Consider the following 71,858-nt stretch of genomic DNA (forward strand, 5'->3'; position numbering starts at 1 on the left):
CTGTGAATCTCTCATCCCTGACGTTTACGAAACACAAATACTCATAAACAAGACCTTCCGAATGGATTTTATACGTTAGTAATGGTGCAGGTATGTTGCAAAACGTCGATGATTCACAGCTTCAGCACCCAGGGGATCTGAATGTTTACAACGGATTGAGAGTCTGCACACATGCAAGTCATGACTGAAAGATTAAGATAAATGCGTTCATGATATTTCATGATTGACGGTTATTGTTAATGTAAGCAAAATATCCTATTATCACATAGATACACACAGAAAGTATAGCATTCGTGTACATGTATATGACAGTAAAACACCCTCCGTTTGTGTATCAGGTGGTCATAATTTCATTTTGATATAATACACTGATTGCTCTGTTTTTGCTGTGATACGCTGTCTATCTCTTGTCAAACTAAAACACCGACCGCCCTGATGCTAATAGCATTGTTAGGATAGGGCCGCCATTTTGTGTACAGACACTAAACGAAAACACTTTTCGTATTCCTTGATGACTGACTGATTGACTGAGTTTGGTTTTACGCCGCTTTTAGCAATATTCCAGCAACATTACGGCGTGGGACACCAGGAATGGGCTTCACCCATTGTACCCATGTTGGGATTCGAACACGGGTCTTCGGCGTGACGAGCCAACGCTTTAACCACTAGGCTACCCACCGCCCCTCTAAGACTGACATGGTGTTCGATGTTTCCTCGTCACAGATTGACTACACTCAAGCCGACCTCATCGTGTCCTTCATCTTGCGAGACGTACCCCCTGTTTCCGGTGACGTCACAAGCCATGTCATGGAAGTACCTCTTGCGACTGCTGTTTCGAAACTGACAACCGCCATCAACGCTTTAGCCATTAGGCTACCCCACCGCCCCCATTCATTGATGAACATGTGTGTGACGTTACACATGGCTAGACGAAGACGAGTGTCTGACGGGAAACAACGTTACCTATGTCGCCGACAGCCTTCCCTTTCCCTTTTATTTCACCTGAAGGCTGCTTCTCCTCTGTCTGAATGTAGAGCTGTACGTGCCACCCGTATTTGGCTACCCTCCAAATGACGTGCTTTTCATGCCTGTGACGTTTGACACTTTCATGTCACCATCCGACCATCTCGGACGTGCAACACTTTTCTCATATTGTGTTCGTATTATTTCACATGCAATAAACTGGTTTAGATCGTAAGCGACGTTCCCCGTCTCATCATTAATTGTCCTTGGGACATCTCAAGACCAGAACCCGTGACACCTACAAGCCGTCTGTGACAATGAATGAAAACTGCCGTCGTCTTTTGGTTTCCAACTGCCACACACGCGTCAAAGGTTCTCACTGTTTAACACACTGGCATCATGGCAAATGGTACAAAACAGATGGTTGCTCCCTACGTTAATTAGGTATCGACAGTCACATTCATTCACCGGTCCGTTGTTAGCGTTTCATACAACCCCAGCCAGTGGTTGCACCCGTAGGTAAAGGATAGGGATTAGCTTTGTTCAAGCCGTCGTCGTATGACGCATGGGGTTTAAATCATATGAACTTCGGAATCAGAATAGCGAATAGGGAAGCATGTGAGATTTACTGATAGTAGTTCCATTGGAACCCTTACAAGATATAGAGAGAGGTTAACTTGTGGTTCTAATGTATGTGTTAAAAGGCAGTTTAGTCTCTAAGATGAACTATTTCGGTAACATATATATTAGAACATAACTGCCATTTTTAAACTTTAAACTTTATAAATCTAAACTTGCCAGAGTATTGTACACTTTCTTGGGACACCAAACACTGCACTAAACAGGTGAGGTGAGGTGAGGTGAGGTGAAATTGGGTTTAACGTCGTGCTTGAGAATATTTCGCTCATATGACGACGTGCATGCGTGTGTATGTGTATGTGCGGCTGCTTGCACTAGCCCAGACTTAAGCTGGTTTTATAGTGCTAGCCCACAGAGATACCATGCCGCAGTGAAGCATGAATACCCCACTCAGACACATTATACTGACTCTGAGCCGACCAGTCCTTGTTGTACCCGTTAACGCCGAGCGCCAGGCAGGGACCAACAAGTACCATATTTTAACGTATTTTAGCATGACGCGGCCGGGGATCGAACCCGCGACCTTATGCTCTCCGGGCAGACGCTCTAACCACTACACCACGGAGGCGGTCACTGCACTAAACAGAGCACAATTTAATCTTAATATTAGCCTAACAACTAAATAACTACTTTGCCCAATAATTTAGAAACGTTTTGATGCCTACAAATGTCCCAAAACCTGAACTTGTTTCAATTGTCTGTAGCGAGAAAGATAATAATAAAAAAATGATAATAATTATATGGTTCTGGAAAGGTGGCACAAAAAGGAGACTTGACTGATACCCCAACCTTCCGCGCTGTCACATGTTTGAATACTCAATATAAAATCGTCTCAGGGTGTTTGATAAATCTCGTGTCATCTTACTGCTCTTCTAATGATATATACCCGTGAAGGTCAGGGCGAGAATATTGATCTTCAGTAACCCATGCTTGTTGTAAGAGGCGACTAACGGGATCGGGTGGTCAGGCTCGCTGACTTGGTTGACACATGTCATCGGTTCCCAACTGCGCAGATCGATGCTCATGCTGTTGATCACTGGGTTGTCTGGCCCAGACTCGATTATTTACAGACCGCCGCCACATAGCTGGAATATCGCTGAGTGCGGCGTAAAACTAACCTCACTCACTCACTCTAATGACATAATTTATAGGGAGCAGAAGGCGTCGAGAAAGTGATGTTGGGGGTGTAAGGATCAACGTCTTGTACAAAAAATGATTTTGGAAAAGGTTAAAACCTCTGTCCCTCACGAATAGATTCTGAAATCACTTCGTTGTATTTGACCTCCCTGAGCGACTACTTAATTTACTTGAGTCTTTAATGACTTGCTGGTCGACTCAACTTGAGATGTACTCGCAAGGGCAGGTGTAGACTTCGGAATCTATTTCAATCAGAAGTGGTATATTCCAGGGGGACTCCTTTTGTCTTTTGCTTTTATGTTTGTCTTTCTGCTCAATAAACAGGAGGGTTACCATCCCGGACGTCCTCAGCGCAGATCCCCAACCTCGCTTATTCATGTCCTTGACATGAAAGAAATCGAACTCCTTGCCAAAGGAGATATCAATTTGAATGCCCAGATTCAAGACAAACTTCGGGCCGTGTATAAAACTCGCATAAAGAACTCTGGAGCTCAGAGCTAAATGCTCGTAACAAGGTCAAAGCCACCAAACCTTTTGCTGTGCCAGTCCTTCCTATTTCTTTGGAGTAGTTGGACAAAGCAAGACATCCAGAGTCTTGACCGCCTGATCATGACCAGAAGGATCATGTCTGATAACACAGCCCCCACCCTCGTCCCTGTCTTAATCGTTATATATGCAAATTAATTCGGGAGGTCGGGGTTTGATTAATGTGGAGGCTCTTCATATTAGAATTGTATTGTACACCTTTGCACATATTTATTCATCGGATGATCCCCTGCTTATGCATGTCCACATGCCAATTCCACAGCTATTCAAAGCCTGCCAAGGTTGTTGGACAGAATCTGAAATATGAGATTGAATTTGTTGATGGCGATATACTGCTGGACGGTACAGCGGTGGGAGTAAACCAGGTGAAGTTACTGACCAAGTCTGCTCAGAGTCGGTCATTTGTGGTGAAGCTTTCTGAAAAACCATTGCATCGCGTGTACATGCAGTGTGTGGAACAGAATAGCAATCCCACCGACTCCTTCGCCTGGATAAAGTCGGCTGGTCTTAAATCTGAAACTGAGGGCTTCCTTTCTGCTGCAATTGCCTAGCTAAATATGATTCTTAAAACAAATATTAATATGAAATGTCGACTTTGCAATGAATTTACAGAGACTGTCCAACACCTTGTCAGTGGATGCCCTTCTTTGGCACAAACAGCATATCTTAAACGACATGATGGCATGGCTCGTTGCTTTTAATTCCGTCTTCGCCGTGCCTGTGGCTTTGACTCCGAGGTTCATCCATGGTATGACCCTGAACTTGTCCAGGGCATCATGGAATAGGCTGCATACAAACTGCCGTGGAATAGGCCCATATACAGCCTCAGAAGAATTCCTGCCAACAAACCTGATCTTGTCCTTTTTGATAAAGCAAGTGAATGTATATATATCATTGAATTTTCTGTCCCTTTTGACAGCAATGTGATTGGCAAGATTCAGGAAAAGCATGCTAAGTATGCGGACCTCGCCTTTGAAATGTTTCGCTTGCATCCCAAGTACACTGTCGTCAGACTCTCCATTGTTCTCGGTGCCCTTGGTTTGGTACCTCCTGATCTCATGGTAATGCAGAAGGCCGCAGTGTTGCGGAGCCTTCATATTCTTGGTGGGTTCGACTAGGCAGCGTTTCCTGGGAGAAGTCCCATTCGCCGTCTGGGCTGCGTGTAGAGGGGCAAGGGCCCTGAGCTGATGATGAGCCTTACCAGCCTGACTTTGCCAGGATCACCCGAACCCTCTCTGCTGCATTTTTCATCTTAATCTGTAAAACATAATAATGATACTTCCCGCGAGTTTCGGATCCTGAGAACGTTTTTTGATGCTACTCTCCGTTGATTGGCTGCTTCCTTGGTGGGTGAATCAAGTCATGTGCATAGGTTAAACAATCAAGTCTAACTCAACTCTTAAATCAAATCGTATGTCTCAGTGTTTGAATTTTTAAAATGTTTTTGATGAAACTGTTGTAGATGCCATACAGTTTGAATCTCAACGAACGGAAAATACACAGTCAATCCTTAAATGTAGGAATTGTCGTTGTGTTCACTCCAATTATCCAGATTCTGATTAGTTCACCTTTCACCTGTAATTACATTTATTTCCCAACGAATGTAATTCACTCGTGAAGAGCAGCCTTCTCGTGGTGAGTGCCGAGTAACTCTAAAGACCAGTGTTGACCCGGGTCGAATAGGACCTCAGCACCACAAAACATGTAAAACATGATTGAGTTAAAATATAAAAGTCTCTCACATTGAAGCGCATATAAGAGGAATTTTTATTATGTTGACAAATGACATCGCCAAATGTAAAATAAATGATTATTTATGAATAGATCAACCATTCTATGCTTACACATCATTACACTGACTGGGGTGATGGGTCTACAACAGCTTTTAGAAATATTCCAGCAAATATCACAGGTCGGACATCAGAATGACTACAGCCTGTTTTTATATTGTATTGTCATTTATAGGTAATTTATTTTAGATTGAAATTACTAGTCTTAAATTTAATCCTGTGATAATCTAGTTATTTTACTGTCCTTCGTCGACAGGTGTTTTATAATGTAAGTGTGTTTATTGTTAATTTACAACTTTTTAAGTCACAATATGGCTGAAATATTGCCGATGTGACTATAACTCACTGATTCACATCAGAATGAACCCGGGTCTCCGGCAGAACGAGCCAACGCATAAACCACCTGAACACCCCTAATAACAAGGACATATTCTTCGTTTTAACTGTTCTGTTTTAACGGGTCTGAAATATAGTCTTTGTAATATACTGCATGTTTTATACGGGAGTAACATTTCAATTGTATGTAAATAGTATAATTGAGTTATTCTATGTTAGGTTAATATTCTAGATAGTTGCTAGTTGTCAAGAACACACCCAGTCTTATCCAATGGGTTGACATTATATGTAGAGCCTGTTTCATATGTGTAACATATCAAATGGGTCATGTGGTGTTTACGTTAATAGTTTTCGTTACAAAACAGTCCCTATTATGGTGCGATTTGTTTTAACTTTCTACGCTAGTTTCACACTTCAAATTGTGATATTCTAGTTGTTTTACTGTCCTTCGTCGGCAGGTTTTTTATAATATCTATATATACTGAGTCAAAAAAGAAACTTCACAAAATGTAATTTGAAAAATAATGAATAATTTTTTTCTGATGATACATCTATGTATCCGAAATGGGATCCCTATCTTTCGACTCTAGAAAAACGGTAGCAAAACCCACTCAAACCCATCCATTCGTCGTGCAAATGATGTTAGTGCCAAATCAGGTTTTGCACGTGCAGTCGATCACGTGATCTTCGCATCGAAGTTTTCTTCATATGCACGTGTTTGCATTGGCCTCCAGAATTGAAAAAACACTTTTAAACCACAGTTCTAACGGTACTTGAAATGCCACGATTGTCAAATGTGCAACGTGAACGTGCCGTTGGCATGTTGCAAGCGGGAAAATCAGTTATTGACGTCGCAAGAGCAATGGAATGCAGCCGTCGTACTGTGTATGACTTGCGAGGTCGTCTACAACAAACTGGCACCACTTCTGATCGCCCAAGGTCGGGTCGTCCACGTGTGACGTCACGAGCAGAAGACCGTCAAATAGTCCTACGTCACCTACGTGACAGATTTCTGCCGGCTACACGAACCAGGGCTGAGATGTTTAGAGGTCGACTTTCCTCACAGACCTTTCGAAATCGGTTGCGGGCTGCCAACCTCCATTCTCGACGTCCATATCGTGGGCCAATATTGACGCCGTTTCATCAACGTCAACGTCTGCTGTGGGCCCAACGTCACCTCCGGTGGACCCAGAGAGACTGGAATCGAGTTGTCTTTAGCGATGAATCCAGGTTGACCCTCAGATTCGCGGACAGCAGGCATAGAGTCTGGAGACGACGTCGTGAACGGTATGCCCAATGTTGTGTACAGGAAGTCGACAGATTCGGGGGCGGAAGTTGCATGGTGTGGGGTACTTTCTGTGGGAACAACCGTTCCCGACTTCTGGTCATCCGTGAAAACCTCACAGCTGCTGCTTACCGCGACCAGGTGCTCAATCCTGAACTCATTCCTTTCATGGCGGCTCATGGCCCAGGTCTACAGTTCCAGCATGATAATGCTCGGCCGCATACCGCGATGTTGACACGAAATTTCCTTCAAACGCTGGAATCAACGTCATGGACTGGCCATCGAGGTCCCCTGACCTTAATCCAATTGAGCACGTTTTGGATGCACTTGGGAGAAGGCTTCGTGGTCTTAGGAACCAACCTCAGAATTTGCAGGAACTTGGCGCTGCCTTGCAAGAGCAATGGCGCAGAATCCCCAACCACGTGTTCACAAGCATCAGGCAGTCGATGAGGAGACGGTGTTTGGCATTGGTGAATGCGCGGGGCGGCCATACACGATATTGAACTGAGACATTTCGCATTTTAATTCTTGAGACTTGACATTCTGTATACCCATGTTTTGGAACGGCGGTGTAGCCTAATGGAACTGATTATGGCACTGTCATTGTATCGAGTACATCACACAGATCTCAGCAATGAAATAATACCAATTTAACCATCTTACCATCTCTTGTTCTTTTATAGTGCCCTGAAGAAAGAATGTGAAGTTTCTTTTTTGACTCAGTATATATTCTATTTCCATGTCAAATGTTCTCGTCACGATATGGCTGCAATATTGCCGATGTGACGTTAAATAATAACTCACTCATCCACTCACGTAACCAAACAAGGATACATATACCATACGAATATAATTTTATTGCACAAAACATAATGGGAGTTCTGTGTTATTTACTCTGTCCCTACACTGATTGTGAGCTAATTGTATATTATAAAAGCCAAGAGTCAAACCTGTTCATCGTTCTGAACTGATACTAGTGTGTATTACTGTGATCATGATAACTAGATTACCTGAAGTGTTGATGTTAATTGTATTATTCTTTTAATATGTCTCAGAATGGTTCTGGCAGGTTTGCTGTGGTGCCAGGGGCGAGGTCATTCTGACCGGGTTTGTTGGAACGAGATTGCCTCTTGTAGCTGCGTTACACGGTAAAGTAGTGAGTGAGTGCGGTTTGCCGCCAAGTAGTCTTGTTCAGCTGTATCACGGTGCCCTGTACATAGTGGAATGTGGGCTGTGGTTGATGACACGCAACGAAGGCATTGCCACACAACCAGGGGTTTTACACACAACCAAGGATGGTTTACACAGAACCAGGGGTTTTACACACAACCAAGGAGGTTTAACATACAACCAAGGGTTTTACACACAACGAAGGCATTGACACACAACCAACGGTTTTACACACAACCAAGGCATTGACACACAACCAGGGGTTTTACACACAGCGAAGGCATTGACACACAGCCAGGGGTTTTACATACAACCAAGGAAATGACACACAACCAGGGGTTTTACACACAACCTAGGAAATGACACACAACCAAGGGTTTTACACACAACCAAGGAAATGACACACAACCAGGGGGTTTACACACAACCAAGGAAATGACACACAGCCAGGGGTTTTACACATAGCCAAGGAAATGACACACAGACAGGGGTTTTACACACAGCCAAAGAAATAACACACAACCAGGGTTTTACACACAACCAAGGAAATGACACACAACCAAGGGTTTTACACACAACCGAGGAAATGACACACAACCAGGGGTTTTACACACAGCCAAGGAAATGACACACAACCAGGCTTTTACACACAACCAAGGAAATGACACACAACCAGGGGTTTTGCACACAACCAAGGAAATGACACACAACCAGGGGTTTTGCACACAACCAAGGAAATGACACACAACCAGGGGTTTTGCACACAACCAAGGAAATGACACACAACCAGGGGTTTTGCACACAACCAAGGAAATGACACACAACCAGGGGTTTTACACATATCCAAGGAAATGACACACAACCAAGGAAATGACACACAACCAAGGAAATGACACACAACCAAGGACATTTCTGCTGCGGACAAAACTCTAACCGTAATCGTCATGAGTGTGATATCCGCATTACAAGATACAATGTAGCGGCATATGTTTAAATAAATAAATAAATAAATAAATAAATAAATAAATACATAAATACATAAATAAATAAATAAATAAATAAATAAAAATAAATAAATAAATAAATAAATAAATAAATAAACAAGCAACAAAAGAATCAAACAAAAACACTTACCACATAATTTGTAAGAGACTTGAACTTTATCAACTATGTACAGCAATAATGAAATCAAATTCCTCTCCAGTTCATATAAACCGATAAATACGTATTCCATGTACAAGGAAACGTGGAATTTATTAACTGTGTAGAATAACAATGTAAATTTTAATACAACAGTCCGTATAAAACTATAAATACCTACTCAATTTCAATCATAGTTTAATATCTTCTTTTAATCCGTAGTGACATAACGTAGTATGCGTCATGGAATGCCAAAGATGATAGTCACCTCTGAAGGAAATATATTGAAAATGCAGTCTGTACATGAAGCGTGTTTGTGGAGGAAAATAAACTGGTTGAAGTAGATGATCGATCTAAATTTATGAACCAGTGATCGATTTCAACTACATTTCTAAATAGTGTGCCAATTATATTTCCTGCTGTTCAAACATATTGTGCATATGTATTTATCGTCTCATGCTTGTGGGTCATGCTTCAGTGCCATTTGTTTCGAACGTATGTTTGTTTGGCCCTGTTAGCCTTTCCATGGAAAGGAAAACCTATTAAAACGTACTGACTTTCCGATGTAGTCAACGTCATTCCAAAAATATTGTATCTACAACTGTTTTAGACCCAGACTATTTTAAAGTTTAATTTTGGCTAAGTTTGCGACTATTGCTAGTGTGGTGATCTACCATTAAGATTGAAACAATTTTAGGGATACATGCTAGTTTTAAATTCATATCTGTGATATTCTAATTGTTTTAATAATGAATTATACTTTGTCGAGTGGTTTTATGGTCTTTATTCTTCACTTTATGTACTATGAATGTATAGCTTTATGTACTATGAATGTATAATTTTATGTACTATGAATGTATAGCTTTATGTACTATGAATGTATAGCTTTATGTACTATGAATGTATAACTTTATGTACAATGAATGTATAACTTTATGTACTATGAATGTATAATTTTATGTACAATGAATGTATAGCTTTATGTACTATGAATGTATAGCTTTATGTACTATGAATGTATAACTTTATGTACAATGAATGTATAGCTTTATGTACAATGAATGTATAGCTTTATGTACAATGAATGTATAGCTTTATGTACTATGAATGTATAACTTTATGTACTATGAATGTATAGCTTTATGTACAATGAATGTATAACTTTATGTACTATGAATGTATAATTTTATGTACTATGAATGTATAGCTTTATGTACTATGAATGTATAGCTTTATGTACAATGAATGTATAGCTTTATGTACTATGAATGTATAATTTTATGTACTATGAATGTATAGCTTTATGTACTATGAATGTATAACTTTATGTACAATGAATGTATAACTTTATGTACAATGAATGTATAACTTTATGTACTATGAATGTATAGCTTTATGTACAATGAATGTATAGCTTTATGTACTATGAATGTATAATTTTATGTACTATGAATGTATAGCTTTATGTACTATGAATGTATAACTTTATGTACAATGAATGTATAACTTTGTATGTCACAAATCGCTGAAATACTGCTGTTACTAACATTCGTAACAAAATAAATAACTGACGTTTTCCTCCTAGGAGCTGTTGACATCATGACTGTGCTGTTGGAAGTGCATAATGTTTACGTTCATAATGGAATGGTACATAAATAATCAGGGCATAGGAATCGGTGAAAACCATAGCAGCAGGTCGATATCATTTGTACCGTATTTCCTTTTTTAAAAAATCATACACATTTCAATTAGGCTGAAATACCATCGGAACTGATTGAAAGAGAAATATTCATCCGTATTTGAAAACTTGAATGTATGTTTCCATGGCAACATATATGCTACCACCATGCACAAACAATCCCACTACTTCCTCGATACCATTCTGTGACGTCAGAATGTCTTTGACGAACACGCCGGACTGTGAAAGTTGCGTCACAGTCTCCTTGCCGCTGTCGGCGATGAGGATGTCGTTTGACGTCGTAGTCGTCACGCTGGATGAGAGTACCAGCTCTCTGGCTTTAGTTGGAGTGTAGTGGAAGACCCCATCTCCCGCTGCCGACAAACACATGAGAGACTTTGACCCAAGATCTGAGACGAGAATGTTTCCATTGTGTGTTCTACACAAGTAGAACGGAACCTGTATGGACTTCTGCATCGTTGGCAACTTTGTACAGGACATCAGGACGTCCCCGTTCACGTCAAGGACGTCAACGCAAGATAGACTTCGACATCCCACTGCAAAAGTTGATGGAGTTAGAACAGCGATACTCCAGTACTCCTTGCTTGTAGGGATGGTCATCAGTAGTTCCAACTTTGGGTTAGCCTCGACAATGACGATTTGTTTAACCCAAGGAACCGTGGCTGCAATGACGTTGGTCCCAAGCTTTGCCAGTCGTAATGGGAAGTGATTCAACTCCAGATAATCCTTACACGCTTCCTCTTCTTCCTCATAAACAGATTTGATGCTGAAGTTGTTGGCATCCGTGAAGACGAGGATGGTGATGTCGTTTACAGTGAGAACAGCAACGTCGCGGATACTGGGCTCACACACGTCGTCGTCCATTGTAACGTACACGGTGTCGTGAAGCACAGGTGGGAGGGAGAGGTCGACGACGCCGTCATTATCATCCCCGGTGGTCATGTTTTCTGCTGTGTCATCACTTCGTTCCTTTTCGTTTTCGTCATCGTCATCACTTCTGTAATCCCCCGCACTATCATCATCATCCTTCTTTCCTTTGACTTCACACATTCTAACCGAATCATCGTTCACCGAAATGTCTTCACTGGCTTCTTCCAACGTTTCCATGTTTAGCACAAGTCCTATTGGTTCAATCGCCTCATTTCATTTACAGATGTACAGTCAAGCACGGTTTGAGACTTGATGTGTCGAACATACGGTTGTCTCGAAAAAAGCTTCGTCGCTTCGCTTCTTAATCTTTCTATATTTTCGGTTGTGTCGAGCCTAGGATAACTCGAAGTATTTAGGTCGCTTCCGCTTCGACACAAGGTTGTTCCGGTTTGTCTGTACTTTATGATTACGTCTTGGAAGCCAGACTATCATAAACATCCGATGGTTCACTAATGCGGAGTCAGAATTTGGAATGAAGCAGGGTCGACAGACACCGGAATAATGGGTGCACATCCACTATCATCGCGCCACATCTGAAAATACAACACCGAGCTGAGAAATGTCATTGTTGTGATTTATTAACTAATCAGTAAATGTTCAATGCATTTAAACAAAGCAATTTCTATATTTATAAGACATCGCAGCTGAGAGCAGAAGACTTCGTAAGATTTCACCACTAACACACACACACAGGTAACACCAGTTATTAGCAAAAAGCGACACTGCATCTTATCCCACCTGTGCATCCGGTTGACAGACGATTACCTGGACCAACATCAACACAGATCTGATTCAACACATGTGAAAGCTATCGCCATTTTATGCTTAATTATCTTACCGTGAATTCCCCTACACTACAACAGTATGTTTATGGCCATACTGTTATGTACGGTCTGCACGCGAACTCTCTCTCACGCACGCGCGCGTGCGCACACACACACACACACACACTCTCTCTCTCTCTCTCTCTAAATTATTCTCTCAATTAACCGTGTACGGATTCAATGCATATTCAACTTGTTATATTGTTGTAGTATGTAACAATCTTCATATTTTGGGAGTAATGTAAGTTCCCATGGTTCCTAGTATGGTGATCTACCTTCAGTTGTTCGCGATCTATAGCCTGTTTTTATCTTGTATTGTCCCAATAGTTCTATTAGTTTTAAACTTTCCACGCTAGTTTTAATTCTAATTGTGCTATTCTAGTTGTTTTACTGTCCTTCGTCGACAGGTTTTTCTAATATACATATATTCCATTTCAATGTCAAATGTGTTCTCGTCACGATATGGCTGCAATATTGCCGATGTGACGTTAAATAATAACACACTCACTCACTCACTTCATATTTTTGGAGGAAATAAAGATGATCTATCTCGAAGGCGACACCAAATAGGCTCCATGTAGCCGCTGTTTCACTGCAGACCATGACTGTGTCGGTGTGTTTGTGAAACCACCAAGGTACCCATTGAATAACTATTTCACTTTGAGCGACCATTCAACACGGGTGTATACTCCGTGTAGGTGTGTTTTCATTTCAGTACAATGTCATGTGACTAGATACATAGAGTGTTCCTGGTAAATATAATCAGTTTGACATGCAACCAAGCGGCAACAGTCAATAGTCATTCAATGAAACTTTTCTAAACGTCAATGACTGTTTTGAATGACATGTGCATGAAATAGACGACACGGCCTTACAAGCTGAATACAAGCTGCATACATGTTGAGGTACGTGCATTAACAGTGGTAGATCAGCTGGTTGTGGGTTCGAATCCGAATTCCTTGATTATGACGCTGGGTCAGTAGGCACAAGGTCTACATGTGGATAGGTGTATGCATGTCGGTGCAACTCCATACGTTTCTTTTATGATTTATTCTCTATCTTGTGTACTAGTATTTGTTTCATTATGCCTCCGTGGTGTAGTGGTTAGCGTGTCCGCTCGGTTCGATCCCCGACCGCGTCATACCAAAAGACGTTAAAATATGGTACTTGTTGGTCCCTGCCTGGCGCTCGGCATTAATGGGTACAACAAGGACTGGTTGGCTCGGAATCAGTATAATGTGTCTGAGTGGGGTATTCATGCTTCACTGCGGCATGGTATTTCAGTGAGCTAGCACTATAAAACCAGCTTTAGTCTGGGCTAGTATAGGCAGCCACACATACATATGCATGCACGTCGTCGTAGGAGGGAAATATTCTTAAGTGCAACGTTAAACCCCATTTCACCTCACCTCATCCCACCTCATCGCGACGTGTTCGCTTGGTGTGAAAGAAAAGCATGATGTGATACAGATCATAGACCTGTTCCTGTCTAGGGAAGATCAGAAGCCTAGAAAAAGGATCAGGCGAATCTTGGATTTTATTCGACGACCCACGATCACATAATACGGAGAATACATAATACGGAGTTACTACAGGACGGTATGTAGATGCTGTACTCCATTGTGTAACAAGACAATAATGCAGTTTACGATTCCTATGGTAAAACCCACGGCCTGTAAATACTGCGGTCTCATTAACTGCGGTAGAACACAGTTTGTAAATAATGACAGTCTAATATTTCTGTAGTATAACACATGGTCAGTAAATAATGAAGTCTACGATTACTGTGGTATAACATATGGTCAGTAATTAATGAAGTCTACGATTACTGTGGTATAACATATGGTCAGTAAATAATGAAGTCTACTCTTCCTGTGGTATAACACATGGTCAGTAAATAATGAAGTCTACGATTACTGTGTTTTAACATATGGTCAGTAAATAATAAAGTCTACGATTCCTGTGGTATAACATATGGTCAGTAAATAATGAAGTCTACGATTACTGTGGTATAACATATGGTCAGTAAATAATGAAGTCTACGATTACTGTGGTATAACACTTAGTCAGTAAATAATAAAGTCTACGATTCCTGTGGTATAACATATGGTCAGTAAATAATGAAGTCTACGATTACTGTGGTATAACACATGGTCAGTAAATAATGAAGTCTACGATTACTGTGGTATAACACTTAGTCAGTAAATAATAAAGTCTACGATTCCTGTGGTATAACATATGGTCAGTAAATAATGAAGTCTACGATTACTGTGGTATAACATATGGTCAGTAATTAATGAAGTCTACGATTACTGTGGTATAACATATGGTCAGTAAATAATGAAGTCTACTCTTCCTGTGGTATAACATATGGTCACTAAATAATGAAGTCTACGATTGCTGTGGTATAACATATGATCAGTAAATAATGAAGTCTACGATTGCTGTGGTATAACACATGGTCAGTAAAAAATGAAGTCTACGTTTACTGTGGTATAACATATGGTCAGTAACTAATGAAGTCTACGATTACTGTGGTATAACACTTAGTGAGTAAATAATGAAGTCTACGATTGCTGTGGTATAACACATGGTCAGTAAAAAATGAAGTCTACGATTGCTGTGGTATAACACATGGTCAGTAAATAATGAAGTCTACGATTACTGTGGTATAACATATGGTCAGTAAATAATGAAGTCTACGATTGCCGTGGTATAACACTTAGTGAGTAAATAATGAAGTCTACGATTCCTGTGGTATAACACAGTCTGTAAATAACGGGAGTCTACGATTCCTGCTGTATAGCACATGGTCAGTAAATAACGAAGTCTACGATTTCTGTGGCAAAAGACACTGCCAGTAGTTTATGAATTCTGCGATTCCTGAAGCATAACACGCGGTCGGTAGTTTATGAAGTCGACTAATCATAATGAGTTTGTTACCGGGGAACATGAAAAGAATAAATTGTGATCCATTAGTTTCTGTGGTAATCTTCAAAGCAGTTTTGTCGGAAATATGATTAGACAAACAAGAGTTAGTAACTTGTGTTAACAAAAGTTAATACACACATTTTTTCGCACAAAACATGATCCAGAACTGTATAAATATTGTGAATATCTTACCATGTATTTGGGTCGTCATTTTCGTCACGATGTAAAACGTTCTAATGTTGTACAAACCGTCTGCCGTGGTAGGATTTGTCCTTACATTTAGATAGTGAACACTCTCAAAGGGCCAGCTCACCACTATCAACAGACTATTGTCAAGACGCGCGTCTGTTACAGAATGGGTTTCTTAACTGTAAAGGCGGCTGTCGTAGGGACTTACGTTCCAATAGAGTGTCTTAGCAAACACAGACGTTGGTCTTTGTTAGAGGACTGTTCAAGCATGTTAACGCTCTTGGATTCTTCAGAGTAAATGTGGAACACTCTTTTTATTGGCTGTCTGTTAAAGCCACGATAAGCTGGTGTGTATGCATTTAGCTCTGAATAGACCTCGAGCTGTGGATATGTACACCGTTACAGCAGATTGTATAACGTCAAGTTAAAGGTAGCCATCGACCGCTCATTCGAAGCGCTGTTTTATCCTACAGCAAGTTCTTGCGATGTTAGTGTCATTTAAATACTCATTAGTAGTTTTTGCACTATTTGTAATTTTATGGTGACCTTTTGGAAACACGTTACCCAACCTTCGTGTATAGCTTGATTAAATGCACACATTTGTATAATTTAAATGCTAAGCATGTTTCTACTTCAGGGTTTTATATCAAGGGTCTGCATACACCTCCATCATCCGTTGACAGGACCCGTGAAGATCCGGGTTAGAATTTGTATTCAGCAACTCATGCTTGTCGTAAGAGGTGACTAACGAGATCGGGTGGTCTGGTTCGCTGACTTTGTAGACACATGTCATCGTATCCTATTTGCGTAGATTGATGCTCATGATGTTAATCACTGGATTGTCTGGTCCAGACTCGATTATTTACAGACCGCTGCCATATAGCTGGAATATCGCTGAGTGCGGCGTAAAACATCAGTCAATCAGTCGCTTCCATTGGTTATATCAGAAACCTGTGATCAGGCGTCCAATTCCGGTTCTTTCTGGATTTATCTGCCCAAAACTGGTCCTCGTGGGTTTCAACATAGCAGTTAACACCCGAGATCTGTATCTACAATCAAACAAAACCAAAGCATTAGGGACCGCCTCAGTGGTGTAGTGGTTAGAGCGTCCGCACGGAGAGCATAAGGTCGCGGGTTCGATCCCCGTGCGCGTCATACCAAAAGACGTTAAAATATGGTACTTGTTGGTCCCTGCCTGGCGCTCGGCATTAATGGGTACAAACAAGGACTGGTCGGCTCGGAGTCAGTATAATGTGTCTGAGTGGGGTATTCATGCTTCACTGCGGCATGGTATCTCAGTAGGCTAGCACTATAAAACCAGCTTCAGTCTGGGCTAGTACAAGCAGCCGCACGTACTCATACACACGTCGTCATATGAGCGAAATATTCTCAAGCACGACGTTAAACCCAATTTCACCTCACCTCACCTCATCAAAGCATTACGCACTGTTCAGCATTAGGCAAAGGTCATCGAGAGTGTGTATCTGATTACTAGACACACCCTGTGTACGATGGTATACAAGCACAGCCAGATTAAAGCTAGCTATTCTACCATTTCTGTGTGCAGTGACTGCTTGATTGACATGAATTAATAACTGAAAAAAGATAACTCAAAGGAAATTTTAGTAAGATATAAAACTGTTTATTCATGTTAAAAAAATATCTTTAGTATTTACACACAGAACAAAACATTCAAAAAGCATTAAAATATATGCGCACTGTTCTGTTTTGGTAACTGAATTAGATTCCAATGACTATTGTTGCTGTCACTAGGTTTGACATATGGATAACAGACCTCCCAAAGAAGGCAGTAACTGACTATACGAGGTGACGTGAATGGCGTGTAACGTCGCAGTCATGATGTTTACACATATACAGCGACATGCATGCATGTGTATGTTGACTTATAGCAGCTCGGGGTAATGTGGGGTTTTTTTTGCATGACACTGTGACGCCAGTCTAACAACAAGTAATAATAATAATAATAACTTTGGATTTATATAGCGCTAGTATCCAGTGATCACTGCTCAAAAGCGCTTCACATTTATATATATTTTAATAGACCAGGATCAAACTACCGTCAGCTCGTCTTGAAAGACGCTGTAACCACTACACCACGGAAGAGGTGATGTAAAGGTTTTACTCTAGGTTTCTCACTTGTTGACATAAGATTTATATGGAACTACCGAGTAATGTCGGCATTGTACAACACGATCTTTGCATGTAGATCAGCACATGTCGAAAGCATTAAGTATTTGTTCTGCATTTGTTCACTGATATAAAGTTCATAGTGTTTGTCACAAATATTACATTACTGTTTGAAAACTGTTGCTACTTTGACACCTGTGATGGATACATGGAATTACAGGTATGTATACAACAGACTTAGCACACGGCAATATCATTATTACCATGACGAGTGAGTGAGTGAGTTGAGTTTTAAGCCGCCTTCAGCAATATTCCAGCAATATCACGGCGAGGGACACCAGAAATGGGTTTCACCCAGTGTACACTGTAACATTATGGGTTACCGTACCGAAGATGAAGACTATGTACACTCAAAAACTCATGGACAGGGATATAACACACGTCTCTTGTTGATACTTTAGTGTTTGAAAACAGCTGCTTACACCCCACATCCATTTAATGAGTTATAGCTCTTCAGAAACCAACAAATATGATTAATACACAATGACTTTAGAAAGTTGTCAAATTTAGTATATGTATAATATGTAAACATCATGATCTTTGTACTGCAGGATTAGCTTCAAATCACACCATTACATTACATTGCGAAAGTGGCGAAATTGCAACAGTCTTGACAAAAGCTTCAATTTCGTTAGATTGTGTATTGGGTTTTAAGCATCTCAGAAATTTGCATCCGGTACGCACAAATGTATACAATGAAAATATATTGCGTCTTGAGAGGCGCACATTGTACCAAAACCGTGACAAGAAATATATAGTTCCAAAAATTAAAGTGATTTCAAAATTATATATGACTATACTCATTTCTTTCTTGGACGGGGCCGTCATATGTCCCCAAAAGCTACTTGAAAAAAATGATTGTGAGTCCTCTGTACCCTTAGGTTTGTAAAGTCAAGATTCAACCCTTGTACATAAAGAAAAACGTCAGGTAATATGGGACTATGCACCTCGTCATTAATCAGTAATTGTTGGCGCACTTAGAGATTCCAGGACAGGACTCAAGACATGTGGTTTAATTATAGGATTTCATATTGTTTCTTATATATTTTTGGCTACGACTATAGTGAACTGAATCGATGGTATCTGTTATCATAAAAGCAACGTTCCATGGTCATAACACTTTGTTACTGACGGCATGGTTACTGTCACCATGGTTACTAACACCATGGTTACTGACCACATGGTTCCAAATGCTATGGTTACTGACACCATGGTTACTGTAACCGCGATTACTGTCACCATAGTTACCATGTATTTCGCAGTTGAAACGTAAACCGTAACTCTTAAGCAACACGAGGGACATAAATGAAAGTAAACTTCCACTTTGAGATATTAGTTAATTTAGCCACATGATATTGTGTTTCACAAAATATTTTGACATAGACTTAACGTCATGCAAAATTACCATTAAAACGAATTTGACAAATTGAGATACTAATTTAGGGTGAGAACTGAGACCAACTGGTTAGAACTTTGTTCCGTTTTGTTGTTTCTCATCATTGAAGACATCGGCGCCTGGGTTGATAAACCCGTTCTTTGTGTCGGTGTTCTCTTTATATGATAGTCCATACACAGGCATGGGGCTCGACCCGTTCAGGGGTAACTTCTCTTTGCTGCTGATCATTTCTCCAGATGGTGATACCACAATCTCCTCATCCTTTTCAGATGCTATTTCCTAGAAAAACAAATGATATGTGAGAAAATGAATTTAATGAATTGTCCACTGCGGAATATCAGCTACAACACAAACAAATTTCAGACATTTGCTTACCTTGAATGATACTTGTTTCTGATTGGTATCTGGGAATGTATTTTGATCTAATTACTCATTTGACACATTTGACATATATCCCGCAGCGCAAAGCCAGCAGTTGTATGATCAGATTATGGAAAACCAATGAAATGCATTTTAGCAAACTTAGACCAGGAAAAACGACTACAAGGGAGATAACTCTGGATGTATTAACCTCACCCGCAAGCTGCCAGGATGTCCGTCAGGACATTTTAGATAATAGCAATCGAAAATGTGTCAGTAATACGAGTTCGGTGTCAATGTGTCCCCAGTATGTGGTATGTTGAACACTACTACCACGACCATATCATCCAGATTTCACTTCTCAACGAATTCAAGCCCACAGATATATTCATCACCCGTGAATGACCCTTTACTGTTCGTTTTATTTCTCGCCACCACCAAACACACCAAACATATGTATATTTTCAGAGCAGAGTGATTTTTCACGCTGTTAAGAGATGAGGTGAGGTGAAATTGGATTTATCGTCGTACTTGAGAATATTTCGCTCATATGACGACGTGCATGCGTGCGTATGTGTATGTGTGGCTGCTTGTACTAGCCCAGAGTTAAGCTGGTTTTATAGTGCCAGCCACTGAGATACCATGCCGCACTCAGACACATTATACTGACTCCGAGGCGACCAGTCCTTGTTGTACCCATTAATGCCGAGCGTCAGGCAGGGACCAACAATAAGTATCATATTTTAACGTCTTTTGGTGTGACACGGCCGAGGATGCGAACTCACGACCTTCCGCTCTCCGTGCGGACGCTCTAACCACTACACCACGGAGGCGGTCTACGTTGTTACGAGAACATTTGAAATATCATCTACGTAAAGGTAATCAGTATTTGGTGTCAATGAATATCAGTTGATCACGATGCTCTGAGTCCATGGAAATGGTAACCTGTTGGTCAGTGTACTGTCTGATGTTCCTGTAAACGATTACCATTTCCACTGACACCAGACATTGTATCTTACAGATCCACCTTTCATTGACACTGTCCACTGTGTCCAAACATGCTTAACTGTTAGGGACCTTCCTCTGTTTCTCAAGAATGTTTTGTGTTTTTGTTTTTCCAAAATGAAGATGTAATTTTAAGTTAGAAGTTGAAACTGGTAGATATGAAAATGTTATTGTTAAGAGGGGTATTGCCAATCATGCAAATTCAAGGGTATTTTTCTAGTTGAAGATGAATGGCATATTTTATACTTGTGAAACATATTCCGTGTACAGCTGGAAATACATAAAGAAATATTTTAGTATTTATACTACCATTAATAATCTTGTTGCACTGATAAGTAGTAATAACAGTGATGTAATAAGAGATGTATGTCTGTGTTTGTACCATGTAAATAAGAACAGAAAAATATAAATGCGCATTGTGTAAATAATTGTGATAAAGTTTGCATTTTGGGCCGGAAGTGTTTTACTGAAATAAACTGTCTGTCTGTCTGTGTCCAACTTTTCACCTCTTTCATTGGGACCATAAACTCTGTCCAACCAATCATCATTTGGTCGAGTCACTTGGATGTGTATTTCAACGCCATCACCTTCAACTGAGTAATCCGTTATTAAACATATTTACCTGTGAAAGATTTAACTGGTCAGTATGACAACCCCTAGAGCAAGGATCTTGATTGTTTTACTGCAAAAACATTTAGATTCCAACACGCTGAACACTACCTCTGGGTCTCTGAACTCCTGGTTACAGCGGAGACACTTGCTGACGGGGCCGGGAAGGCAGCAGATCAGTCGGTCGAAGAAGGGTACCAGATACTTTGTGTCTACATCACCAAGGCTATTCATACCTGAAGTGAAGATTAATAATGTGAAATGTGAATAGTGAAAATATAAAATCAAAACACAAAAATAAACAAAACAAGTACTACCTAAACCATTCCGTAGTTCATCCCCGACCTCTTCTGGCAAATTTCCGAATTCAAAATTCATGCAATTCAAAGTATGCAACACTAACGCTTTTCGTCAAATTCAGCTGAAACTTGGTCCCGTGTTACACGCGTGGTACACTCGTGTGTGTCTCGTTGCACACGCGTGTGACACGGGACTCAAACGCATTGTACACCCGTGTCACATGCGTGTTACACGCGTTCTGAACGCGTTAAAGGGAATGAACTTTTAGGCAGTAGTGTATTTGAAGGAAGTGTAAGTGTACGGAGAGAGGAATATGTAAAAGTAAGTAAAAGTAAAGGAAAGTAAAATTCAATAGTAAGTGAAAGCAGAGGCAAAATATAAGGAACAGATCAGGTGAACTGAAATGTTAAAAGTCGCATGTAAATTCAACAGTAAGTGAAAGTAGAGGCAAAATGTAAGGAAGATCAGGTGAAATGTTAAAAGTCCACGTGTGGGGGTGCACCATGGTCACAATGTATGCCCAATCAATGTTTGTGGAAATGTATATACGCAAACATCCTGGAAGTATACAATGCGAATGAATGGATCTATGATCCACGGTATGGAACTGCTAGTACAGTGTGAACAAGGCTTGAACACGTCCATATATGTACACAGATAGTAACTGACCTGTCAGAGCGCTCACAACGAGACCGACTACGATAACCGTTGCTGCACCAATAGCCGGGTACCACAGATACGACACCGTGTACAGGGCGGAGATACCTGTGCTGAAACACGATACAGCAGAGATGAGTGAGTGAGTGAGTTCAGTTTACGCCGCTTTTAGCAATATTCCAGCAATATCACGGCAGGGACACCAGAAATGGGCTTCACACATTGTACCCATATAGGGAAAGAGCAGAGAAGAGGATGAGAAGTCTCATTATTGACGATGCTGAAAACACAAGAGTAGTGAGGTGTAACTTGTATGGTAAAAGAATGAGATGTCCTGTCTACAAATTGTTGATAAGTTGATAAGCTAAACTATTGTTTAGTTTTAGTTCGACCCTCTGCATTGATGTCTCGGACAGTCATTTCGTAAATCGCCACGACACCCCACTCACTACTCGACAGGTCCTCCAGCAGTAGTCACGATGGAGGACATTGTTGTTGATGAGTCGGTGGTGTTGGGAACGCTGCAGTTGTACGTAGGGAACTCAAGGCCAGTTGGGGCTCCCACAACGGTGTAGGCACCTATGCTGATCCACAAGGGTAACGCCAGCCCCAGAACACCGCCGACCACTGCTCCCTGTGGAAGACAATATACCATAAACAACAGTACTATTGTACCCAATTGTACCCAGTAGAAGACAATATACCATAAACAACAGTACTATTGTACCCCATTGTACCCCGAGGAAGACAATATAGCATAAACAAGAATACCACTGACCACTGCACCCTGTGGAAGACAATAGAGCATAAACAAGAATACCACCGACCACTGCTCCCCGTGAAAGACCAATATAGTGAAGAATAATATAGCATAGCAAACAAGAATACCGCCGACCACTGCTCCCGTGGAAGACCAATATAGCATAAACAAGAATACCGCCGACCACTGCTCCCCGTGAAAGACCAATATACCATAAACAAGAATACCGCCGACCACTGCTCCCCGTGAAAGACCAATATACCATAAACAAGAATACCGCCGACCACTGCTCCCCGTGGAAGACCAATATACCATAAACAAGAATACCGCCGACCACTGCTCCCCGTGAAAGACCAATATACCATAAACAAGAATACCGCCGACCACTGCTCCCCGTGGAAGACCAATATAGCATAAACAAGAATACCACCGACCACTGCTCCCCGTGGAAGACCAATATAGCATAAACAAGAATACCGCCGACCACTGCTCCCCGTGGAAGACCAATATAGCATAAACAAGAATACCACCGACCACTGCTCCCGTGAAGAAGACCAATATAGCATAAACAAGAATACCACTGACCACTGCTCCCCGTGAAGACCAATATAGCATAAACAAGAATACCGCCGACCACTGCTCCCCGTGAAAGACCAATATAGCATAAACAAGAATACCGCCGACCACTGCTCCCCGTGAAAGACCAATATAGCATAAACAAGAATACCGCCGACCACTGCTCCCCGTGAAAGACCAATATACCATAAACAAGAATACCGCCGACCGTGGAAGACCAGTATACAATAAACAAGAATACCGCCGACCTCTGCTGTGGAAGACCAATATACCATAAACAAGAATACCGCCGACCGCTGCTACCGCCACCTCTGTGGAAGACCAATATACCATAAACAAGAATACCGCCGACCACTGTGGAAGACCAATACCATAAACAAGGAATACCGCCGACCACTGCACCTGAAGAGACAATATAGCATAAACAAGAATACCGCCGACCACTGCAATATAACCCTGTGGAAGACCAATATAGCATAAACAAGAATACCGCCGACCACTGCACCTGTAGAGAATACAATATAACAAAGAAACAAGAATACCACCGACCATTACCACCGACCACCCGTGGAAGACAATATAACATACACAAGAATACCACCGACCGCTGCTCCCTGTGGAAGACAATATAGCATAAACAAGAATACCGCCGACCACTGCACCCTGTGGAAGACAACGCAGCATAAACAAGAATACCGCCGACCACTGCACCCTGTGGAAGACTATATCACACAGACAAGAACACCGCCGACCAGAGCTCCGTGTGGAAGACAATATAACATACACAAGAACATCACTGAGAACTGCTCCATGTGGAAGACAATAACTTTAAATTATGTTCTAATTCATATCCTGAGAGAGAACAGAGTACAAACTATACCAATATGTGATAAAGTAATAAAGGTAGAAACATAGAGTGTAGAGAGAAAGTAGACACCGAATAAGGTGATACAGAACAGTGGTGCTACAACAGCTGTGATGAAAACGTAAAGCAGTCTAAATGCGTAATGAGGCTGCCTTGTATTCCCTGTTTTCGTAGTGTGTTAACATCCTCACTAAATAGCTTGTTTCAAGATTTCAGCTATGTCTGATTTTCAACTTACAATCCAGTTGGCCCATGGGAAGAAGGCGCCGAGAGCAAACATTCCGAGCAGAGGCCCCGAGGCAGCCCCAGTGAAGCTCAGCGACGCCTTAAAAAAACCCATAAAACAAATGTGTCATTCCACTTCACTTTAATCTACAGAAGTTATCTGAATCGGAATAAGTTATTTGAACGAATTGTCAAACATCTTTTCGGACACTGTATGTTTACCAGTTATTTTTATTTGTAAATTTTGATTGATTGAGTGAGTTTGGTTTTACGACGCTTTGGGCAATATTCCAGTAATATCACGGTGGGGGACACCAGAATTGGGCTTCAAACATTGTACCCATGTAAGGAATCGAACCCGGGTCTTCGGCGTGACGAGCGAACGCCTTAACCACTAGGCTACCCCACCGCCCCTTGTAAATCTTTAATGTGTTTAGACCGATAACGCTGTTAAAGGGAATTGTTGATTCATCTCACCTGTAGCACTGTTCCCCCTAAATTCATTGCCATAAAGGACATCCCGATACCAGCACCACCGAAAAACAGCACTGTAAAATGAATTATGTATGAAATGACATTTGTGCCATGTTGTTGTTAAGGGCAGATAAACGGACACAGTCAACGAAGAATTATCTTGCTGTTGCCTACCATTGTAATAGGGTGTAATAGGGTTCAGCTGTGCTTTACGCTTATGTTTGTTATTTTGTTGTCTTACGTCGCAGTCAGCAGTGAGGGAGTGAGTTAGTGAGTTTTTACGCCGCTCTTAGCCATACTCCAACAATATCATGGCGGGGAACACCAGAAATCGCTTTCACACATTGTACCCATGTGGAGAATCGAACCTCTAGGCTCTACCACCGACTCTCCAGCTGTATATTCGAGGTGAGGTGAGGTGAAATTGGGTTTAACGTCATGTTTTAGAATATTTCGCTCATATGATGATGTGCATGCGTGTGTATGTGTATGTGCGGCTGCTTGTACTAGCCCAGACTGAAGCTGGTTTTATAGTGCTAGCCCACTGAGATACCATGCCGCAGTGAAGCATGAATACCCCACTCAGACACATTATACTGACTCCGAGCCGACCAGTCCTTGTTGTACCCATTAATGCCGAGCGCCAGGCAGGGACCAACAAGTACCATATTTTAACGTCTTTTGGTATGACGCGGCCGGGGATCGAACCCGCGACCTTCCGCTCTCCGGGCGGACGCTCTAACCACGGAGGCGGTCTTACATTCGAGTCTTGACATGACAATTCAAGGACTGACATCATGAGCATCTACGTAATTCGGGATACGATGACATGCATGATATGGGTTGCTGAATGTAAGTAAACCAGGGATCTTTACTGGTATGGTCACGTCATCAGCCAAAAAAGGGCCACTATCTGCGATACAAACCCATACCCAGTCAGTTAGAAGTGTACATAGATTGGGAAAATAGCCCATCATAATCGACTAGACAAGTTGACTGACTGACTGAGTTTGGTTTTTACGCCGCTTTTAGCAATATTCCAGCAACATCACGGCGGGGGACACCAGAAATGGGCTTCACACATTGTACCCATGTGGGGATTCGAACCCGGGTCTTCGGTGTGACGAGCCAACGCTTTAGCCACCAGGCTACCCCACCGCCCCCTAGACAAGTTGAACCTTCTCAACACCAGGTCATGTGGTTCGAAGAAAAATATTTGGTTCCCCTTTGCAGAGAGTGAGTATGGTATGACGACCTTCACAGATGGTGTTTGTTTGGATATGGACCCTCGCCTCTGGTATATGAAGGAATATGAACAACTTGAAATGCAAACCTAATAGTTTAGTGACGAGTGTTTTCTGCCCCCTCGTTCAGTCTTTCCCCAAGGAAAGGTTTCAGGAAGTCTTCCCAGCACACAGCAGCGAGGGCGTTCAGACAGGAGGACATTGTGCTGCAAGAAGTTGCAAGACGGCTTATTGTCACAAAGTAAGGGAACATGACCAAAAAAAGATAAACATAAGCATGGCTGACCTGAGTATTCTGTACTTTTCGAGTAATATAAGATGCATTATTATGTAAGCAATTTTTCCGGCTACCTGCTTGGTCAAGAGGCGGTGACGTGAACGTCGACAGAAAAGCATATTGACTCCAACACAAGTCATATTCACTTGAGTTACTAAAAATAGATTTTGACGTCAAGCTATGACGTCATTCTATTGTTTCCATGTCATGACGTTATTGGTTTGCAGCGAAAATAGAATTAGTTTCTTCACTAATTGGACATGTTTTGGTTTTTAGAAGCTTTTTTCGGTAATTACATAATAAAACAATTATGGACTGGTGAATTCGGTCAATACCTGTTTTTATGGGCCCACGAAAAGCAATATTGACCTCGCAATTCGTCCTCGGTCAATATTGCTTTACGGGGGTCCATAAAAACAGGTATTGACCTCATCACCAGTCTATAATGGGACTACCATAATACTATTCCTTCCTAGTGCTCGAACAGATTTAACAGGTTCCAACTGTCTGCGCCACTAAAGTGAACTGGTCCTACCTGCGTACGCCATTACACTGAACTGTTCCTACCTGTGTGAACCACTACACTGAACTGATCCTACCCGTGTGAGCCACGACACTGAACTGTTCCTACCTGTGTGAACCACTACACTGAACTGTTCCTACCTGTGTGAGCCACTACACTGGACTGTTCCTACCTGTGTCCGCCACTAAACTCAACTGTTCCTACCCAAGTGTGTTACTACACTGAACAGTTCATACCTGTGTGCGCCACTAAACTCAACTGTTCCTACCCAATTGTGTTACTACACTGAACAGTTCATACCTGTGTGGGCCACTACACTAAACTGTTCCTACCCAAGTGTGTTACTACACTGAACAGTTCATACCTGTGTAGCCCACTAAACTCAACTGTTCCTACCTGTGTGAGCCACTACACTGAACTGTTCCTACCTGTGTGCCCCACTAAACTCAACTGTTCCTACCTGTGTGAGCCACTACACTGAACTGTTCCTACCTGTGTGCGCCACTAACTTCAACTGTTCCTACCCAAGTGTGTTACTACACTGAACAGTTCATACCTGTGCGTCACTAAACTCAACTGTTCCTACCCAAGTGTGTTACTACACTGAACAGTTCATACCTGTGTGCCCTACTAAAGTCAACTGTTCCTACCTGTGTGAGCCACTTAACTCAACTGTTCCTACCTGTGTGCCCTACTAAAGTCAACTGTTCCTACCTGTGTGAGCCACTACACGGAACTGTTCCTACCTGTGTGCGCCACTAAACTCAACTGTTCCTACCCAAGTGTGTTACTACACTGAACAGTTCCTACCTGTGTGAGTCACTTAACTCAACTGTTCCTACCTAAGTGTGTTACTACACTGAACTGTTCCTACCTGTGTGCGCCACTAAATTCAACTGTTCCTACCCAAGTGTGTTACTGCACTGAACTGTTCCTACCTGTGTGAGCCATTACACAGAACAGTTCCTACCTGTGTGAGCCACTACACTGAACTGTTCCTACCTGTGTGAGCCACTACACTGAACTGTTCCTACCTGTGTGCGCCACAACATTGAACAGTTCATATCTGTGTGAGCCACTACATTGAACAGTTCATATCTGTGTGCGCCACTACACGGAACTGTTCCTACCTGTGTGAGCCACTACACTGAACTGTTCCTACCTGTGTGAGCCACTAAACTCAACTGTTCCTACCTGTGTGAGTCACTACAATGAACTGTTCCTACATGTGTGAGCCACGACACTGAACTGTTCCTACCTGTGTGAACAACTATACTCAACTGTTCCTACCTGTATGCGCCACTAATCTCAACTGTTCCTACCCAAGTGTGTTACTACACTGAACTGTTCCTACCTGTGTGAGCCACTAAACTCAACTGTTCCTACCTGTGTGAGCCACTACACTGAACTGTTCCTACCTGTGTGAGCCACGACACTGAACTGTTCCTACCTGTGTGAACCACTACACTGAACTGTTCCTACCTGTGTGAACCACTACACTGAACTGTTCCTACCCAAGTGTGTTACTACACTGAACAGTTCCTACCTGTGTGAACCACTACACTGAACTGTTCCTACCCAAGTGTGTTACTACACTGAACTGTTCCTACCTGTGTGAACCACTACACTGAACTGTTCCTACCTGTGTGAACCACTACACTGAACTGTTCCTACCTGTGTGAACCACTACACTGAACTGTTCCTACCTGTGTGCGCCACTAAACTCAACTGTTCCTACCTGTGTGAGCCACGACACTGAACTGTTCCTACCTGTGTGAACAACTACACTCAACTGTTCCTACCTGTGTGCGCCACTAAACTCAACTGTTCCTACCTGTGTGCGCCACTACACTGAACTGTTCCTACCTGTGTGCGCCACTTAACTCAACTGTTCCTACCCAAGTGTGTTACTACACTGAACTGTTCCTACCTGTGTGAGCCACTAAACTCAACTGTTCCTACCTGTGTGAACCACTACACTGGACTGTTCCTACCTGTGTGAACCACTACACTGAACTGTTCCTACCTGTGTGAGCCACTAAACTCAACTGTTCCTACCTGTGTGAGCCACTACACTGAACTGTTCCTACCTGTGTGAACCACTACACTGGACTGTTCCTACCTGTGTGAACCACTACACTGAACTGTTCCTACCTGTGTGAGCCACGACACTGAACTGTTCCTACCTGTGTGTGCCACTACACTGAACTGTTCCTACCTGTGTGAGCCACGACACTGAACTGTTCCTACCTATGTGAGCCACTACACTGAACTGTTCCTACCTGTGTGAACCACTACACTGAACTGTTCCTACCTGTGTGTGCCACTACACTGAACTGTTCCTACCTATGTGAGCCACTAAACTCAACTGTTCCTACCTGTGTGAACCACTACACTGAACTGTTCCTACCTGTGTGTGCCACTACACTGAACTGTTCCTACCTGTGTGAGCCACGACACTGAACTGTTCCTACCTATGTGAGCCACTAAACTCAACTGTTCCTACCTGTGTGCGCCGCTACACTGAACTGTTCCTACCTGTGTGCGCCACTTAACTCAACTGTTCCTACCCAAGTGTGTTACTGCACTGAACAGTTCCTACCTGAGTGCGCCACTAAACTGAACAGTTTCTATCTGTTGTTCCACTAAACTGAACAGTTCCTACATGCGAATGTTACTACACAACAGTTTCTATCTGTTGTTCCACTGAAGTGAACAGTTCCTACCTCAGTGCTAATCTATAATGAATCTGAATGTGTCACTATACTGCACAGTTCTTGCCCGAGTGTTTCACAACCCAGAAGAGTTCCAACCTGAAGGCTCCCCAATACACTGTACACTCCCTACATATGTGTGGTCCACTACACTGAACAGTTCTACCTGAGTGTTTCACTACACTGTACACTCCCTACATATGTGTGGTCCACTACACTGAACAGTTCTACCTGAGAGTTTCACTACACTGTACACTCCCTACATATGTGTGGTCCACTGCACTGAACAGTTCTACCTGAGTGTTCCACTACACTGTACACTCCCTACATATGTGTGGTCCACTGCACTGAACAGTTCTACCTGAGTGTTTCACTACACTGTACACTCCCTACATATGTGTGGTCGACTAAAGTGAACAGTTCTACCTGAGTGTTCCACTACCCTGTACACTCCCTACATATGTGTGGTCGACTAAAGTGAACAGTTCTACCTGAGTGTTTCACTACACTGTACACTCCCTAGATACATATGTGTGGTCCACTACACTGAACAGTTCTACCTGAGTGTTCCACTACCCTGTACACTCCCTACATATGTGTGGTCCACTGCACTGAACAGTTCTACCTGAGTGTTCCACTACCCTGTACACTCCCTACATATGTGGTCCACTGCACTGAACAGTTCTACCTGAGTGTTTCACTACACTGTACACTCCCCCTATATGTGTGGTCCACTGCACTGAACAGTTCTACACCTGAGTGTTCCCACTACACTGTACACTCCCTACATATGTGTGGTCCACTGCACTGAACAGTTCTACCTGAGTGTTCCACTACCCTGTACACTCCCTACATATGTGTGGTCCACTGCACTGAACAGTTCTACCTGAGTGTTTCACTACACTGTACACTCCCTACATACATATGTGTGGTCCACTGCACTGAACAGTTCTACCTGAGTGTTCCACTACCCTGTACATCCACTCCACTGTACACTCCCTACATATGTGTGGTCCACTGCACTGAACAGTTCTACCTGAGTGTTCCACTACACTGTACGCTCCCTACATATGTGTGGTCCACTGCACTGAACAGTTCTACCTGAGTGTTCCACTACACTGTACACTCCCTACATATGTGTGGTCCACTACACTGAACAGTTCTACCTGAGTGTTCCACTACACTGTACACTCCCTACATATGTGTGGTCCACTGCACTGAACAGTTCTACCTGAGTGTTTCACTACACTGTACACTCCCTACATATGTGTGGTCCACTGCACTGAACAGTTCTACCTGAGTGTTCCACTACACTGTACACTCCCTACATATGTGTGGTCCACTGCACTGAACAGTTCTACCTGAGTGTTCCACTACACTGTACACTCCCTACATATGTGTGGTCCACTGCACTGAACAGTTCTACCTGAGTGTTCCACTACCCTGTACACTCCCTACATATGTGTGGTCCACTAAAGTGAACAGTTGCTAACCGTGTGTGTCAGTGTAATAAGCAATCCTTACCTGAGTGCTCCACTAAAGAGACAAGAGACGAACAATCCTGGGAGACCGGGATACCCCAGCACCTCCATCACAAAGTAAGGTATCAGCTGGAAGGGAAAGAGTGAGTGAGTGCGTGAGTGTTGTTTTACCTCAGTTATTGACCACAGGGGATATCATAAATGGGTTTCAAACAAATGTTGCAAGTAGGAAATCGAACACAGCATTGAACGCTCGAACCGTTTCATCCCACGAAATTTAAGTTGCGCAACGTGATATTATCTACTCCTTTTATTCAGAAGAGACACATGAAGATCCGGGGTAGAATATAGGTCTTCAGCAACCCATGTGCTTGCCATAAAAGGCGACTATGCTTGTCGTAAGAGGCGACTAACGGGATCGGGTGGTCAGGCTCGCTGACTTGGTTGACACATGTCATCGGTTCCCAATCCCAGATCGATGTTCATGATGTTGATCACTGGATTGTCTGGTCCAGACTCGATTATTTACAGACCGCCGCCATATAGCTGGAATATTTGCTGAGTGCGGTGTACAACTAAACTCACTCACTAACTCATTCAGAAAATGATACTCATTCTGTCTTGTTTGTCAGTTGTTTAACGCCGCACTCAGCACTTTTCAAGCTACATCACGGCGATCTGTAAATAATAATCAAGTCTGGACCAGCCAATCCAGTGTCTGACATGAGAATGAGAAATTGGGAAACGATGACATGTGTCAACCAAATCAGCGAGCCTGACCATCCGATCCCGTTAGTCGCCTCTTACGACAAGGATGGATTATTGAAGGTCAATTCTAACCCCGATCTTCACGGTAGCTCACTCTGTGATGGCTTACCTGGTTTGAGTTACTGATGTACTCCGCCGACAGTGGATCACATCCTTTCTGAGCGTAATAGGCGAAGATTATGATTCCAGCCAGACAGACGATGGTCAGCAGGATGATGACACCAATCACGTTCAGCATCACAGATCTGCAAGCAAAGGTTGTGATATATCGGTCAAACCTAATACGACAAAGTACAAACATATTATATTACCTTACGTGTCATGAGAGCCCAAAATTACATTCTTCAGTCGAATAAAATCCTCTTCAGGTCGATTAACTCTTTGATTCGGAAGAATATAGTGAGCGAGTGAGTGAGTTTAGTTTTACGCCGCTTTTAGAAATATTCCAGCAATGTCACGGCGGGGAAGACGAAAAATGGGCCCCACACATTGTACGCATGTACGGAATTGAACCCGGGTCTTCGGCGTGACGAGTGAACGCTTTAACCACTAGGCTACCCCGTCGCCCCTGGAAGAATATAACAACATACTATCTGTGGATAAGGTCTATGGTAATGCATTTAGTAAGATAATGTCCAAAACATCATTGTTCTCTTACAACAAGGTGCTCGTAATACAGTGTTCTCTCGCTTATGAATATTTAACAGCTTCGGAATTGACAGAAATTTCCAATAACAATAACGACATCTGATTAAAAAGAACAATTCCTTTGACGACGCCTCTTTTCAGCAAAGCAACATCTTCTGCAATAGCTGGGGACGTTCTTTCAAATAATAATGAGGGCGGTGGGTAGACTAGTGGTTAATTAGCGTTCGCTCGTCACGCCGTAGAACCAGGTTAGATTCCCCACATGGGCAAAATGTGTGAAGACTATTGTTTATAATATTGCTGGAATATTGTTAAAAAGGTTCTCAAAACCATACGCATTCACTGACAACTTCTTTGACTGGCATTTAGACGTTGGCGTGATGAACAACGGGGAGGGTTCTATGGATATACAGCTTCTTTATTATTAATATCAGCGACCACTGCCTTGCCTGCAGTATTGTACGGTATTACTGGCAATATATGTAAAGACTTTTGAAAGGCAATTAAGAAACACAGCGAACCGAAACGTAGTTGTAATATATCAGCTGATAACTGGTTTGAATATTTCAGTTCACTGCTCAACCAACATAACGACCATAAATCCCACTTTGATGATGATGTAAAACACTTTATCGATAACCATGGTGCTACAAATTGCGACCAGTGTAAAGACTGTGACCATATGTTGTGTGATGAAATCACGGAGGAAGAAATTAGAAAATCAGTTCATAACTTGAAAAACGGTAAATCCCCTGGGGCAGATGGTATCCCGACGGAGGCTATCAAAGCTACGAGTCATATATTGTCACCTTTCTATAAGCGAAATTTATAATACGGGGAAACTGCCAGAAGCTTGGCACTTAGGCCTTATTGTCCCATTGCACAAGACAGGAAATAGAGATGATCCTAATAATTATAGGGGAATAGCGCGTCTAGACATGTTCAGTAAAGATTTTACATCAATACTTTTCACGCGTATAAAATTTTGGATATCAACCAAAGGACTACTCTCTGAGTCACAAGCTGGCTTTCGAAACAATTACAGTACTTTTGACCAGATATTCATACTTAACTCAATAATTCATAAATACATAAGAAAAAAACGTGGCAATTTCTACTGTATATTTGTAGACTTCAAAAAAGCCTTCGACACTGTTGATAGGAATAAATAAATGTATGTTCTTTTGAATAATGGTTTACATGGCAAAATAACCCCCTGCTTCGCAATATGTATTCGAATGTGAGAGCAGCTGTGAGATGCAGCAAGCAGACTATGACTGATGTATTGAAGTCACCTACTGGAGTCCGACAGGGCTGTATACTGTCTCCCGTTCTATTTATTCTATAATAGAGGAACTCTTAAACGATATTGTGAATAGCGATCATAGTGGTGCTTTCATTGATGAAACTGTAGATGCATTATCTTATTATTTGCGGACGACGTCGCCATATTTGGAGATAGTTTCATAAACTTGCAGAAGAAAATAGATGTTCTTGAAACATATTGCAAAAAATGGGGACTGTCGATTAATACCGAAAAGACTAAGATTGTTGTATTTAAAAAAAGGTGATGGACTTTCAAAAAATGAAAAATGGTTTATTGGCTCTGAAAGACTGAAATCTGTTTCCTATTACATATCATTTCTGGTGTCCCCCGCCGTGATGTTGCTGGAATATTGCTAAAAGCGGCGTAAAACCAAACGCAGTCAGTCAGTCCTATTACATATATCTCGGAATAGTGTTTTCACGCCGGAACCTGTTTTCAAGAGCTTGTGAGGTTCTGTGTAAACAAGCCGAGAAGGCGTTATATCCTATCAAACAATGTATATGTCGATTTAAATCTCTTTCCCCAGATACATTTCTTTATATTTTTCATGGCAAAATTCAACAAATCTTGCTTTACGGCTCAGAAATTTGGGGAACAATGTATCGTCATAACATTGAAAAAATCCACTTTAAGTTTTGCAAATTTGTCGTGGGAGTTGGTCATCGCTCTTCTAATAAAGCTGTTTTTGCGGAATGTGGAAGATATCCACTTCAAGTCAATTATAAAACAAGAGTTATATCATACTGTTTACGACTAATCAGTCAGCCAGCCACAAGACATTCTAAATGTTGCTTCCTAGCATGGTGATCTACCTTCAGTTGGTGGCGAACTATAGCCCATTTTTATATTGTTTTGTCCCCTATAGTTAAAATGTTTTAGATTCAATTACTAGTTTTACATGTATATCTGTGATACTCTAGTTGTTTTACTGTCCTTCGTCGGCAGGTGTATTATAATATACATATATTTTATTTCAAATATCAAATGTTCTCGTCACGATATGGCTGAAATATTGCCGATGTGACGTAAAATAATAACTCACTCACTCACTCACTAAACGTTGCTATAATATGATGAAAAATCTAGATGATAATGGAGATACTAACTGGACCTCTTCAGTTAGAACATTGTTGTTTCAATACGGTTATTCACATGTATGATCCACCAAACAGCTGGAGATCCTAATATGTTCTTAAAGCTATTCAAACAACGCTGTAGAGATATATATTACCAAAAATGGTCATCCGATATTGCAAGCTCCAAATATGTGTGTGCATATTCACTATTTAAACATGACATTGTGCATGAAACATATTTAAAAGTATTATGCTCTATGCAACTCCGCAGATCTCTTACAATATTTAGATGTGGCATCAGTAAACTGAATGTACAAACCTATAGAAGATCCAAAGATGATGATATCAGTTCTGCCAGGTGCGCCCATTGCGTCAATATTGTCCAGGACGATTACCATGTTATATTACAATGCCTTGTTTATTCTGATTTACGCATCAGGTATGTACCCCAATATTATTGTGTAAATCCCAACATACAGAAGTTTATAAATTTACTTAATATCCAAAATGCAAATGTTATTTTACGCCTAGCCATATTTGTAAACGAAATTCATAACGTTTTATGATGCATATAAATACCAGTGTAATTCTCATGCCAGCGCTCCAGGGAAAATGATGTAAAAATGTCACTGTACTTTTGGCCTCAGGGCCACTCTACGAAATAAATCTGTCTGTCGTGTACATGTATATCCATAGAAGTCTCCTCGTTGTTCATTCACTGACAAAATGGAAAATATAATATACGTTTCTACACTATTTTTAAGAAGGTGTGGCGACGATTTTAAAAGCCAACACGAAAGATCGATAGCATGTTTCAGAAACAAAATCATTTTCTGAAAGTCTGCGACGTCCAGAAAACGATTTCGCTAAATTGGTAATACACCAGGACGAAGTCCCCTGTCCCTGGCGTTCCATAGTGTCCTTACAGCTTGGCCTTCTGAAGTGTTGGCAGTGCACAGTAGCGCTGGACACTGGCCTGGTTGACCCCGTAGGTCGCTGTCCAGCCGATCATCCCACCGACGACGAGTGACCAGAAGGAATGGCGGACTGTGGGGTCTGGGTCAAAGCTGAAACACAAATATACATCTCAGAGGGAATAAACACCTTTTTTTATTTTTCACGGCTGTTTGTTTTTTTTAAAAATATTCTTGATATTCTTGCTACATGGTGGCGATCCGTAAATAACCAGCGGAGAGTTATACATACTTAAAGAAATTAATTCGTCCCCATTCTTCGTTTATTCTCCACACTTCTCCCATGCCGCCGACCACGATGGATCCCTGAAATGATGGAATGTACATTTAAAATAAGATCTACGAAAATGTACCCATTTTGTTTACTTTTAACGCGATGAATCGCGTATCATCATGTCTACGAATTTGTTTTTTGAAAACAGTGTAATGAATATGTTACATATTTACAACGCAAGAAACTATTTAATACATTATGACCCATTCCAAACTTCTTCGGACTATATGTATTTTCATATTTCTTCATTTGCTGATGGATATTTGTTTATGTTTAATGGTTGTTGCAGAAACTGTAATGGGCAGATATGCATTCTGACACAATTCTTCAGGATATGATTTCTGTCATACGTATGCACCATCAAATCTGAATTGCTCTTTTAGTGAAATGATCTACTTGATAAACTGTACTTAATAGATGTGTATTTTGACATATTCCACAGCAATCATACCTGAATTACTATTGCTAGTAGTCCGGCAAGCATAACCACTGATTGAAACACGTCTGTCCACACAACTGCTTTCATTCCACCCTAAAATGAAATATACATAAAATATCATAAATATCAACCAATATATTAGAGCAAATAACGTAATCGAAATTGAATGTTAACATATACGAACTGCAAACACTTCAGAGATTGACAAATGTCTTCCAACGGGTAATATATTTCCATTTTTTGCACACTCTTATAAGGTAATTTAACACATACCTGAAGATAATACATGTATTACATGGCAATTGCATGCACCCATACCACTCAAGTGCCGTACTTCAGTTACAACGTGATACCGATGCAGTCAGGTTGCCAGCACACAAAGAAGGATCAGGGAGATATAAATAGAACATACAATCAGCTGCTCCTGGCTTGACAAAGGGGCGCATCTCAATGGAGAGTGTAATTCCAATAATGGTTCGTTTAAGTGAGTGAGTGAATGAGTGAGTTTAGTTTTACGCCGCACTCAGCAATATTCAGCTATATGGCGGCGGTCTGTAAATAATCGAGTCTGGACCAGACAATCCAGTGATCAACAGCACGAGCATCGATCTGCGTAAATGGGGAACCGATGAACTATGTCAATAAAGTCAGCGAGTCTGACTACCCGATCCCGTTAGTCGCCTTTTACGACAAACATGGGTTACTGAAGGCACATTCTAACCCGGACCTTCACGGGTCGTCCGTTTAAGATTGTTGTTGGTAATCTGTATCATGTTAAGTACTGCCATTGTAACAAGCATTGTGTTTAACCCACCAGGGAGGTATAGAATGTTGACACCATTCCCACGGTGATGATGGTGGCCCAGGTCGGAAACCCGGTGACTGAAACACATACAATGCATTAACACATTCATCACACGTACTACATCTTCCTGTTGTGCATTCTAAAACGCAAAGGATGTTGTATGAACAAAAAAACAAATGTGTCTCAGAGAGCGGAAGGTCGCGGGTTCGATCCCCAACCGCGTCATACCAAAAGACGTTAAAATATGGTACTTGTTGGTCCCTGCCTAGCGCTCGGCATTAATGGGTACAACAAGGACTGGTTGGCTCGGAGTCAGTATAATGTGTCTGAGTGGGGTATTCATGCTTCACTGCGGCGTGGTATCTCAGTGGGCTAGCACTATAAAACCAGCTGAAGTCTGGGCTAGTACAAGCAGCCGAACATACACATACACACGCATGCACGTCGTCATATGAGCGAAATATTCTAAATATTCTCATTTTCGAGGTGAAAGTGGGTTAACGTCGTGCTTGAGAATATTTCGCTCATATGACGACGTGCATGCGTGTGTATGTATGTATGTGTATGTGCGGTTGCTTGTACTAGCCCAGACTTAAGCTGGTTTTATAGTGTTAGCATGAATACCCCACACATTATACTGACTCCGAGCCGACCAGTCCTTGTACCCATTAATGTCGAGCGCCAGGCAGGGACCAACAAATACCATATTTTAACGTCTTTTGGTATGACGCGGTCGGGGATCGAACCCGCGACCTTCCGCTTTCCGTGCGGACGCTCTAACCACTACACCACGGAGGCGTTCCGTATCGCCAAGAACCATTACTGGACTATGGAATCGTTATCAGGCGTAGCGGTCAACACGTGACCTACCGAGATTCGGACGACCCCGGGATACAACTGCAGCTCAGAACAGGTTCATAAGGTTTCGTCACTTACGTTATCGACTCACCACGGCAACCTCCACAGCCCGATAATCGCTGTCTGGCCTAACATCCAACGCAATCTTGGTTATATCTTGGATTGCGTTGGATGTTAGGCCAGACAGCGAGGAACTAAACGAAACAGCCCGTGCGACGTAAGTTGTGTCAAGGACACGTAGTATGACCACTACAGCGATGGCGAAGTGTCATATGCTTTGATCCTCCGTACAAAGACGAAGTTTTTACAGACGACAAGGGGAACGTTAGGCTCGAAACTGCATACAGGAAGTGCACAGATTTGGCGGGGAAGTGTAATGATAGAACAAGCTTAGCATACGCCTAGGGCAACTTAAGGGCACAACGTTTACACACCTGAATTTCACACCTTCTTTTTCATTACGCAACAAGAAAACGACATTTTGAAGCCCGACAGCGCCCGTACACACGCGGCCCGACTTGGGACAACCACAACGTCCACCCACTTGTCCTCAAGTTCTCCAGATCTAAACCCCATCGAGTGTTTATGGCATGCTTTTGATCAGCGTCTGTGATCACGTCAGCAACAGGTACATAATCCCCAACAGTTCTCCGGTGCACTGCAGGATGAGCGGGTAAACATTACGGGTGGGTATTGCAGGGAATTTTCATATTGCGATATATTGCGATGCGAAAGCATGTATTGCAATATATTGCATGAAGTATTTTTAAACAAAGAACTACTTATAATCGATTTAATTCTTGATTTATAGAGCAAAAAACACAACAAAATCACTAGGCTTGATTAAGCTTTAATGATAACAACTTTTAATCATGATAAAATACAAATGTGAATAACATTTGGCACAAATGAAACAAGGACATATCCGAACATTTCCGAGTGTTACGAAGTTTTCCGAATGCAAGTCAAGATACCGGTTTTCGATCAGCGTATGGCAATACGTATCGTTTTCATGTCTGAACCGGTAAATACCGGTAAACCGGTTATATTACGCAGCCCTAGTAAACATTACCCAAGCCACAATCTGATTTGATCCATGGAACGCCGACGTCAGGCAGTTCTGGACTCTCAAGGTGGCCATACCAAATTTTGTTAACGTATGACCTTCACCTTGACATTTTATTGTTTCATGGGTGATAAATGAACCCCGGTCAGTAACAATGACTTGTGTCAAATTTTGTACAAATTATCATCATTGGTTGATTATTTATAAAGTACATAAATTATACATCTGAGTATGTAGTTAGACAAATTGGATCACACAATGCGTTAAAACATCAACATTTCGGACACTATAACAGCTCAGCGCAAGGCTGCCTAAATCACTCAGTTCCTGTAAATTTTGGGGATGTTAAAATTGCTCTACGCCATATGTGGTTACACAATTAGTACTACTAATCTTCGTCAAGGACCAGGGCCCACTTGCACAAAGCGTTCTTAGCGCTACCGTGACCGTAACACACATCCTCTTATGCAAACTTAATGTCATCGTAGCTAAGATCGCTTTGTGCAACTGAGCCCAGTTAACTTGAGACGACCGCGACCGCAAGTTAAACTCTATCAACAAGTATCATTACACGTATATATTTTGTTTATAGTTGTGGCGCTTGGAATATTACAATTCAAAGAAAAGTTAAACGTCCCCAAAGAGACGCAGGTTTTTGGTTAACTAAAATAATTAAAGACATACCCGCTTCTAAGGCCGTTGATGGAGCAAACGATGCAACCCCCATATACAGCACCTTGAATTGAAAGAGATTCTTTTTTAGAATATAGCAAGAAGGATGTGAATAACGAAAATAATGTGAGCAACAAGAAGGATGTGAGTAACAAAAAGAATGTAACAAGAAGGATTTGAGTAGCAAGTAGGATGTGAGTAGTAAGAAGGATGTGAGTAACAAGAAGGATATGTGTAACAAGACGGATGTGACAAGAAGGATGTAACAACAGGGATGTGAGTAACAACAGGGATGTGAGCACCAAGAAGGATGTGAGTAACAAGTAGAATGTAACAAGAAGGATGTGAGTAACAAGAGGGATGTGAGTAAAAAAAGAAGGATGTAACAAGAAGGATGTGAGTAACAAGAGGGATGTGAGCACCAAGAAGGAAGTGAGTAACAAGACGAATGTAACAAGAAGGATGTGAGTAACAAGAAGAATGTCACAAGAAGGATGTGAGTAACAAAAAGAATGCAACAAGAAGGATGAGAGTAACAAGAGGGATGTGAGTAACAAGAAGGAAGTGAGTAACAAGACGAATGTAACAAGAAGGATGTGAGTAACAAGAAGAATGTAACAAGAAGGATGTGAGTAACAAGAAGAATGTAACAAGAAGGATGAGAGTAACAAGAGGGATGTGAGTAACAAGAAGGATGTGAGTAACAAGAGGGATGTGAGTACCAAGAAGGAAGCGAGTAACAAGACGAATGTAACAAGAAGGATGTGAGTAACAAGAAGAATGTCACAAGAAGGATGTGAGTAACAAGAAGAATGCAACAAGAAGGATGAGAGTAACAAGAGGGATGTGAGTAACAAGAGGGATGTAAGCAACAAGGAGGGTGTGAGCAACAAGAAGGATGTGAGTAACAAGAGGGATGTGAGCACCAAGAAGGACGTGAGTAACAAGACGAATGTAACAAGAAGGATGTGAGTAACAAGAAGAATGTCACAAGAAGGATGTGAGTAACAAGAAGAATGTCACAAGAAGGATGTGAGTAACAAGAAGAATGTAACAAGAAGGATGAGAGTAACAAGAGGGATGTGAGTAACAAGAAGGATGTGAGTAACAAGAGGGATGCAAGCAACAAGAAGGATGTGAGTAACAAGAGGGATGTGAGTAACAAGAGGGATGCAAGCAACAAGAAGGATGTGAGTAACAAGAGGGATGTGAGTAACAAGAGGGATGTAAGCAACCAGAAGGATGTGAGTAACAAGCGGGATGTGAGTAACAAGAGGGATGTAAGCAACAAGAGGGATGTAAGCAACAAGACGGATGTGAGTAACAAGAGGGATGTGAGTAACAAGAGGGGTGTAAGCAACAAGAAGGGTGTGAGTTACAAGAGGGATGTGAGCACCAAAAAGGAAGTGAGTAACAAGAAGAATGTCACAAGAGGGATGTGAGTAACAAGAAGAATGTAACAAGAAGGATGTGAGTAACAAGAAGGTTGTGAGTAACAAGAAGGATGTGAGTAACAAGAGGGATGTGAGTTATAAGAGTAATGTGAGTAATAAGAAGAATGTAGAAAGAAGGATATGAGTAGCAAGAAGGTTGTGAGTAACAAGAAGCATGTGAGCAACAAGAATGGTGTGAGTAACAAGAGGGATGTGAGCACCAGGAAGGATGTGAGTAACAAGAAGGATGTGAGTAACAAGAGGAATGTAACAAGAAGGATGTGAGTAACAAGAGGGATGTAAGCACCAAGAAGGATGTGAGTAACAAGAAGAATTAGCAAGAAGGATGTGAGTAACAAGAAGAATGTGAGTAACAAGAAGAATGTAACAAGAAGGATGTGAGTAACAAGAAGGATGTGAGTAACAAGAAGAATGTAGCAAGAAGGCTGAGAGTAGCAAGAAGGGTGTGAATAACAAGAAGGATGTGAGAACCAAGAAGGATGTGAATTACAAGAAAGATGTGAGTGACAAGAAGGATGTGAGCACCAAGAAGGATGTGAGTAGCAAGAAGGGTGTGAGTAACAAGAAGGATGTAACAAGAAGGATGTGAGCAACAAACCCCCTTTAACATCCATTGTATGCTTCAAAGACAGGTGCAAATTAAATGTAGTCATTGGTATTCCACTCACTCACCTGCTGAATTATCATGATGCATGTCCCTGTTAGTTTGGCAGCACGGGAGTCGAACCTCTTCTCCAGATACTGAAATATAATACGGTATATATAGGAAATGCAGAACATATTTTGGTAAAAACATGTTTCGGTAAAAAACATATTGTAGAAAACACGTTAATTTCAATTTAAACTGCGTTTACGTCATGCCATGCTTGCAGAAAATCAGCGTCTCCGCGCCGTAGGTATGCTGGAGACTGGAATGGCCCAAACTGAAGTCTCCAGACATTTTAGTGTCCATCGAAACACGATCTCATCTCTATGGACACTTTTTCAATATAATGGGACACGAAAGATTTGCCTCGGACCGGCCGTCCACGCGTGAGGTCACGTCAGCGAGACAACATCATTCGGCTCACCCATCTGAGGAATCGATTCCAGACTGCCAGTTTGACCTCTCGGGCAATTCCTGGCTTACGTCCAGTCAGTTCCAGGACTGTACCGAACCAACTGAAGGAGCAAAACATCCGGCCCCGACGGCCTACCATACTCCTCCAACGTCACCTACAGGCACGTGTTGCCTGATGCAGACAGCATCTACGATACAGGAGACAAGACTGTGATGGTGTTTTGTTCACTGACGAGTCGGGCTTATTTCTGGACAGCCCAGATGCAGGACAAGAGTGTACAGACGGTGAGGTGAACGGTATGCTGACGCGTTCGGTGTTCAACGTCGACAATTTGGCAGCGAAAGCGTTATGGTATGGCGAGACATCACACCTCATGGTCGGACGACAGATCTGCGATTCAGGGATCATTGGGCCTCATGTTCATTCAAGGACAGCGACGTAACTTTTCGCTTCAGCAAGATAATGCTCGTCCACCTGTCACTCGTGATTTCACTGATATTTCCCTGGTTAGCGGTTTCTCCGGACCTGTTCCCTTTCAAGCATGCTTGGGATGAAATGGAGAGACGTTTATGTCAAGCCCTGAATCAGCCATTGATTTCAGCTGAATTCGGACAAGCGTTGCTTCAAACATGGAAAGACATCCTCCATGTTTTGTTCAATCGCTTAGTGTCGTCTATGCGTCGTGGTTTCCAAGCATGTACCAACGCCAAAGGTGGACACACACACGATAATGAATGTGTGAATGTTTTGCCACCACATAAAGTCAAGGGCATGCAAAACGATGCCTTGTGTTAAATCATACAGATTTCGATATTATCCTGTCAAGGGAAACACCACAAATAATGTCATATTCTTTTTGCATTGAAAATGGCACTATTTTGTTTCAGTAGTATATCAGAGTACGGCAGCATCATGCCTCATCATATGTGTCTGCGTGTGTCTGTGTGTGCGTGTGTGTATGTGTATGGATGTTTTTTTCTGCACATCGACATGCAGTTCATTACGTCCACAGGCCCACGTACATATGTTGTACATATCAACACATTTTCCAAAGTCGTATAACTTGAATAGATTTATTTGAATACTAGCCCAGCTCTACCTGAATGTATACAACATGTAGTTGATGTAGGTTATCTTATATCTACTTAGGTTCACATATATCACGTATATATATATATCACCGAAGGTAGACTATACTTGCATAAATCACTGTGGCTCTCCACATACTGTCTTCTCATAAATCCCTGCCACACTTCTAAATCACTTCAAGTACAGTCAGAGATATACAACCGAACTATTCGGGGTATTACATAGGTAATATATATGACAAATGTTAAGTGACACAGTCCAGCCTGCAAAACCAATATTCACACCATTGAAGTCGTTCGGCGGTAAATTATAACACTTGTATGATGTTGCACACACCTGGATTCGAACCCATGGAGAGCTTATGACTGTGATAAGAGACAGGGAATAGGGCGGCTCAAGCATCTTTTGTTCTCAATGCATTTTGCTGCCTTTTGTCCGTATCAGGTTACATTGGTTTGAATCTCAACCTTGACCTTTTACCAACATTTCTTTGGTTGAAGATGTCACGTTTGCACCAGAGGAGGCTCTTATTGGCTTATAATCTGATCTGCCCGCAAAAATCAAACGGCGGTAACCATGCCCTTTCCATTTGAACGTACAGTTAAACACTGTCGATATGTTTAACTTTAGATTGTCCCGAAGTTACAATGTTAAACCAAGGCGCATACTGCCCGTAGTACTCAAACCGGAGGACACCTCACCATTTCCCTTTGCGCATACAATAAAACACTGTCGATATGTCGAACTTTCGGTTCTCTATAAGTTATATGTTAGAACAAGGCATCTCCATCCACCTGTACACTGTAATCGTCATACCTATACACTGTTTTCATTGTCCTTCATTTCAGCTGCAGAGATCATCATGTGAGACAACCCGGTTAGCCTTGTTTAGCGAATACGAATGAAGACACAGTTTCCAGTTGAGTGAGTGAGTGGGTAAGTATGGAGTTACGCCGCTTTTAGCCATATGGCACCAACACCAGAAATGGGCTTAACACATTGTACCCTTGTGGTCAATCGAACCAGGCCTTCGGCGTTAATATGCCGTTAGGAATATGCCAACTACATTGGATCGATTCCCAAATATCAAATGTTAATTGTAAAATAGTTCATGAGCAGTTTGAATTAGAAATCCATTTAATGTAGAAATACGCAACAAAGACAGTGTTTACTGTAATTCGGAGAGATTGTACTGTTATCGCTAGTACAGACACTTGCTAAATAGGACACTAAAAAGGTAACCTCCAGAAAAGTCAGGTAAATGGCTTTTCGAGTGGTCAAGAGACCACCCTCAGAGCATGAAGCATTAAAATCCACTAATGAATCCTTTCTGGGAGAGCATTAACGTACTGGAGGTGCCAAATACACTTACTTCGATTCTTGGCAGTAGAAACATGTATGATTGTGAAAATATGCGAAACAGTTCTTCTGTCAAAGAAACATTGTAGCAAATATTTCTTCTTGGAAGAAATGACATGACAAGAGCTGTTACCCTGCCTGATGGCCTTTAGCACAGAGACTTCCTTTAGCATCAGAACCAACGTTTGCAGGAATGTTTGCGAGTGGCGGTGATACCGGAAGTGCAAAACATATCTTCTTTTTTCGCTAACACCTGTGTTCTCATACGACTTCCATTTAGTGTTTTTTCCTTCATTATCTTTTTCAAAAGGCATTTGTATTCGAGAATAATTATTCTCCGCCCCTGGCGGTTGAGGTTTACATGACAGCCGCATGTTTGGAAATTGAAACTCAACAAGCAGGTTGTACATGCACTATGGGTGTTTCTACCTCTGTTGAAAAGTCCGCACATGCAACATGGCAGATGGAGATTGTGTTATTCATAACGTATGTCAGATCTTAACAAAACATAATCTACATTCTTAAATTACAACAAAGATTCCGGATGGACTTCATACTTAGAAATATAAGGTCATGTGTTCGCTGATAATAACGTTTCATCATACCTCGACGAGGAGGAATTTTGCTTATAATATCAACCACAGGTTTATCTTGTCTAAACTCAATTACTGGCATACGGTCGTCTCGTGTGGCGTAAATAAACAAACAATCACAAAAACAAAACTAAATAATCACAATTCTTTAAAGTGTCTCCTGTGAAATTCGAATGATACGCAAATGACGTCTCGGGTGACATAAAAACGACATGAAAACCAAACAAAAAGGACCAAAACACCAACCTCCCAATACGCAACAAAAACCCAAACTACCCCTAAAAGGCAACTCAAAATTCGTCAAAGTTTCTCTGACGGGATATATTCGTGCAAGTAAATTTACCTCGAATGAACTGGTAAACTTCAGCGGATACAAGAGTGGGACGTAGAGAAGGGCAGCTATCACAATGGCAGCCATCATGCCAATGAGGTACACGAAGTACTCAGTGCCCTCACTGTACATCTCTGCAGGGGTTCCCAGAATCAAGATGGCGGACATGAAGGACACGAGTATGGAAATGGCCACAGGCACAATCTGCATGTCCCGTCCTCCCATCAGGAACTCTCCCCGTTGTTTTCTGTTTGTTTCCCCAAAACGCATAGAAGATCCCGATAGCCGCAGACACAGACAGCATTAGAGCAAACACCACATAATCCACTACTCCGAAAACCCTTTGCTCTTCCGCCATTTTTCCGAGCTGAGTTGATTCCGAGAGACGTTCACATGAGGAATGAGGAGTGCAGACCCGTTCATTCCTAATCACCCCTTGGAGTCACGTGCTTGCAGAACAATATGGTCATAAATACGCTTCTCACCTCAAAGCTGGCGTTACAGGTTTATGCGTTTATGGAAGACAAAAGAAGGACCAGCATGCATTGCGAAAAGCAAAGGACGTGCCAGTCAGCAATGGTGTTCACGTTTTTTTCCCCGCAAACGCTGAAGTGAGTACTGGTGACGGCAGTTTAACGTTTGTTAAAGGTTATTGCAATTTTATGGCAAGGTGTATATATATATTAGATTCTTAAGTTACACCACAAGAGCCGTTGAGCTGCGAACACTCCTGCGTAAGTAAAAGATTTGAGGTCGACACAAATATATCACAAAAACCCATATAGTGGGTACAAATGATTACGTAGGGCAGGACATGGATATGGGACTCGCGGTGCCGATCCACAAAGCGTTCGTGGCGCTATGACATTCGTAAGCCTGTGGTAAATTGTAGAGTTACGACAGGTCGTAATGTTACGAATGTTTTGGGGCTCGGGATCCAGATTCTTTGGCTGATATTTAAGAGTGACTCAGTAATATTCCAGCTATACGACTGTGGTCTGTAATAATCGAGTCTGAACCAGACAATCCGGTGATCAACAAAACGAGCATGTTTTCAATCTACCAATCAGCAACCAAGTCAGCGAGCCTGACCTGACCCGTTAGTCGCCTCTTTAGACAAGCATGGGTTGCCGAAGACCAATTCTTACCCGGATCTTCATGGGATTACAATCAGAGAAAAGGTTAGACGTTCCAATACCGACATATAGACACAACCTACCTCTATGTCACGGGGGTAAAATTATTTGTTTACGTTCTTCCGTTTACAGCACACATATCACAATCAGTTAGGTTGCTAAAAAGTAAATAGCTTTCTTCAATGTTCCTTCATATTTGACTCAAGGCGACAACGTCAAGGCGACGTAAACCCTATAAATTAATCACTGGTCACGAGGGGGACATGGGCGAGGGGAGCATAAACAAACATAGAGTGAGTGAGTTGAAGGGCGAAGGGAACATAAACAAACATAGATGGCACATTAACCCATGGGCACTGAGGGACCAGTGAACATCGTATTTATCTTACCGTACTTCTCATATTTGAAGCACGGGTTTCGGATCATAGAAAAGGAGTACCAGAGTTAGGCAATTAGCCAATATCGAAAACGAAAGGCGTCAAAAATATATTAAGAGTTATTCGCAAAACATCGGTAGTTTCCGTACTTATAAATAATTACTAACACGAAGTACACAATGAATTCCCACAGTTCGGCATTCCCAGTGGGTAACATAGAAAATGTTATTCACTTGTAAGCAGGGTGCATTGAAAAGAATAGAAGAGCGCTCAGCCAATCAGAAAACGACATTTATGTGTGAGGTAAGATAACAGAGCATGTTCGCCTCGATCCACCTGACCCACAGATATTCGTCGTGTATCAATAATCTTTATTGCTGTGACAGAGCATATTTGTAGCCCCATTTATACCTACAGTGTTTCACGATCGCATATTTACCGTTACTGAGCCCTGAAGTGTGTTGAGGATGACATTCGCTGATTTGGACTTGATACAGGGTGGACGATCCAGCCAGCGCCGTTTGGAACAGCGAAGACCGTCCGCCATACTCCCCGATTTAGTTCGGTATACGGTGGATTTAGTTCGCTTACATTGCCTTGTTTGGTTTGGTACAGGGTGGACGCCCTAACTAAGATGGTACACGTTCTACCTAGCATTGCCCAGTTTAGTTTGATACAAGGTGGACGCCCTAACTAGGATTGCCTAGTTTAGTTTGATACAAGGTGGACGCCCTTACTAGCATTGCCTAGTTTAGTTTGATACATGGTGGACGCCCTAACTAGCATTGCCTAGTTTAGTTTGATACAAGGTGGACGCCCTAACTAGCATTGCCTAGTTTAGTTTGATACAAGGTGAACGCCTTAACTAGCATTGCCTAGTTCAGTTTGATACAAGGTGGACGCCCTAACTAGGATTGCCTAATTTAGTTTGATACAAGGTGGACGCCCTAACTAGGATCGCCTAGTTTAGTTTGATACAAGGTGGATCCCCTAACTAGCATTGCCTAGTTTAGTTTGATACAAGGTGGGCGCCCTTACTAGCATTGCCTAGTTTAGTTTGCTACATGGTGGACGCCCTAACTAGCATTGCCTAGTTTAGTTTGATACTAGGTGGACGCCCTAACTAGGATTGCCTAGTTTAGTTTGATACAAGGTGGATCCCCTAACTAGCATTGCCTAGTTTAGTTTGATACAAGGTGGGCGCCCATACTAGCATTGCCTAGTTTAGTTTGCTACATGGTGGACGTCCTAACTAGGATTGCCTAGTTTAGTTTGATACAAGGTGGACGCCCTAACTAGGATTGCCTAGTTTAGTTTGATACAAGGTGGACGCCCTAACTAGCATTGTCTAGTTTAGTTTGCTAAATGGTGGACGCTGTACCTAACATTGCCTAGTTTAGTTTGATACAAGGTGGACGCCCTAACTAGGATTGCCTAGTTTAGTTTGATACAAGGTGGACGCCCTTACTAGCATTGCCTAGTTTAGTTTGATACATGGTGGACGCTGTACCTAACATTGCCTAGTTTAGTTTGATACAAGGTGGACGCCCTAACTATCATTGCCTAGTTTAGTTTGCTACATGGTGGACGCCCTAACTAGCATTGCCTAGTTTAATTTGCTACATGGTGGACGCTGTACCTAACATTGCCTAGTTTAGTTTGCTACAGGGTGGACGCCCTAACTAGCATTGCCTAGTTTAGTTTGATACAAGGTGGACGCCTTAACTAGCATTGCCTAGTTTAGTTTTCTACATGGTGGACGCTGTACCTAACATTGCCTAGTTTAGTTTGCTACATGGTGGACGCCCTAACTAGCATTGCCTAGTTTAGTTTGATACAAGGTGGGCGCCCTTACTAGCATTGCCTAGTTTAGTTTGCTACATGGTGGACGCCCTAACTAGCATTGCCTAGTTTAGTTTGATACTAGGTGGACGCCCTAACTAGGATTGCCTAGTTTAGTTTGATACAAGGTGGATCCCCTAACTAGCATTGCCTAGTTTAGTTTGATACAAGGTGGGCGCCCTTACTAGCATTGCCTAGTTTAGTTTGCTACATGGTGGACGTCCTAACTAGCATTGCCTAGTTTAGTTTGATACAAGGTGGACGCCCTAACTATCATTGCCTAGTTTAGTTTGATACATGGTGGACGCCCTAACTAGCATTGCCTAGTTTAGTTTGCTACATGGTGGACGCTGTACCTAACATTGCCTAGTTTAGTTTTGCTACATGGTGGACGCCCTAACTAGGATTGCCTAGTTTAGTTTGATACAAGGTGGACGCCCTAACTAGCATTGCCTAGTTTAGTTTGCTACATGGTGGACGCTGTACCTAACATTGCCTAGTTTAGTTTGATACAAGGTGGACGCCCTAACTAGCATTGCCTAGTTTAGTTTGATACACATGGGTTTGGACGCCCTAACTAGCATTGCCTAGTTTAATTTGCTACATGGTGGACGCTGTACCTAACATTGCCTAGTTTAGTTTGATACAAGGTGGACGCCCTAACTATCATTGCCTAGTTTAGTTTGATACAAGGTGGACGCCCTAACTAGCATTGCCTAGTTTAGTTTTTCTACATGGTGGACGCTGTACCTAACATTGCCTAGTTTAGTTTGCTACATGGTGGACGCCCTAACTAGCATTGCCTAGTTTAGTTTTTGATACAAGGTGGACGCCTTAACTAGCATTGCCTAGTTTAGTTTGATACTATTGGTGGAGTTTGCTACATGGTAACTAGCATTGCCTAGTTTAGTTTGATACATGGTGGACGCCCTAACTAGCATTGCCTAGTTTAGTTTGCTACATGGTTGACGCTGTACCTAACATTGCCTAGTTTAGTTTGCTACATGGTGGACGCCCTAACTATGATTGCCTAGTTTAGTTTGCTACATGGTGGACGCCCTAACTAGCATTGCCTAGTTTAATTTGCTACATGGTGGACGCTGTACCTAACATTGCCTAGTTTAGTTTGCTACTGGTGGACGCCCTAACTATGATTGCCTAGTCTAGTTTGCTACATGGTGGACGCCCTAACTAGCATTGCCTAGTTTAATTTGCTACATGGTGGAGTACCTAACATTGCCTAGTCTAGTTTGCTACAAGGTGGACGCCCTAACTAGCATTGCCTAGTTTAATTTGATACAAGGTGGACGCCCTAACTAGCATTGCCTAGTTTAATTTGATACAATGGTGGACGCTGTACCTAACATTGCCTAGTTTAGTTTGATACAAGTGGACGCCCTAACTGCATTGCCAAGTTTAGTTTACTACAAGGTGGACGCCCTTACTAGCATTTCCTAGTTTAATTTGCTACATGGTGGACGCTGTACCTAACATTGCCTAGTTTAGTTTTCTACATGGTGGACGCCCTAACTAGCATTGCCCAGTTTAGTTTGATACAAGGTGGACGCCTTAACTAGCATTGCCTAGTTTAATTTGCTACATGGTGGACGCTGCACCTAACATTGCCTAGTTTAGTTTGATACAAGGTGGACGCTCAAGTCTAGTTCATTTGGTACAGGGTGGACGATCCAGCTAGCATTGCTTAGTTTAATTTTGTACAGGGGGCGCTCTAGCAAACATTGCCTAGTTTAGTTTGGTAGCGGGTGGACGTCAATATAGCTCACCATAACTGATTCCCTTACGTTTTATTCCCTGGAAATGGTTTAGGTGTTAGTTCTGACAGTTCCTCCTTTAGTTTCCCGCTATGCTTATACAGTACTGATTATGGTAACACGCACACATACCATAACCTCATTATGATGTTAGGACATACATCCAGAAAATGCATTGAAAGGAATATAAGCTCACCATAAAAGATGTTGTGGTGAAATCAACAAAATAGTCGACCCATTCAACTCGTTCATTTATAACTCAATCAGTTGCAAAACGTCAGTTTAATGTGGTTGATATTCTCCCCAGGGAGTTGAGATTGACAATACGATGTGCCGTTGAGATTGACATCCAGTGAACGAGAGAAAAACAAAGCGCCTTTGAGCAGCTGAGCGGAGCTGGATATCGGCGCTATACAAATGTATATATGATGATGATGATGATATTCACTTACCAAAAATGAGCTCGTTAGACTCAACGTGTAAAGCATGGGAACAAACAGAAGAACTCCTACTACACAGCCCAGCATGCTGCCAAACACCTGCATATAAAACTGGGTGCCTTCTGTGTACATCTCTGCGGGGAAACCAAGGATAAAAATGGCGGACATGAAAGAAAGGAGGATTGATACCGACACAGGTATAACGCCCATATTTCCAGAAGCCATCAGAAATTCGTCAGTTGAATTTTTATTCCTTGATTTGATGGCGTAGTAAATCCCTATCACAGCTGACATCACCAACATCAGTGAAAACACCACATAGTCCCACACACCCAGATAGGCTGTCGCCATGTTTGCAGAGTGTAAACCTATACCAGGTGTATTCTCTGCTTCGAATCTTTCTAGAAGACGCCTCTGTTGCTTCAAGGGTTTGTGTTACCTCACAGGTAAAGTGCCGGGCAAAATAAAGTATACACTTGGAACTTGCATGCGACGAATGACGAATTACAAACGAGATAAAAAAGTTATTAGGCCGTTTCAGAGCCCTTTCTTCCGCTGATGCTTGACTGATTGTCAGCTTCTCAATGCTTGATCAACTAGTTTTTGTTAGTGCACTATATTATTGCAGAAAGTGACACACGTGACCCTCCCCGGGTTAAAGTCTACAGTATAAGAACATACAGCCAGTTGACAAGTTCAGTGAGAAATAAGATGTACGACGCTCTTGACCTTTCCTGTTTTGCTCAGTCACTGTGATGTTCATTTCTGTGTTCAGTGAGTATAAGTATTATACAAGCCTAACGCTTGGCACTACTAGAGATTTAGTGTACAGGTTTGCGTGTCATGGTACATATATCTATACGACTATCTCGGACTACATTTTCCGATTTGTTTCGAACTGATGAGCAATGCAATTCTATTAATATACTCATCAAATTAAAACAGACCGAACCTACTAAGTAGTAGTGTATGTGGGGAAAATCAATAGTAATAATAATAATGGAATATTTATACAGCGCATGTATCCACGCAATTTGATAATAAAGGTAACCTCCCATTACCCCTACATGCCACTACCCCTACAGCTTATAACAACATAGTTTATGGTCTGTTGCATAACTAATCTCCTGCCTGTTACCTATTCCATACAGTGGACTGGTCCACTTAAGATGCACAACATGACACAAGACAGATTTTAAAAGTGACTTTAATACATGTGTTATCACAAAGTACCACATCATTGAGATCAATTGTCAAGTTTTTCAGTCTATTTACATTCAGTGTTTTAATCATCTCATCTCATATCACATCAGGATAAGAGAAAAACCAAATTATTACATTATCAAAAGTGTGACCTTAATACATCACACATTGAGATCAATAATTGTCAAGTTTTTCAGTCTATTTACATTCAGTGTTTTCATATCATCATATAAGGATGAACAAAAGATCACATTATCACAAGTGTTTCATATCAACATATCAGGATGAGAGAAAGACCACATTATTACATTATCACAAGTGTTCAAGTGTCAGTGTTACAGTCTATCCAAGCTTGAGCAGGTAGCCGACGGCGTCAAGAAACTGAAGAGGGGGATTTCTGTCCACGCTGAAGCTGTTCCTTGAGTCTGCACAGACGGTTGTCGATCTCTCTCTGTACACTCGTTTTCTGTTTGTTGGCGCAGCACCAAAGTCAATCTGAGCAATCCTCACTCTCTCGGCGTGTTCGACTCTCCTGATGACTTCTGCAGATATTATTATTGGTGTTGCAGAACCAATATACAAGGTGCCATAGAATGTTTCGATATGTGGATCAATGATCGTCACTGTCAAGGTATGGAGACACGTGCCGACAGTCACTGGAGACACCCACGATACGCAGTTAGTGATGATACACACAATCCGCAGTCAGTGATGACACGTGCGGCTTGAAGTAAATAATGACACATGCGGTCTGCAGTTAATGATGACACGGGCAATCTGCGATCAATGGTGACAAGCGCAATCTTCAGTTGATGGTGACACGCGCAATCTGCCGTCAGTGATGACACGCGTAATATGCAGTCGATGGTGACACGCTCAATCTGTCGTCGATTGTGACACGCGCAATCTTCAGTCGATGGTGACACGCGCAATCTGCTGTCAGGCTAGTCACAAGTACCACCCCATGCGTTAACATTCCTCGATCTTCCTACAGAGGTGGCTTAAACCTGAATTCACCATATACACCCATTCATCTCACAAAATACAAATGAAAAACCCAAACAAACAATCAAAAAAAAAGAACAAAACAGAAAAAAGGTACAATCATATACAGATTGGTCGCTATAACAGTCAATGATGAAACTCGCAATCTGCAATCACTGGTGACATACACGATCTACAGTCAATGATGACATACACTATCTGCAGTCAACGGTGATATACACGATTTGCAGTCAATGAAGACATACACGATCTGCAGTCAATGGTGACATATACGATTTGCAGTCAATGATGACATACACGATCTGCAGTTAATGATGACATACACGACCTACAGTCAATGATGACATACACGATCTGCAGTCAATGGTGACATACACGATCTGCAGTCAATGATGACATACATGATCTGCAGTCAATGATGACAAACACGATCTGCAGTCACTGATGACATACGCGATCTGCAGTCAATGATGACATAAACGATCTGCAGTCAATGATGACATATACGATCTCCAGACAATGATGACATACGCGATCTGCAGTCAATGATGACATACACGATCTGCAGTCAATGGTGACAAACACGATTTGCAATCAATGAATACATACGTGATCTGCAGTCAATGGTGACATACACGATCTGCAGTCAATGATGACATACACGATCTGCAGTCAATGATGACATACATGATCTGCAGTCAATGATGACAAACACGATCTGCAGTCAATGATGACATACACGATCTGCAGTCAATGATGACATATACGATCTGCAGTCAATGATGACATATACGATCTGCAGTCAATGATGACATACACGATCTGCAGTCAATGGTGACAAACGACGATTTGCAATCAATGAATACATACATACGTGATCTGCAGTCAATGATGACATACACGATCTGCAGTCAATGATGACATACACGATCTGCAGTCAATGCACACTGATACATACGATTTGCAGTCAATGAATACATACGTGATCTGCAGTCAATGATGACATACACGATCTGTTGTCAATGATGTCATACACGATCTGCAGTCAATGGTGACATATACGATGAGACAATGATGACATACGACAATGATTTGCATTTGCAGTCAATGATGACATACACAATCTGCAGTCAACGATGACATATACGATCTGCAGTCAATGATGACATACACGATCTGCATGTCAATGGTGACATACACGATTTGCAGTCAATGGTGACATGCACGATCTGCAGTCAATGGTGACATACACGATCTGCAGTCAATGATGACATACACGATCTGCAGTCAATGATGACATACACGATCTGCAGTCAATGATGACATACACGATCTGCAGTCAATGATGACATACACGATCTGCAGTCAATGATGACATACACGATCTGCAGTCAATGATGACATACACGATTCTGCAGTCAATGATGACATACACGATCTGCAGTCAATGATGACATACACGATCTGCAGTCAATGATGACATACACGATTTGCAGTCAATGATGACATACACGATCTGCAGTCAATGATGACATACACGATCTGCAGTCATTGATGATACGTGCGACATTAATTGTCTACAGTGGTTTATCGACCCTCTAGAAAACCGTCAAAGTCAAGAATGACACCCAATGCACGTGTATGGGGCTATTGTTTTGTGCACGTGCATCCCATGCGTTATGTTTAGGGTTGGTGATAAAGAGAAATGGTGGTGCGCTCTGTCTGATGTCTGTCTTTGAAAAGTTTGTTAACGCTTATACTTCCTATCCAAATTGAATTTTCATGTTCCTCTTCTTCTTTTGAAGAGTATATATAGATTTGTCCTTAGAGGTCATGTACATTGTTCTTACCTCAAACGAACTTGTTACTCTCAGTGGAAACAGCAGTGGAACAAAGAGCATGGCGGCGATAATCGCCCCGAAACCCCCTAATGCCTGCAGCCAGAACTCCACACCTTCAGTGTAAACCTCAGCTGGTGTTCCAAGAATCAGAATGGCAGACATAAACGAAAGCAGAATTGAAACCGCCACTGGTATTACTCCAAGACTTCTGTCAGCCATCAGGAATTCCTTGGTCGTTTTTTGCTTTCCTGCCGTACATGCATAGTAAATTCCAATGACGGCCGACACGGCCAACATTCCAATAAAAAGAACATAGTCTAGTGCTTGGAGATAGTACCGGGCCATCTTGTAATAACCTATTGTCTTCTACAGATCTGGATTGCAAACTTCAGCTCAATTGTAAAACAGGCATCATATTGTACAACGACCATGGAATTCGTCTCAGACAATCATTTGTTTCAAAGGAACTAACGTTGTGTGAATGACCCTATACTGAATATGACCGAGCAACTTCTATGGTGTGTACATGTGATGGTATGTCTGTTATCTTGCTGATAACATCGTGTATCTGATGACACGCTGGACGAGACTGATGATACACTGATATCAACGTGATACAGGATACTGCTGTGTATCAATACACGGTGAAACCTGTACTGGACCAGTTTATGGACCCAGTATGTTTGAGTGAGTGAGTGAGTTTAGTTTTACGCCGCACTCAGCAATATTCTAGCTATATGGCGGCGGTCTGTATATATTCGAGTCTCGGCCAGGCAATCCAGTGATCAATAGCATGAACATCGATCCACGCACTTGGGACGTCATGTGTCAACGTAGTCAGCGAGCCTGATCACCCGATCCCGTTAGTCGCCTCTTACGACAAGCGTGGGTTACTGAAACCAATTCTAACCCGGATCTTCGCTGGTCTCTTAGCACGAACATCCATGTTCGCCGGGGTAACAACAATTACCATCTTATAACTTGTTTTTATGACGCGGCCCTGGATGATCTATCATCCGCTCACTGGGCAGAAGGGTTGGCTGTCGATATGGATCATAGAGCTCGATATTGATAAATTTCGTAAAAGTACCATTCAGCAAAAATGAGTAAAAATCAGAAAAAATCAACACATTTCATATCAGTGGTAGGCGGTGATATATGTATGCTTGGGTTACCAAAACACTCCGTCCTGAACATACTTGAATACTTTAATAGGAGGAACCTATGAACAAAGACCTACATTTGTGTAATTTCTGAATAAATTTATAAAATATTTCATCTCATTAGTTCATATACAATGTTATCGATTACACAATTTTGATATCAATATTTCCGGTTATCGATGTTTTAAGCCAGCCCCTCTGGTCAGACCTTGTTTCCAAATTTATATGATAAGGCACATACTTCTGTGGCAGCTCGCTAGTGCGGCCATCCTTCACTCCGGAATTACTGTCTTCCAGTCTACGCTTTTGAAATGAATTAGTGAGTGAGTATCGTCTTACGCCGTTATAGCAAACATTGTAACAATGCATTTCAGTGGAAAACCGGAAATTTACTTCGCTCGTTATAAAATGGAGGAACTCGAACTCGGACGTCAGAATCGTTTGACCAACTCCCCGTCCCCGTAATGGAATTCGTATTTCTGAACAAGTGTACATTCCACTAAGACCAATTCGAACACTTTACGACGCTTTTACCAGCATTCCAGCAATATCACGGCGTGGGACACCAGAAATGGGCTTTACGCATTGTACCCATGTGGGGAATCGAACCCGGGTCTTCGGCGTGACGAGCGAACGCTTTAACCACTTGGCTACCCCAACGCCCCTGAACACACTTCTGAATCCATGCAAGGATAGCGATCTGATCATATAGGACGATATATCGAGAGAATAGATTTCCTTATAAGTTGTTTGTTTAACCTAATGAATTATTTATGAAATCCAGGGTTTATCATTGTACTGTGTCATCCCAGAGAACCATTCATATGATTTCCAGCGCCGTTACGCCATGTAGAATCTGTTTGAGTGGATAATTTGTGACTCTTTATTCAGTGGTGGCGACTTTAGTTCTACATCTGCAAAGTAAGGGATCTTGTATTCAACAAGAGCGTTCAGATTATCATCATCATGACAATCACCATCATCATCATCATCATCATCATCATCATCATCATCATCATCATCATCATCATCATCATCATCATCATCATCATCGGGACATGTGTCCAGAAGAGGAAGTTAATGTTGCTCTATTTTCATGCTTCACACCTCGTCACGCCGAAGACCCGGGTTCGAATCCCCACATGGGTACATTGTGTGAAGCTCATTTCTGGTGTCCCCCGCCGTGATGTTGCTGGAATATTGCTGAAAGCGGCGTAAAACCAAACTCACTCACTCACTCACTCATGCTTCACACCAAGGGAGGACAAACGGCTGGTGGACCAAACCTGGCTGTGCTGAGTTGCACCTGAAGTGCGTGCCGGCGCTTTTCCACAAACCGTTTGTCACCCGTTTGTGAAGCGTGAAGATAGCACAATATTACATGACAGTTTCTCAAACAACTTTTTCCGTGATCGATCACAAAACGTCAGATTTCAGATCCTGTTGGGTACAGAGGTTTCAGGACTGCGTGTCTTATTTATGTTTGTACACCATTCATCATTCTGATTTGAACCCAAACGGACTGTACTTTTTATTAACGGGATGAAAACCCCTTAAAATACTTAATGCATAACCAAGAGAATTCACAGAATTTGTTGCACAATCAAAATTTAGTGAGTGAGTTTAGTTTACGCCGCACTATCCCGCATTATATGACAGTGGTCTGTAAGTAATCTATTCGGGACCAGACAATCCAGTGATCAACAGCATGAGCAACGATCTACGCAACTGGGGTACGATGACATGTGTCAACCAAGTCAGCGAGCCTGACCACCCGATCCTGTTAATCGTTTCTTATGAAAGGCATGGGTTACTGAAGATCAATTCTAGGCCGGATGTTCACGGGTAACATTCAGCATCAAAATGAGGTGTTGATTTCAAACACTTATAATACATGAAATCTACACTTCGTTCAAGACAGTATCCGGCTATTGGTAAAGGGAAACAACTCACCTCAAAACAGCTAGTGACCTTTAGCGAATAGAATAAAGGCACAAACACAACAGCTCCAAACAATATCCCAACACTGGCCATAACCCTGATGTAGAACTGCGTGCCATCGTTGTACATCTCCGCCGGGTAGCCTAACACGAAGATGGCGGATATAAACGACAACAGTATTGAAACAGCAACCGGAAGTACGGCCATGTTTCTGTCCCCCATTAGGTATTCAGAGGTTGTCTTTTGCTTGCCACCAGATACAGCATAATATATTCCAATGGCGCCGGAAAGAATCAGCATCGCCGCAAAAACGATGTAATCCCATACTCCCAAAACATTTGTTTCTTTCTCGAGGACCATTTTGAAACATAAACATACACAACCTGGTGATAACTACTATAGATATTTAATCAAGGGTCATATCGCGCTGGTATTTAATCAGTTGCTGCGCACATGACGTGGAGATATGTACACGGTGGTAATTAAGTCATCTGTCTGATATCACCAGGTGATATTCACGGGACGGTGTGGTGTACCCTCGTGGTTATTGCGTTCGCTTGTCACGCTGAAGAACCGGGTTCGACTCTGCCATGAGTACAATGTGTGAAACTCATTCCTGGAATTCTGAGTTGGTGAGATTAGTGTTACTCCGCTTTCAGCAATATTCCAGCAATATCACGGCAGGGGACACCAGAAATGGGCTTCACACATTGTACCCATGTGAGGAATCGAACCCGGTGTGACGAGCGAATGCTTAGGCTACCCCACCGCCCCTCCTAGAATCTGATGTTACGTTAATGATTTTAGCACTTACATACACAGATACCTTTGTGTGTGCGTACGCGGGTGCGTTATTGTACTGATCTGTTGATTTGACAGTACACGCCCACTGAAACACCATTCCGCAGTCTAACATGATACCCTAGATAAACACGTTATACTGTCGATCCGCCCGTGTAGTACCCCCTTAATGCCGAGCGCCAGGCAGGGTGACATCAATGACCATCTTTCAACGTATTTTGGTATGACCCGACCGGGATCGAACCACGAACCTGTCTGAATTGTTTTGTGCAGTTTCAGCGACCACTCGATAGTCTGGCATGTGTTGATATGGAATCAGTCTATTTTGATCGTTCAGTTAGAGGTTATCAAATCGCAACAAACCCTTGTGATTGTAACAGTCGATTTGGCATAAGCGCGGAAGCTATTCTTAATACAGCCGTCTTCTTCGTTATTCATTCTCACTGCGCGTTTGTCAATAATTTCAGTTTACTGCAGTTGATAAATATAAATAAATGATTGAACCACGGGTACATTCAATGTGCAGAATAAGATAGTGTTTCTCAAACAAGCATATCCATAGATAGAGGAATAGTTATCACAGGTACATTTAATGTACAAAATAAGATACTTACTCCCAAACAAATACTTCCATAAACAGAATAGTCATTATGATGAATCATTACCCGTTGGGGAAAAGTCACATGACTACAACCATCTTCCTAACAGGCAGCTTGGGTATTGTGCGGTATTATGTGGTATTGTGCGGTATTATGTGGCATTGTGCGGTATTATGCGGTATTGTGCGGTATTGTGTGGTATTGTGCGATATTGTGTGGTATTGTGCGGTATTATGTGTCATTGTGCGGTATTGTGTGGTATTGTGCGGTATTGTGTGGCATTGTGCGGTATTGTGCGGTATTGTGCGGTATTATGCGGTATTGTGCGGTATTGTGCGGTATTATGTGGCATTGTGCGGTATTGTGTGGTATGGTGCGGTATTGTGTGGTATTGTGCGATATTGTGTGGTATTGTGCGGTATTGTGTGGTCACGTGTGGTATTTAGCGGTATTGTGTGGTATTGTGCGGTATTGTGCGGTATCATGCAGTTTTGTGCAGTTTTGTGCGGTATTGTGTGGTATTGTGCAATATTGTGTGGTATCGTGCGGTATCATGCGATATTGTGCGGTATTGTGCGGTATTATGTGGTATTGTGCGTTATTGTGCGGTGTTTTGCGGTATTATGCGGTATTGTGTGGTTATGTGCGTTATTGTGTGGTATCGTGCGGTATTGAGCGGTATTGTGCGGTATAACCCTGAACATCTGTCATCGTATTCCGCTTGGACATACAAATGTTTATTTACCTATGTTCTCGAGAATATTCCAACACCACCGCCTGATAAGAATCGTGCCTGGACCAGACAATCTAGTGATTGACATTATGAGGAGCGATCCTCCCCGGGTGTTAGGGGTAGGTGGAAGGGGCAGGAGGTGGGAGGAGGGGGATGTACGTTGACGCTCCACCTAGCCCAGCAGATCTATTAAGTATCTCACAATTCCTAAAGGTTGCTGGGGACATACTGTAAGGCACCGTGTCAGTGGGTTATACCTGTTAGCCCATCAATTTGTTTGTTTCCTATTTCCAACCTCCGCCAGCATGTATTTGCAGTAATTGTCTATTTTTTATGGCTTTTTGCTTCAATTTTGTTTTGAAAAATATATAGATGAAAGAATATCAATATGACATGTCTGGTTTTTTTTAGTGTTCCGGGATATAATTATTTTTATCGCATGGTGGGAGAGAGTGAGTGAGTTTAGTTTTACGCTGCAGTAGCAATTTTCCAGCTATATGGCGGCGGTTTACGTCGCAGTCAGCAACATTCCAGCTATATGGCGGCGGTTTACGTCACAGTCAGCAACATTCCAGCTATATGGCGGTAGTGGAAAAGAGAGTGAGAGAGAGAGTGAGATAGAGAGTGAGAGAAAGAGTGAGAGAGAAAGAAAAAGTGAGTGAGAGAGAGAGAGAAAGAGTGAGAGAAAGAGTGCAAGAGAGAGAGAGTGAGCGAGAGAGTGAGCGAGAGAGAGAGAGTGAGAGAGAGTGTGTGAGAGAGAGATAGTGAGAGAGAAAGAGTGAGAAAGTGAGAGTGAGAGAGAGAGAGTGTGAGAGAGAGAGAGAGAGAGTGAAAGAGAGAGAGTATAAAGAAACCGTATACACTTGATCTTAAGTTCCATCACTTAAACAAAAATATCAAAAGCTAACTCGAACTGATTCCTGAATTACTGCCGTTATTATTTTGAAATTTAGGAGCACCCCCCCTCAATTTACAAACGATGTACCAGTTATTGTTGGTTGTAAAATATTAAATATTAGCAGTTGGTGACGCTGTATGTTATAAATATGTTAATCGAATCTGAAGATTGATCATGAAGCTAGATAAAGTTAATATTTACAAAGAAATCAAATGGAACATTGCTTTTAGGGACTGTTCATGATTTATTGCAGGGGGTGGGGGTTGGGGTTGGGGTTGATGATGATTTGAAGTGGGGAATCCCCGTAGGGGGTAATCAACTTTGTACACATGTACTAGGGATGTATGTCATTGATTTTGAACGGTCCCTTAGTTCGGTATAACCGTAGATTGATATACAGCAAGTGGCCTAGAGCAACAAGCAACTTTGTTATATCTGTCAGTTCGATATTTGAACGTGTTCGTTATAAACGTTGTTAACTGTATTTCAATCTAAATCTTTACCTACCTGAAAAGCGCTCGATGTATGGAGAGAGTAGAAGAGAGGAACAAATATAACAGATGCGGTGGCGCATCCAAGACTCCCAAACACTCTCATGTAAAACTGGGTTCCTTCTGTGTACATCTCCGCGGGGCTGCCCAGAACCAAGATGGCGGACATGAAGGAGAGAAGGATCGATATCGACACTGGGATAACTCCCATGCCACTACTCGCCAACAAAAATTCTTTCGTGCTTGTTTGTTTCCTTCCGACCACAGCATAATACACACCAATTGCCGCACTTATAAACAGCATGGCACCAAATACGGCATAGTCCCAACCCTCGAACTGTCGAACCGCGTCCGCCATGTTGAATGTCCAGGAAGACAAGACTGGGTGAAGGTGTTGGATGTTTGAGTGTTGGCGAACTAGTACTTGTCCTAACACTAGTACGTGGTAAAGCTGCTGGGAGGGTCTCCTTTATGATATACAGCTTCATACAGATAATATACTACTGTGAATATCAGCAAACAGTACCCTATAAACCATTGGCAGACAGACAAGAAGACAAGGTTTCAACTCTTTAAATTCTTATTCCTAAAAAAACGAAAAGGTATTTTTCAAACATGCTATGTACGACACTGTTCATGTACCATCAATTAAAAAAACAAACCAAAAAAAAACACACACACAAAAACGACAACAACAAAAACAACCAACAATGGCCTTTAGAAGCCATACACACACATCATTGGGTGGGGGTGTTATGGACGCCAACTTCTGTGATATGCGGAACACAATTTTTCGGAGTCAATTCTTACTCCTTCATCAGGTGAGTTTGTTGACATCCAAAATTCCCTTTTAATAATGCCATGGGCGTTATAAGAATTAGCGAAAGCTCTTCACGTCCTTAGTCCATTTTACAACATCGAGCTTCTCACCACCTTCCAGATCAACTATTCTCCGCAAGGTTTCCTTGAAACTTGTTGAAATACGTTGTATCTCTCAAGGCGAGAGTAGGTATAACATGGACAAAGTACTGTGACTATGTGTCCCAGTCCACCCAGCTGTGAATGGGTACCTCGTTAGGATGAGAAAGGCAAAATAACTCGGTGCGCCTAGTGGCTGCAAGAGTTGTATACTCCCCAGGGAGTTGAGACTGATAATGCGATGTGCCGTTGAGATTGACATCCAATGATCGAGGGAAAAAATACCAGCGCCTTGAGCATGCACTAGTTGCCTGGATATGTGCGCTATATAAATATCCTATAATAATAATAAAAAAAGTAATAGTTTGATGTTTAACGTCGCACTCAGCAATGCTCCAGCTATATGACGGCGGTCTGTAGATAACCGACCGGAGGATGGCTTAGCATCACACGGCGACCCCAGAACCATATCTTAGTGGAGTAGCCCAGTGGTTGAAGCCCAGTGGCCACGCCGAAGACCCGGGTTCGGTTCCCCACATGGGTACAATGTGTGAAGCCCATTTCTGGTGTCCCCCGTCGTGATATTGTTGGAATAGCGTAAAAGTCAAACTCACTCACTCACTTGTGTCTCGATCGCTTACTGTAAGGTTAACTTTCCACAACAACGTGAAGGGATTCAACAACAACAACAACAACAACAACAACAACAACGACGACAAGGACGACGACGACGACATCGACAACGATTTTTAGACAGACGTGACTTGAAAATGTGACTAAGTCCCGAATAAAATTATCAATCGTATACCATAATCAAACGAAAATATGTGTCTTGATGCCATTTCGGAACACACGTGGTATTGATCATGGTCATTTCAATTCCACCAATAAGTGATAATCTCCATCTCAACCCAAATGTGTTCAGTTGCTGACAATATATCCTGACGTTCCTAGATGAGCGGTGGGGAAGCCTAGCGGTTAAAGCGTTCACTCGTCACGTCGAAGACCCGAGTTCGATTCCCAACATCGGGAATGTGTGGAGCCCATTTCCGGTGATATTGCTGGATTATTGCTGAAACGGCGTAATACCATAATCACTCACTCACTCTTGTCATGTGACCCTGTATGTCTATATTTATGGTTATTTTGTTATGACAAGCGCAACATATGGAATATCTGTTTTATTCCAGCTTAATACACAGTCTGGTACCGTTTCTATTGTTCATCAGTTTATCACGTTTACCTATATCGGGAATATAATCAACCGATCGACAAGGCCGATCTACTTCAGCAGGCACAATGTGTCGTAAATTACTTATCAAGCTTGTATTTGGGTCGACCGTGACAAGGAAGGCGGTACACTGTGTCAGTTTAACCCACGAGAAACCCTTTGTACAGGTGTTTTACTACCTGACAACATTTCCACAAGAAATATAACAAGCGATGCATTGTCTTTTCCTCTATTTAAATTAGAACGATTGATATCATTACATAAGATGGTCCAATCCAATAGCAAACTGATGCTGCCAATAAAATCGATCACTTTATTGTCTGGTTTGTTTACAGGTCTCCGTCATGAATACGCAATGCTATTTCAAAAGTGATCAAATATGACGTGTTATATTTGGGATTACACTTTCTGAGTAAAGGTACAGATTCTAAAGTACTGTCGGAAATAGAAAAAAAACTGTTCTCGTTTGATATTTAACTCGGACACATGATAAATCTCCATATCAAACTCGCGAACACATGGTAACTTATAATAACGCGCTTGTTATGCCGTTATAATAACCCACATCGGCCTAACTGGGCGTTCAGTGGGATGGGTAATAAAATGTCCCGAAAAGCATGTTTACTCGTAAAACTCGTAAATAGATCAGACTATAGATGACAATTAAGTCGCTCAGCCAGGAATGATGACGAACCATCGACACACCTAGCATGAAATGCACGTGCTGCCTACAGGCACAAGGGGTCATCTCAAAGATATTCTATGCGTTTTCTTGTGTGTTGAATATCTCTCATATATTGATTAACATCTAACGTGTATTTATTTCATAAAGTTTATGTTGAGATATGTTTAAGAGCATGATTACCATAGAAAGGCTTAAATCAGTCATGGTATTAAATGTCTCAAAATATATAGGTAGCATGGCCACCCGAAGATCGACAGGACTGGATATTTTTTTGTAAATTGTTACTTGCCCAGTTTAATTCCCCTAAAGGATAATCTTATCTTATGCTATGTTGACACTATCACGATTTGCGCCACAATTGACATCATGGTCCTCATCGTGGACTAATCGTGGTGATCCTATCAGATCGTATCATTTTTATCAGATCTTGAGGTCAGTCGTGGCAATCGTGTTGATCGTAGAAAATTTTTGGACGGTTCAAAATGTTTCTACGATCAACACGATTAATTGTCAATTGTCAATCAGTCGTGGACAAGACAAACATCACGCTCTGTTGAGATGTGTTGCGATCTCTCACGTTCTGTGACGCAACAAAACGTGACAGCACGTAAAAGGTCGTAACAAAACTTGTAGACGGTCCGTAAGTGGGTGTGATTGTATTGCTGGGGGTTGGAACTTAGCAACATCCTACATGAAGTTATGTTGGCATTGAGCATTGTTAGTAAATACACGACAGCGCTGAATGACATTCACGTGATGAGGTAATTCAACTTTTATATCAAACCGTTCAAATGTACATACAGTTTACCTGCTGATCAACAATGAAATAGATCTTACAATGTTTCCATTTTTATTCATAAAATTATGTTGCTTTCTCACTCTGTACTATTTATCAATTAACCTGGGTCAATGGTATGTATTTGTGACAAAACTACTACAGTCCTACCTAGACTTTGTAAACAGTAGTTATCCTGCCAGACACTCATCATTAACAATAGGACGAAGTTATGTGTCCATGTGACACTGCAGACATTTGTCTTAGTGGACAAGTATTGCATGTCTTGTACAAGCAGCTGCACACACTACTGCATACAAGGGTGGAAGTGCACTTGAATCTAACGTGACACAAACCAGCATCTTATCCCGTTACATGACCGGAACTAGATGGTGATCTTGATGACGACGACGACAGTGGTGATGATGATGATACATACGCCGCCGATGATGACGACGACGATAAATATGACGACAACGACGAATATGATAAATATGCCGCCGCCGCCGATGATGATGATGACGACGACGATGATAATGAGGAAAACTACGACGATGACGACGATGACGATATGCAGAGTTAACACACGGGCACATGGTAAGAATCAACTTGGAAAAAAGTAGTGATACGGTTTGTAACGCACACGCTCTCTCTCGCTCTCTGGACAGCCTCCGTGGTGTAGTGGTTAGAGCGTCCGCCCGTAGAGCGGTAGGTCGCGGGTTCGATCCCCGACCGCGTCATGCCAAAAGACGTTAAAATATGGTACTTGTTGGTCCCTGCCTGGCGCTCGGCATTAATGGGTACAACAAGGACTGGTCGGCTGGGAGTCAGTATAATGTGTCTGAGTGGGGTATTTATGCTTCTCTGCGGCATGGTATCTCAGTTGGTTAGCACTATAAAACCAGCTTAAGTCTGGGCTAGTACAAGCAGCCGCACATACACATACACACGCATGCACGTCGTCATATGAGCGAAATATTCTCAAGCACGACGTTAAACCCAATTTCACCTCACCTCACCTCTCGCTCTCTCTCTCTGTGTCTCTGTCTCCCTTCCTCCCTCTCTATCTCTGTCTCTGTCTCTCTCCCTCTCTCAAAGTGTCTCTCTCTCACCCTCTCTCTCCCTGTCTCTCTCTGTGTCTCTGTCTCTCTCTCCCCCCTCTCTCTCTGTCTCTCTCTCTCTCCCTCTCTCAAAGTGTCTCTCTCTCACACTGGGCAACACCATTACTTACATTGCTCGTTAAAACACAGAACCTTTCGTTCCCGCTGTTACTGTAACTTTCACTGCTCATGCGCAGATAAATTACAGTCGTTAATAATAACCTTCATATCATTAAATTTCTGGTGTCCCCCGCCGTGATATTGCTGGAATATTGCTAAAAGCGGCGTAAAACCAAACTCAGTCAGTCAGTCAGTCATATCATTAATCGGACAACACGAATGATGCAAATGAGAGTCATTACAGAGTTCCCTCCCTTCCCGGGTACTCGATTCCAAGAAATAGGACTCGATTCCAGCTGTACCCGACCCGGATTCGAGTACCCGAGTACCCGTCCCAGCCCTAATCTCCACTTGTTGGCGTTGTAGTCTACTCACACATCCCACCCCTGAATCGATTATTTACTGTAGTGCAAATTATGCTTACACTCGACGCAGTGTGCGTGAGCTCAAAACAACGCAGGGGTCACTTTGTTAGCATCTACAGCGAAGATGAAAGGTAGCTTTGATCCTTAGCGAGCCTTTTTTGTCGTATGATGCGACTAACCAGGTCGGGTGGTCAAGCTTTCTGACTTAATGAATTCCTGTGATAGGAACCTAATTGAGCAGATCGTAGCTCATGATGATCACTGTGTTGTGGACCCATGTTCAAAATAAAACCCCGCATGAACGTCGATACACACGCGTTACATATACTGACTTACATGTTCGACTGCAATATATCATTGCACAATGGAAGACTTCACATTGTTGTGTACATAGCAACACTGCTATCACAAGATGAGCAGTGACCTAGCGTGACAGGCATGTGTTGACTTTTAATTTGAGGTTTGTCTAGTCTAATATATTGTACTTTCATATTTCGTGACAGACTAGCAGCCTGCGCTCAAAAAGGTCGCAATGTATATTTTTCATAGAGAAATTGATCTATGTATCAAGCGCAAGTGAGTCAAAAACTAACAAAGGAAAAGTGAATCCCTATCTAATGCAAAGCGATTCAGAGAAGAATAGTAAATTAGCTGGTATGCAGCATGTGGCCATGTTGTATGGTCTTACGATGGCACACATTAATCTACAGTGGGACGTGACCTGAGTAAAACAATATCGACCGTGTTTACTTTAGGCCACGTTAGTAAAAACGTTGTACCCATAGTCGATCACCAGAAACACTCGAGGGAAGACATCCGTAAGTTCAGCAGTATGCCATTGTTGTCATGGCGTGATTCTAGAGTAAACTAAAGTGAGTGAGTATAGTGTTACGCCGCTTTTAGCAATATTCCAGCAATATCACGGCGGGGACACCAAAACAGGGCTTCACACATTGTACCCATGCCGGATCTTCGGCATGACAAGTGAACTAGTAAAGGTAACACCACCACCCCTTTAAATGAAAAAGGGAATAAAGTGATGAAGGCCATTAATTAATTTTATAAGCCTAATGGCGCCATTTTGCTAGGATGAGATATTTTGGAGCCAACATTTCTTGTTAGTTCAATTTTTTTGCCATTCATTTCGAAATTCATTTTGGGACACCAGCAACGGGCTTTACACATTGTACCCGAGAGATAATCGAACAGGGGTCTTTGGCGTGACGAGCGAACGCTTTAACCACTAGGCTACCCCACCGCACCTGCCACTACAACCCTTCTGGAAAGAGGTTTTAATATTGCTAGATCTTAATTGTACACGCAGTCCGTCAGAAACTCGAAGGAAGACATCTTCATACCTGTGCTGATATATCGTTGTACTGGCAGCGTGAAGCATTCGAGACATCAATGGAGACGTTCATTATCAACCCGCCAATGCTGATATTGTACGCTAAGAGTGAGTGAGTTTAGTTTTACGCAGCGTTTAGCAATATTCCAGCAATATCATGGCGGGGGACACCAAAAATGGGCTTCACGCATTGTACACATGTGGGGAATCGAATCCGGCTCTTCGACGTGACAGGGGAACGCTACCCCACCGCCCCGTATAACTAACATGTGGTATGAGATAAGATAGTCATGCCGATTCAGTAACAGATATAACTTGATACTGTTTGAACAGCAAAAATAAAAATCACCACTCGCCTGTTCCAAAATAACTTGTAATGGTGGTGCTTCTGGTTAAAGTGGCTTGCACTCAAGGTCCACGTACAGCTTTGCGATGTTACTGAGAGGTACTATGTAACCAAGCTGCCTATGCTCAAAAAGGTCCAAATTTATATTCTTTTATACAGAAATTGATGGACATATAATATTCACAATATGCTAGGATCAAATGCAACTGAAAACTATGATGTAGGGTCAAATTAGGTTTAAATATCTAAGCTTATCGTAAGAACCCATACCTGCTATTGACAGATGTTTTGTACTTGTGTAAAAATGGTTGATTGGTGCCATGAAAACCATTTTTATGGTTACTCATGTATCATTAAAGTGACCGTTTGCCTAAAGAGGGGTTACCATATTATTATTTATCCAGTTTTAAATGGATACAATTTCAAATTATAAATCTACGTTTAAGTAAAGTTTTTTTGTGATCCTTAGCAAAGTGTGAGTAGTATATCAAGGGCGTTGGTGTAAAAAAAACTAACAGACGATATGGTGAATCCTTATCTAATGCAAAGATGAAGAAGAATTCACATACAGCTTGTAACCATGTTGTATGACCTAAGGATGACCTATATCAATCTATATATATGAGGACGTGTTTACCCAGGACAAGCTAGTATAACGTTGTTCTTCTAGTCGATCACAAGAAACACTCGAGGGAAGAACTATGTTAATCTAATTATGTTAGGACATCATTGCGTTCACATCCATAACCAGAAGCTTGGAAAGATGTTTAATGTTAAGCTGGCCGTGCTGGTGTTCTATTGTACTCGCAGTCAGATACCAGAACCACTCGAAGGAAGACTTCTTCCAGACTGTGCTGGTGTGTAATTGTACTCGCAGTCAGATACCAGAACCACTTGAAGGAAGACTTCTTCCAGACTGTGCTAGTGTAATTGTACTCGCAGTCAGATACCAGAACCACTTGAAGGAAGACTTCTTCCAGACTGTGGTGGTGTGTCATTGTACTCGCAGTCAGATACCAGAACCCCTGGAAGGAAGACGTCTTCATCATTGTACTCGCAGTCAGATACCAGAACCGCTTGAATCAAGACGTCTTCCTGACTGTGCTGGTGTGTTATTGTACTCGCAGTCAGATACCAGAACCACTCGAAGGAAGACTTCTTCCAGACTGTGCTGGTGTGTAATTGTACTCGCAGTCAGATACCAGAACCACTTGAAGGAAGACTTCTTCCAGACTGTGCCGGTGTGTAATTGTACTCGCAGTCAGATACCAGAACCACTTGAAGGAAGACGTCTTCCAGACTGTGCTGGTGTGTCATTGTACTCGCAGTCAGATACCAGAACCACTTGAAGGAAGACTTCTTCCAGGCTGTGCTGGTGTGTAATTGTACTCGCAGTCAGATACCAGAACCACTTGAAGGAAGACGTCTTCCTGGCTGTGTTGGTGTGTAATTGTACTCGCAGTCAGATACCAGAACCACTTGAAGGAAGACGTCTTCCTGGCTGTGCTGGTGTGTCATTGTACTCGCAGTCAGATACCAGAACCACTCGAAGGAAGACGTCTTCCTGGCTGTGCTGGTGTGTAATTGTACTCGCAGTCAGTCACCAGAACCACTCGAAGGAAGACGTCTTCCTGGCTGTGTTGGTGTGTAATTGTACTCGCAGTCAGATACCAGAACCACTCGAAGGAAGACGTCTTCCTGGCTGTGCTGGTGTGTAATTGTACTCGCAGTCAGATACCAGAACCACTTGAAGGAAGACGTCTTCCTGGCTGTGCTGGTGTGTAATTGTACTCGCAGTCAGTCACCAGTACCACTCGAAGGAAGACGTCTTCCTGGCTGTGTTGGTGTGTAATTGTACTCGCAGTCAGATACCAGAACCACTGGAAGGAAGACGTCTTCCCTGGCTGTGGTGGTGGGTCATTGTACTCGCAGTCAGATACCAGAAGCACTTGAAGGAAGACGTCTTCCTGGCTGTGCTGGTGTGTCATTGTACTCGCAGTCAGATACCAGAACCACTTGAAGGAAGACGTCTTCCTGGCTGTGTTGGTGTGTAATTGTACTCGCAGTCAGATACCAGAACCACTCGAAGGAAGACGTCTTCCTGGCTGTGCTGGTGTGTCATTGTACTCGCAGTCAGATACCAGAACCACTTGAAGGAAGACGTCTTCCTGGCTGTGTTGGTGTGTAATTGTACTCGCAGTCAGTCACCAGAACCACTTGAAGGAAGACGTCTTCCTGGCTGTGCTGGTGTGTCATTGTACTTGCAGTCAATCTCAGATACGAAGAAAACCACTGTGCTGGTGTGAAGACTTCTTCCAGCACCACTCGAAGGAAAACGTCTTCCTGGCTGGTGTGTCATTGTACTCACAGTCAGTCACCAGAACCACTTGAAGGAAGACGTCTTCCTGGCTGTGCTGGTGTGTAATTGTACTCGCAGTCAGATACCAGAACCACTTGAAGGAAGACGTCTTCCTGACTGTGCTGGTTTGTTATTGTACTCGCAGTCAGATACCAGAACCACTCGAAGGAAGACGTCTTCCTGGTTGTGCTGGTGTGTCATTGTACTCGCAAGGGGAATCAGTAACCCCAAGCCCTCATGGAAACACGTTTATTATCAATGTTGTCATGTTAGTCTAGCACCGAGTCCTACGCTGTGTCAATCAGGCTCTAAGGTCTGTCAA

At 42.2% G+C, this 71,858-nt stretch overlaps 1 protein-coding gene across 1 annotated transcript; it reads right to left on the minus strand.

Moving 5' to 3' along the window:
• Positions 1–17,196: 17,196 nt before the first annotated feature.
• Positions 17,197–59,155, minus strand: LOC124289194 (sodium-coupled monocarboxylate transporter 1-like). Its single transcript, XM_046725798.1, is given in 18 exon segments — positions 17,197–19,462; positions 21,269–21,393; positions 22,127–22,227; positions 22,564–22,748; positions 24,554–24,640; positions 25,018–25,088; positions 26,348–26,384; positions 26,386–26,464; positions 31,297–31,382; positions 32,131–32,266; positions 35,999–36,139; positions 36,279–36,352; positions 36,772–36,852; positions 37,574–37,641; positions 40,173–40,224; positions 42,287–42,355; positions 46,060–46,251; positions 58,969–59,155. Coding segments are annotated over 18 exon segments (1,953 nt in total). The 5' UTR covers positions 59,128–59,155; the 3' UTR covers positions 17,197–19,252.
• Positions 59,156–71,858: the final 12,703 nt, after the last annotated feature.

The sequence above is a fragment of the Haliotis rubra genome, unplaced genomic scaffold, assembly GCF_003918875.1.
Source record: "Haliotis rubra isolate DU_JTF1 unplaced genomic scaffold, ASM391887v1 Scf435, whole genome shotgun sequence".
Taxonomy (NCBI): Eukaryota; Metazoa; Mollusca; class Gastropoda; order Lepetellida; family Haliotidae; genus Haliotis; species Haliotis rubra.